Source organism: Pleurodeles waltl, chromosome 8, assembly GCF_031143425.1.
Source record: "Pleurodeles waltl isolate 20211129_DDA chromosome 8, aPleWal1.hap1.20221129, whole genome shotgun sequence".
Classification (NCBI taxonomy): Eukaryota; Metazoa; Chordata; class Amphibia; order Caudata; family Salamandridae; genus Pleurodeles; species Pleurodeles waltl.
In genome coordinates, this window is record NC_090447.1 from 36,573,657 (window position 1) to 36,645,745 (window position 72,089).

Sequence of the window (72,089 nt, forward strand, 5' to 3'; positions counted from 1 at the left end):
GGTGGTAAGTATTATACACACTATGGGCCAGATGTAGCAAGGGTTTTGCCACTCGCAAACTGCCAAAAACGCCGTTTGCGAGTCGCAAAAGCCTCACCGGAATGCAGAAATGCATTTTGCGAGTCGGCTCCGACTCGCAAACTGCATTTCCGACTCGCAAATAGGAAGGGGTGTTCCCTTCCTATTTGCGACTCGCAATGCAATGCATTCGCAGTTACCATCCACTTGAAGTGGATGGTAACCCAGGCGCAAACAGGAAGGGGTCCCCATGGGACCCCTTCCCCTTTGTGTCTGGAAAAAAAAAAAAATTTCAGGGCAGGCAGTGGTCCAATGGACCACTACCTGCCCTGAAAAATACCGAAACTAAAGGTTTCGGTTTTTTTTTCAAAGTGCAGCTCGTTTTCCTTTAAGGAAAATGGGTTGCACTTTGAAAAAAAAAAAACTGCTTTATTTAAAAGCAGTCACGGACATGGTGGTCTGCTGTCTGCAGCAGGCCAACATCCCTGTGAGTGCCCTGAATCTCTATGGGGTCGCAAATTGCGACCCACCTTATTAATATTAATGAGGTGGGTCTTTGCGACCCCATAGCGAGTCGCAGAAGGTGTCTGAGACACCTTTCTGCATTCCAAATTGAGAGTTGCAATTAGCGAGTCGCTGGGACTCGCAAATTGCAACTCGCTATTTGGAATCTTCCTACATCTGGCCCTATATACACTACACACCAAAATTAGTCAAGTAAATAGTCAAAGAACAATACAAACAATAGGAAATGCTATAGAATGCAATGGGAGAAAATAGGTCTAGGAGCAGCACAAACCATATACTACGAAAGTGGAATGCGAAACACAAATTCCCCCTAGACAAGTGTAGTGTGTGCAGTATTGCTGAGAGAGTAAGAATACAGTAAAGGTAAGTAAATTACCCCACCACAGAGCCCAGAAAAGCAGGAGTAAAGTACTGCAAATTTCCTTAGGACACACAGCACCTTGTGATATGGATTATTGCAGTAACCAACCAAGTCTGCAAACAACAACTGCTGTATTCCATGACCTGGAGACCTACAAAGGAAGGGGACCAAGTCCAGAAGTCGAAAGAAGTTACAGGAAGGACAGGAGCCCCTGCCAACCCAGAAGAGGGTGCAAAAGATGAGTCCCCGTTGGATGAAGACTGCAGGAATGCACCCAAGGAAGATGCCACTGGGTTCCTGCATGATGCAGAAGATGTCACACAACATGAAGATGGATGCAGATGTGATTTCTTGTTTGAAGTCACCAAAAAGCCTTGATTATGACCAAAGAGTGTTTTGCATCAAAATGGCACTGGCTGGACCCTGGAGGGACCTGGGGGTTTCACCTCTATGTGAGGAGGGAGGGGGGATCTCAGCACTTTAGAGAGCCCTCAGGATGCCAGACAGCACCCACAGGAGTCCCAGGACATGGGGACAAAGCAGGTGCAAAATGCAGTTGTTGCAGCACAACAAAGGAAGGTCCTATGCCACCGGAGAACAAGTCAGTGAGTTGAGCATTGCAGGATGGCGTGCTGGAGACCGGGGCCAAGCTGTGCACAAAGGAATATTGCAAATAGTATACAGAGGCCGCAGGAGGCGAAGAAGACACAGTACACAGGGGTACTGTCGCTCTCAGGGAAGGCAAGGTCCTACCTCCTCCAAATTGCTTCATCAGGACCTCATGACAGTCTATGTCGATGAGGTCCACCCTCTGTGTCCTTAGGAGCACACTTGTTGCAGTGAAAGGAGTCCAAGGGTACTGGTCATCATCTTAGAAGGTGTCTGCATGAGCAGGGGAGTGACTCTGTCACCCCACGTGAGATTTCTTCGGTCCTTCTCATGCAGGATGAAGACAGAGAGTCCCAAGAGCATGCACACTGTGGAAACTGTTGCAGTTGCTGGCTGGATCTAAAGTTGCAGAGGAAAAGTACCCCTTGTGGATACTTTATTGCTGTTACAGCAGTTCCTGGTGCAGGCTGCGGTTGATCCGAGGTCGGAGGATGAAGTAGTAGTTGCAGAGTATTCCTCAAGGAAACTTGCAAGCAGAATCTGAAGAGAACCCAAAGGAGAGACCATAAGTAGCCCTGAGAGGGGGATTTGCTACCTTATCAGGTAAGGACCTATCAGGGGGTCTATGACGTCACCTGCTGGCACTGGCCACTCCAGAGTGCCCCCACAACCTCCAAAACAAGATGGCTGAAGTCTGGGACACACTGGAGGAGCTCTGGGCACCACTCCTAGGGTGGTTATGGACAGGGGAGTAGTCACTCCCCTTTCCTTTGTCCAGTTTCGTGCCAGAGCAGGGGACAAGGGGTTCCTGAACCGGTGTAGACTGGCTTATGCAAGGAGGGCACCATCTGTGCCCTTCAAAGCATTTCCAGAGGCTGAGGGAGGCTACCCCTCCGAGCCTGTAACACCTATTTCCAAAGGGAGAGGGTGTAACACTTTGCTCTCAGAGGAAATGCTTTGTTCTGCCTTCCTCGGACTGAGCTGCTCAGACCACAGGAGGGCAGAACCCTGTCTGTGAGGTGGTAGCAGCTGTAGCTGCAGGGCAAGCCTTAGAGAGCTGGTTTGGCAGTACTGGGGGTCCATGGTGGAGCCCCCAGGATGCATAGAATTGGCTCCCCAATACCAGATTTTGAATGGGGGTGTTGGAAAATGGGTAATTGGTAAGGGCAGGTAAATACCTACACTTAGTAATAGGCCACTAACCTCCACTCAGGTCCAGTTAGGTCTCAGTAAATTAAACTCAGCTCAACTCTTGCTAGCTTGGCAACAAGCGACAAGGATTAATTTAGGAGACAGAGTGTAAAGCATTCAAATATCACAAAACAGTAATTAAATACAACACAGGAGACAGTTTAAAAATCTTTTCAATTTATAAAAATAGATTATATTTTTATCTTTAAAATGACACAAAAATAAATAAAATCGGCTAAGGGGAACCAGAGATGTGAATTTTTAAAGAATTATTGCTTTCTAGCGCATAGAAACAAAATGCGCCAATCTGGTCATCTGGTCGCACCTCGACCGGGGCAAAGTCAAAGTTTAAGGCCGACCGCGGTGGAGCACAGCTCGGCTACAGCCCGCGGGAGACCTCGGTCAAAAGTTTATTTTAGGACTTAGTCGTTTTTCTGAAGATTTTCTTCAGCAGGATGAACCTGCCAGTCCAATCTGACCTCCTGGAACTCTTCCTCAAATACGTGTCACGGGAGCCCTCGTGGAGATTTTTTCCTTCGGACTTAGTTGTTTTTTTGAGGTAAAAATCCTTTGACCGGGGAAACCTGGATCTTGATCCGACGTCCTTGGAGCCCTCCTCGGATATGCTGGCTGGGAGGTCCCAGTCAACTTCCTACGTTCGGACTTAGGGGGTTATTCTAACTTTGGAGGAGGTGTTAATCCGTCCCAAAAGTGACGGAAAAGTGACGGATTTACCACCAGCCGTATTACGAGTCCATTATATCCTATGGAACTCGTAATACGGCTGGTGGTATATCCGTCACTTTACCGTCACTTTTGGGACGGATTAACACTCCTCCAAAGTTAGAATAACCCCCTTAGTCTCTTTTTAGGAGATTTTCTTCACAGGGACAAACCTGCCAGTGTTGCCGTGGCAGGTCGGTCCCTCTATGGAGATTTTTTCCAAAAGTTCTCCAAAGTTCTCAAAACTTCTGGATCTTCTTCCAGATGTTCGTTTATGGTTCTGTTGGGGTCCACAGCTCACCCCAAGGTTCCAGAAGCTCTGAGATGCTCCTTGTGGGTGTGGACTACAACTCAAAAAATGCACCTGGTGCAAACTCCTTTTTGCCCACTGGACAGTGGTCAGCTGGTTGGTTTCCTCAGGAGTTGGTGCAGGGGACTCTGGTTAACAAGTTTTCACCTGTAGCAAACAGGGAGTCCCTCCTTGAACCAGTTGAAGCCAGACAAAGTCCTTCTTGTGGTGAAGCTCAAGTGTGCAGCTGGTGCAGTCCTTCAGAGTGCAGGGTCCAGGTGCAGGCCAAGGGTCCAGCAGGGCAGTCCTTCTTCTCCTGTAGTTCTTCCTTGTTGGAATCTGATGGGGATCTGAGGTGTGGGTGCAGGTCTGCCAGTTTTATCCTTGCTCCTGGGTGAAAAACAGGGGGGGTCCTGATTCTCCAATCAGGAGCAGGGTCCTTCACCCAGTGATGACCACTTCCTGGGAAGTGTGGCAAAAATCAATCCCAGGGAGCAACATTCCTCAAAAATCCATCATGGCTGAAAGTGATTTTTGGAGGTTACATCTGGCTGAGCCCACCCACTGGTATGGCTAAAAATCCTAAACACAACCCTCTCCTTCCCTCTCTTAATCTAATCAAGGGGGCACCTAATTGTCTGGGTTTGCAGGATGTGAGGGTGCTGCTGGGTTGCTCCAAATGTCCTTCTCTGCCTTTGAAGACCAGTTTGGCAACCCTCCCCCTTCCTTCTTCACCATCTGCTGAGGGGAGATCTCCTCCCACAGGCACATCTCTTTGTGTGGAGCCAGGCCACTTCACACCTCATCAAGGCAGCCTGGACAGGCTGCCAGAGGCTGGCCAATCAGAGCATAGCAGCAAAAACACTGCAGGGCTGAAGCTGGCAACTTTTCAGGTAAAGATTAAAACTCTTTACCTGAACAAGTTATATTAAATCCAATAACTGGAAATTGTGGGATTTATTATAACAATTAATTTGATACCAAACTTCTGGTATCTGTTACTTAAGGGGACTTTTAAAATTAAAATAAAGTCTCCCCATTCTAGCCTATGGAGGCCATTCTCTACAATGAGGGGAAACAAATTTGGCTGTTTTACCTCACAAAGCTTATAAAACTATTTTTCTAAGGTCGCTGCTTATAGTTACATGGTACCCAGCCCCAAGGGCACATAGGACACACCTTAAGGGTGACATATATGTAAAAATAAGGTAGTTTAAGACATTGGAAATACTTTTAATTCCAAAGTCGAATTTGCATGTAACTTTACACTGGGCACCTCAGCAGTGCACCTATGGGGGCAATACCTATGCTGGGGTCCCTAAACCTCCATGCCCTACCATATACTAGGGATGTATAGGTAGGTTAACTTTGCCAATTATAATTAGCCTAATTTGCATATCCACTTTACACAGAGCACTGGCTCTGGGACTGGTAAGCAGTACCCAGGGCACGGCCAAGAGTCAGGAACCACCAGTACCTGTCCAAAAAGTTTGGGGGTGACCAGGGCAAAAAGGAGGACTTCCCTACAGGGGGAGGGGGACAATTCCATGATCTTAGACATGTTACATGGCCATATTCGGAGTGACCATTGTGAAGCTACATATAAGTATTGACCTATATTTAGTGCACGCGTGTAATGGTGTCACCGCACTCCAAGTCCGGGGAAATGGCCCTGAACTATGTGGGGGCACCTTTGCTGGTGCAAGGGTGCCCTCATGTAGGAAAGTGCCATCTTGCCTGTCATGTTACCCCCATTTTTACTGTATGTATGTTTGTTTTTGCCTGTGTCACTGGGATCCTGCTAGCTAGGACCGCAGTTCTCATAAAGTGTGCCCTGTATGTGTTCCCTGGGTGGTGCCTAACTGTATCACTGAGGCTCTGCTAATCAGAACCTCAGTGTTTATGCTCTCCCTGCTTTTAAAATTGTCACTGCAGGCTAGTGACTAATTTTACCAATTCTGATTGACACACTGGAACGCCCTTATAATTCCCTAGTATATGGTACTTAGGTACCCAGGGTATTGGGGTTCCAGGAGATCCCTATGGGCTGTAGCATTTCTTTTGCCACCCATAGGGAGCTCGGACAATTCTTACACAGGACTGCCACTGCAGCCTGAGTGAAATAACATCCATGTTATTTCACAGCCATTTTACACTGCACTTAAGTAACTCATAAGTCACCTATATGTCTGACCCTCACTTAGTGAAGGTTAGGTGCAACGTTACTTAGTGTGAGGGCACCCTGGCACTAGCCAAGGTGTCCCACATTGTTCAGAGCAAATTCCCTGGACTTTGTGAGTGCGGGACACCATTACACTTGTGCACCACATATAGTTAAATACCTATATGTAGAGTCACCATGGTAACTCCGAACATGGCCATGTAAAATGTCTAGGATCATGGAATTGTCACCTCAATACCATTCTGGTATTGGGGGCACAATTCCATGCATCCCCGGGGCTCCGGCATAGAGCCCGGGTACTGCCAAACTAACTTTGATGCATCTTGGATGCAGAGGTGTGAGGGCACAATGGACACCTCTGAGTGGCCAGTGCCAGCAGGTGACATCACAGACCCCTCCTGATAGGTGCTTACCTTTCTCTGTAGCCAATCCTCCTCTGAGGGCTATTTAGGGTCTGTCCTGTGGTTATCTGAGGAGATAACGAATGCAAGAGCTCACCAGATTTCCTCTACACTTCCCTCTTCGACTTCTGCCAAGGATCGACGACTGACTGCTTCAGGACACCTGCAAAACTGCAACAAAGTAGCAAGAAGACTACCAGCAACATTGTAGCATCCTGCCGGCTTTCTCGACTGTTTCCTGGTGGTGCATGCTCTGAGGGCTGTCTGCCTTCACCCTGCACTGGAAGCCAAGAAGAAATCTCCTGTGGGTCAACTGAATCTTCCCCCTGCTAACGCAGGCACCAAACCTCTGCGTCACTGGTCCTCTGGGTCCCCTCTCATCTTGATGAGCGTGGTCCCTGGAACACAGGAGCTGGATCCAAGTATTTCCGACAGTCTAGTGGCTCTTCTGTCCAAATTTGGTGGAGGTAAGTCCTTGCCTCCCCACGCCAGACAGTAATCCTGTGTATTGCATGAACTGCAGCTGCTAGGGCTTCTGTGAACTTTTTCAAGAATTCCTTTGTGCACAGCCTCGCCAAGATCCCCAGCACTCCGTCCCGCATTGCCCAACTCGCTGAGTTGGACTCTGACTTCGAGGGACTCCCTTTTGTTGTGCTGAGTCGACTGTCGTGCTCAGATCTTCTGAATGCCTGTTCAGGTGCTTATGAGGGTGCTGCCTGCTTCTGCGTAGGCTCTCCGTGTTGCTGAACGCCCCCTCTGTCCCCTCCTCTAAGGGGCGACCTCCTGGTCCTTCCTGGGCCCTGGCAGCACCCAAAACCTTCAACTGCGACTCCTGAAGCTAGCAAGGCTTGTTGGTGGTCTTTCTGCGTGGAAATAACTCTGCATCCTCCAGCACACCGTGGGACATCTACTGACCAAAGGAGAAGTTACTGGCACCTTCGATTGTTGCAGAATCTTCAGCTTCTTCCACCCAGAGGCAGCCATTTTACACCTTCATCCAGGGTTTAGTGGGCTCCTGCCCCCCGGACACTTGTGTGTGACTCTTGGACTTGGTCCCCTTCCTTGGCAGGTCCTCAGGTCCAGGTATCCGTCTTCAGTGCTTTGCAGTCAGTTGTTGTCTTTGCAGAATCCCCTATCTCAACTTTACTGTCTTTCTGGGGTAGTAGGGTAACTTTACTCCTACTTTTCAGGGTCTTGAGGTGGGGTACCTTGGACACCCTTAGTGTTTTCTTACACTCCCAGCGACCCTCTACACACTACACTAGGCCTGGGGTCCATTCGTGGTTTGCATTCCACTTTTGGAGTATATGGTTTGTGTTGCCCCCAGGCCTATTGTCTCCTATTGCATTCTATTGTGTTCTACAGTGTTTGCACTACTTTTCTATGTGTTTAATTACCTGATTTTGGTCTGTGTGTATATTTTGTGTATTTTACTTACCTCCTAAGGGAGTATATCCTCTGAGATACTTTTGGCATATTGGACCTGATTACAACTTTGGAGGAGGTGTTAATCCGTCCCAAATGTGACGGATATACCACCAGCCGTATTACGAGTTCCATAGGATATAATGGACTCGTAATACGGCTGGTGGTATATCCGTCACTTTACCGTCACTTTTGGGACGGATTAACACCTCCTCCAAAGTTGTAATCAGGCCCATTGTCACTAAAAAAAAGTACCTTTATTTTTAGTAACTCTGAGTATTGTGTTTCTTATTATATAGTGCTAAGTGATATAAGTGGTATTGTAGGAGCTTTGCATGTCTCCTAGTTCAGCCTAAGCTGCTCTGCTATAGCTACCTCTATCAGCCTAAGCTGCTAGAACACTTCTAATCTATTAATAAGGGATAACTGGACCTGGCACAAGGTGTAAGTACCACAAGGTACCCACTATAAGCCAGGCCAGCCTCCTACACCAAGCAACACCCATGGATTTAAATTTATCTCCAGATTTACAAGGCCTTGTAAACCTGGGGATGGGCAAAAACCTTATTTTTCCCCAGGGGGAGGTGCACTGGGGAGAAAGATTTTTTATTTATTCTTGTTCTTTTCCTCTTTCTATGTCTACTGCATTCTACAGCACAAGGAAAGAGGAAAACGCCTCCCAGAATTGTATTTGGACAGGAAGGTGTTCCTTCCTGCACAAAATCAATCCTGCATGCAATGCAGGCACCTCTGTACCATGGTGCAAGGGTGCTTGCTTTAATGCTAAGCTGCTGAAATAGCATCAACACAGTAGGAAAGCAGAGGAACGCATCTTATGCCATAGAGATAGCACATTCCTGCCCTTTCCCTTTCACGCACAGCACCACAGAAAGGTGGGTCACTTGCTGCACTGCTCTGCACTAAAAGCCCATAAATATGGGCATTTGATTTTTAATAGGAGAACGCATGTCCCTACCATTCCGAGATGTTATACATAAAGGCAAAAGCTTGTTCCTCATGGGACCAGTCCAGCCAAAACAGCAAGGCCAGGTCCTCCCTGAACCAGAATCCAAGCAACCTAGGACTGTTTTATCCCTAGTTAGGGCTCTTCAGCTATGCTCCCATCATCTTGAATCTGTACCTGGACTCAGCCTGATGGTGTCCTGGACCATTGGTGGTGATGCTAACGGTGTCCAGATAGCCATAATTCAAACATTGGGTGTTAAATAATTGCTCTGAAACCAAGGGAAGGCAAGGACCAACATTCTCGTCTATCGACCTGAGGTGAATCTATGGTCAGTCTGACTTTGCAGCTGCTTACACTATGTTCTTTTACACTTCAGCAAATCCTGTTCAGCAGTCCCGAGACAAAGGGGTTTCCCAGTTCCTGAAACTCTTGTCAACTACATCCTCCTGCCTCATTCTGCTGGAGATTTTAAATTTCCAATAAAGTGACTTAGTCCACACATAAAAATCTTCACCACAGTTTCAACCAGTGGCTCCTCAACGATGATGCTCTCCCTTTGGACATTGCCTTCAGCCTTGCCACTCTGAGCTGTGCCTTCTCAGAACTATTTCCCAGGAACTTCTTCTAATGTCCAAAGGTCAGCACTGGTTGGGACTAATCCACTCTTTGTATCCAACCAGACCTCTATTGTGGTCTGCCATATTTTTTGAATTTGACCCGGTCTCACATGACTAGGTGTCCGCTGAATCTTGACATTTGGGCACTAGTTTTTACTAAAAACTTTAAAAGTTCATACCCATATGACATAATAGTCATTTTGGGGTCAAATAATGTATTAAAATGTACTCTATATTTCAAAATTACTGTGGATATTTTTGTGTTGTGTTTACTCTTTGTGTGATGAAGAAATACTTTACACATCACTTCTAAGTAGAGCCTGGCTGCATTTTGTGCTAAGCTACCCAGGGTTTAGCACCGGTTAATTTACAGACTTTTTCTGGTTCACCCTGCCAGGGATTGTGGTTGCTGCTTGACCAGGGCTCACACTCCCATCAAATAACACCCCCATTTCTCACACGCCAAATGTACCTTATGTCAGGAATCTATTAAGACTTGATCTGATGATACCTTGACTTTCCTCCCTCAGCCTTTCAAGAATAGCAGAATGGTCTGATGTACCATTTATAATTATTCATCACTGTACTACTTGCAGGTGTGATTTTTTTTATATCATTTGGATATCGAGATACATTTGTTCGTAAGTGTTCTTCTGTTGTTTCTTTTACTTTTATTTCTTTGTAAATATATTTGTAATGTGTGTTATATGTATAATGTGTAGCCCTGAAGAAGTTCAAAAAGGATAAAACAGATTAGACACAACAAAAAGGTAAGTTGTTCAGGCTACAATCAATTTTGTGAAAATAAGTGCCTCTATTTCTACATCGAATCTGGATATAATCGGTTCAAATTGAAAAGATTGGGCCCCATGCACGTTCTTCATGTGCATTTTCCCAATGGTTTACAAATGATTTGATCATCACATTTTGAATGCTGAGTTTGATATCCAAATCAAGTTACAATCATTCAATCGGGATTTATTTTTGTAAAAAAAATCACCCGTGAGGTTCTGAAGGCTCTGGCATTGCTAGCAGCTTCCCAGAGTGATGTGGCATTCCTGAGGTGCAGAGGAAGATTGTTCCATTCTTTGCTTGCCAACTCAGAGAGTGAGTAGTCTCTGGTATAGGATTGGCAGATCCAGGTGCTGCCTGTGAGGAGAAGGGAGGCAGGTCCCAGGTCGGTGGATCTGGTCTGGATGATTACAATCTCTATGTAAAGGTTGGTTGTGGCTGATCGCTAGTTAACTCCTGCACTATCAGTGAAAGTTGTAATTGGTGCCTACTGCTAGTGATAATAGTGATAATTGCAACATTTTGTTCTAGTGCCTCAGCTGCGAATTGCTAATTATTTGTTGTGTTTTGTACATAGGCTGCTTGCTTATTGCTGGAATTGTGCTCTTTGACAGTTCTGCAATCATTTGAGGTGATTAAGTAGCTCTATTGTACATCCTTAGGTCAGCTGGCTCCTGGACATCCCAACAAGTAGAAAGAGTGTTTGCTCAGGATAATTTATAAGTGAAGGATGCTTGAAAATGCATAATTGTTTTCTCATGAATTTTTATAAAATGACATAATCATTTTGTGAATTACCAGATGTTTTTAAACCTGAGTATGTCCCTTGCATCAATAAAATCTGTCTAGCCTGCTTTTTCCTGCTGAAAGTGATAGGGACTGAGAGAAACAACCAGGGGCGGCTCCTCATTTTGTTTTAATTTTATTTTATTTTTTCGGGGTCACCTGCCCCGCCACACGTCGCGCCACTCTGCTCCTGTTCCCTTCCGCAAGTTTCACCCGGAAACAACTCCCATTTAGGAACAATGCAGTTCAGTCTAAAATTAATGTGTCCTCGCTGTGCTTATGAATATCTGCATAAAACATGTATCTCTTTTAACATGTATCTCTTTCATACTAAATGACATGATCTTTGTTGAAAGTAGTTAAAAACTGTTTCCATATATCTGTGCATTCTATTATATTACTACCCAAAGCTAGTGCTAAATAAGACCTATGCATCAATAATGAATATTTTCTGAGGAAAAAATCTGTAACTGTGAACTGCAAAGCACTATACTTTAGATTTCTTAGATGCAGTGAAACCTTCAGCATATCTCTAATTAAATGTGCATCAGTTAAGAAAATTAGGCATTGCAATCCAAACTGTTATTTCAGTAACTTCCGGTGCAAATGGAATAGACAACATCTTTTGTTCTAAAGGTAGAAAATCATGTGCATTTAACCTACTTCTGTGGCCCCTGCACAATCCCATGTGCATATTTACTGGAGGCAGGGACTGAAGCTTTAAGGTAGCTTGTACTGCGTTGAATCCTATTAACAACACACAAGGGACCATACCAATATACAAACCGGGACGGGTAAGAAAAACATATTGCAGTGGAACCAGTCATGTTTAAAAACTCATGGAAGTTTGCACTGCAATCCATTATTCACAGCCTTATGAAATGTCCAGTGATAACCAAAAATGACTGCAGCTTGTTTGTCTCGATACCAGCTAGCTTGGAAAACTGTTTATTTAGTGTCACACCATTGAGATGTGTCAGTAATATCATAGAACATGTAATGAGAGACGTCATATGTGAGGTCATATGCAGTACATTGTGGGGGTGCAAGATATAGTTATCTCTGCTAACTATAACTGGTGACTTTTGATGTTTTTGTAGTTCAAAACATTAATGTTGCCACTGGCATTTTCACTTAACCATATCGTTACTTTAACCTTTTGAGTTTTTTCATTGAATTTCTAAGGTTTTTGAACAGATAGTAATAGTGTATTATTATTCACAAATCCAACTCCCTCCACGCATGGCCTTCAGCTGAGTGTGGTGGGGAGGTTGTTCGAGGGGCCTGGCCTGTGTCCAGGCCCGATGGCAAACTCCCCACCAGCAGCCAACCCCACACTGTGCACAGCATTTGTCCAACCTACCCAGATGCAGCCAACTACTCCACAGGCAGCCGATTGCATGATACGGAAGGCATTTTGTTGCATACAGTGTGGGCTGCAGGGCCTGACTTGCTGCCAGGCCGTGCATCCACCACACTGCACACAGCCACGCAGAGGCAGCCAAACCCACTCTGGGCACAGCTTGTGCTTGTGCATGGTGTGGAGTCCGCCACATGCCCTGTGCTGAACACAGGCCCTACTTCCAACTCCCCTTAGGCAGCCAATCCAGCACTGCATACTGCCTTTGGCCATGCACAGCGTGGGGTTGGTTACACGAGCTGGCTTGCTGCCAGACCCCATGGCTAAACCCTGTAGTCTTCCAGCACCACACTGCGCACAACCATTGGCATGCACAGTGTGGGGTTGTCCTTTGTCCCAAGGAACCCTATCCCCTGGAGTCAAAACATTTATATCAAGGAGGAGAGGAAGTGCAGCTACCTCTGTGTCCCTTAACTGGAACCTTGGACCACATCCCCTGGTGTCAAATACAATACAAAATGGGAGGAGGTCTGCGTGGCACCTCTTCCCAAGCATTCTTTGGCCCGAGGTCTCCTGGGGACCAAATCTAAGAAAAAAAAGGGGCATGCAGCCACCCTCTCTGACCCTTATTAGATCACCGGGACTTCATACTGTAGGGCCACACATGATAAAAAGTGGAAGGGGCCAGGCGGCTCCTTCCCTGAAACTTAATTGGCTCTGGGGATCCCATCCCTCAGAGCGGTCCCCTATTTAAAAGGGAAGGGGGCCAGCTTGGCCCCCTCCCTGAGCTCTACCAGGCCTCAGAGACCTGATTCTAGAGGTCATATGTTGTTTTTAAAGGGGAGGAGTGTCACTTTGTCCCTTTCCCTGAGACTTCTCAGGCCCCAGGGGACCTGCTCCTCAGGGTAGCCTACTTAATCTTAAAGGGGGAGGGGCCCCCACAACTTTCCACGCATAACCTATTAAAAAAGTAGCCCCTGTTGGAAATTTTCATTGAGATCTGTCAAACAGTCCCAAAGTTATTAGCAACACAATATACATATAACTGCTAAAAGCAGTTGATGAAAATCAGAATCATTATGACACATAATGAAGATGTAGCGGATATTAAGAAGGTTATTACTAAGAATTGGAATATTCTCAGAAGTGATACAATCATTGGTTCTACAATACAAAGGAGACCCCAAATTACTTATAAAGGGGGCAGAAGTTTATGAGACATCTTCAAATTAAAGACCATAATCTACAGGATTTATTTCCAGGTGGGCATTCTAAGGCCTGCCGCAACAGCATCATGCATAAAAAATGTCCCACTTTCAAACCAGGTGAATTGAAACAGATTAAAAAATCCTTACATGAAGTACTCCTTTTACTACTTATGTGCTAGAATATCCTTGTCACCAGTGGTATGTGGGAAGTACCAAACATATTGTGAAGAAGCAAATTCTTGAACACATGCAAGCTATTACATGTAACAATTCTCACTATCCGGTGGATTGACATTTTCAGGAAAAACTGAATTCGGACAATCGTTTACTCTCTTATTTTTGATTAGGACATGTGCCTTCTAACCAAAAGGGTGGTGATAGATTGTTAGTATATATTGGATTTAGAAACTAAAATACCGAAAGGATTATAATTCTGATGAGGAATTGAATATTCACCTATTTGATGGATGGGCTGTTTACAATTACTTACAGTTTCTAGCAAATGAAATGTCTGCCAGATTATTAGTGTGATCCTCCAGTTAATATCATGTTTCCATACATAATGAGTTTGCAATTAACATTTATTTTCTTGCATTTTTATCTTTCTTTAGTTTACTTTATTCGGTGCAAAAAGACCATAAAAGACATAAAATAAATAAATAACATTACAGATTTCACAGTCATAAATTTTTTTTTAAAACGTTGTTAATACATTTTCCGAACACCATAAGCAGCATGTATAAAATTTAGCACAGCCTGGATTATGTCGATATTTCCTAAATCATGTAAGTGGGAGAAAGCAAGTTGGCTAGTTCTAATACTGTTAGACTGAAATAGCGGACGTAAAAACTTTTTTCTTGGAGCAGTGTATAAAGTGCAAAAAAGCATAAAATTTAATGTACTTTGAGATGTCTTTCCATCGCAGCGACAAGGAGGAAGGTTCTTAAACCAAGTTCCAGTAACTGGAAATGCTACCAGATAGTGTAATGTATTTAGACGTGGTCTTGTGAGTAAAAACCTTTGTTGCTCATGATTAATGATGGTCAGATACAGCTTTGGTTGAAGTTTTTGTGTCTCATAACTTGTCCATAGTCTCATTGAACTAGAGGCTGAGTCCATGTCCTGATTTTTCTGCCAGAATATGTCTTTAACCTTCTTAATGTCCTGTCTTGTTAAAGTATCTGGTTTGAGGAAAAAAATCTCCTAATCCTAATGATAGGAGAGAGAGATAAACATATCTAAGCCAGGGTATATCTAGAAATCGTGACAGGAGAAGACAGTCCTGTATCACCTTTCTACATAGAAGCGCTTCAGGCTTAGTCCAGATTTTCAACCACAGTATAAGAGGTTGAAGTTTTATATAGCTAGATATGTATCTTAAACCTACTTCTTTATGACAGAACTTTACTGGTGTAGATTGGGGGACTGATAGTAGCCTTCTTAGAAATTTATTTTCTATAATCTGGAGCCCTGTACATTCTGCAAGCCCCCAGACCCCAGCTCCAAATGTCGCGATAGAGAGGCATTTAGAAGTGAAAACAGTCATCATTTCCTTAACAGGTTTATGCCGGAGACTTCTTGCAAACCTAAAAACAGCTTCAATGTTTTTTTGGAATTGTATTGAGCGTATATTAACTAAAAACGTCCAGTTAAAATCTACATCAATAGGGACCCCCAGATACGTAAAATGTGGGACCTTAAGTATCTAAAGCCCGTTTAAAGTAAATTATTTCGTTTTTGCTCCCATGATATCCTACGTGATTTATTTTTCGGTAGAAGGAATATCCGCCACCGTTGTTAGAGAGTAATTTGTCTGCGAAGATTGAACTCAGGCCCAAAGTCTGTTCCAATTGGGCAAGACCTTTAAAAGTGCAATGCCCCTGTAGGTGCAGCAAGCAAGTGCTATGTGCAACAATGTCCCTATATCATACTCTTTAAGGGTAGCATAGTTCACATGAACAATATACAACAGGTATATGGGAAACCATCATGGCATAAGGTGTTCAACCTGTATGAACTATTCAGAGAAACCAAATTCCTAAAAGTACTGAGTGTCTGTCCCAAAACTAATGCACTACTATGGACAGCTTTTATCTGCATCAAACCACTGAGAGTCAAAGATCCTACAGTGAGAAATGAAGTTGATATGAGTAAAGAAGTGGGTACTGTAAAACAGTATTCAGTCTATGGTGAGAGTTTACTCTCCACCAAGCTGTTACAGACAGTAAATCTCTCATGAGAAATATACTACAGAGTATTAAAATCTTCCTACTCAGAACACTGTACACTTTTTGTAACACATGGCAGGAAAAACACTATTCACTTAAAATAAACAATGTCTGAAGGTGCTAAAGATTATACTACCTGCAGCCTTCACACTGTGGTAAATGTTTTATAAATAAATCATCTTCACTATGCAAAACAAGCACATGTACATAGCTTGCTGCACACAGTTTTCTATGCTACTTCAAAATTGTCATGCTAAGACGATTGTGTCTAATAACTCAAGGCTGCTTACAGCATTTAGGGGTATAGTTACAAGCCCCTGGTGCCCCTTTTGCTTGACTTTTTATGATGCAATGGCAAAAAACTATAAATCATATCTATGAGGCCACGCAAAGAAAAGGTGACTTGCTGTGCTGCCCTGTGCCAAAATCCCATAAATATGGGCCCAAGTATGCTGTATGTAGAATTGTTTCTGTAACTTTGAATAAAAGAGAGGGGCATTCTTGGCCCCAAGGAGCCCATCCCCCAGGCCCAGGGCTAGCTCATTTGGTCTGTCCTTAGAAGTGTACGCCCAAACTCAGGGTTCCCCTGCCCGCACAAGCATTTTTGACTTTAGCACCAGACAGGAGCAAATACAAAGTCTGCTCGCAGCGGGAGGAAGCTTTAAATGTGCTCCCACCAGCTGAGGACATCCTTTTGTTCTTTTTCCCTGCCCACACAAATGTGGTCAGGGAAACATACCAAGATATTACTCCTCCCCAGAGGGAGCAGCATAAATAACTGCTCCCTCAGGGCGGGAACAATGGCAGCTCCTGCACCATATGAGGAGCTGGTTGTGGTCGCCAGGGCCCTGTGAATCACCAACTGCACCAAGCATGTGCATGATGGGTGCCCTGGGTGGGCACCCAGCTTTAATAAAGGCAGGCTCCAGGAGATGGTACCCAAGGCCACAATAGGCTTGCATGGGGCCTCAGGGCCTAGTAAGTCTCAAGGAGGAGGGTCACATGCCCCCACCTTTAAAAAAAATAGAGGTCTGCAGGGCATGGGTCCCCGGGCCTAATAAGGATCAGGGAGGAGGGCCACTGTGTGGCTCCCCTTCCCTTATAAATAAGAAATCACCCTGGGTGATGGGATTCCTGAGACCTATAAAGGCTCAGGGAAGAGAGGCTGCATGCACCCTTCCTTAGATTTTGGCCGCTGTGAACAGCTACCTGAGGTCATTTTTTTGTAATTGGCCCCAGGGGATGAGGTTGAGGGGCAAATTAAGAGACATGCACCCTTCCCCTTAATATAAATGTTTTGGCCCAAGGAGATTGGGTTCTTGGGGCCCGAAGGCCAACTCTTTGCTGTGTGTGCCAAAGGCTGTGCGTTGGGTACCTGCTGGGGGTTTGGCCACAGATTATGGTAGCAGGCTAAGCCCTGTAAGTAATCCCATACTACGCACAGCCAAAGGCTGTGCACAGTTTTAAATTGGCTGCCTGTGGGATTAAAGGCCTGATTACGACCTTGGCGGAGGGGATTACTCTGTCACAAAGATGGTGGATATCCCTCCCACCATTTTACAAGTTCCGTAGGATATAATGGAACTTGTAATAAGGCTGATGGGATATCTGTCACGTTTGTGATGGAGTAATCCCATCCACCAAGGTTGTAATCAGGCCCTTATTGTTTATTTGACATTGTATTTGTTTTAGTGATTTTGTGTATAGGTTTGTTATGCTGTTTTGGAGATGTGTTTGGGTGTATGCTGTTGTGTTTTTTGGTGTATGTCTGAATATATGCTTTCTTGATCCTATTGTGGTATCTGTTGTCTGTGTCAGGGGTGGGTAGAGGGCTATGGTTAGATTTAGGACCAGGGGAGGGTTTAGGGTATGGAAGGAGGCAAGTTGGATGGTGGGTTCAGAGGAACGGGTAATGTTAAGAATTGGGCGGTAGTATGGGATTTGGAGAAAGTACAATGGGTGCTGGGTTTAGAGTGAGGTTAGGTTTAGTAACAGGCAAGGTTAAGGGGTTTTGGAGGAAGCAGGATGGGTACTGGGTTTAGGGGTAAGGCTAGGTTTAGGAACATGGGGGGATTGTATGGAAAGAAAAACTGTTAACGCCTGTGTGACTGTATTGTCAAATGTTGTTGTACATTGAATGGATGTGTGCAAGTCTGATTACTGTGTGTATTTGTGTGAGTGGTGTTTGCTTTTGTTTTTTGTGTGTGAAATATATGGTGATGTGTTGTCTGTTGTTTTTCTGTGTCTATATTGGTGTTGGTCTAAGCAGTGGGGTCAGGGTGTGGAGTTTTTTTAAGAAGGTGAATGGGTAAGCATTTAGAGAGAAGTGTATTTTGTGGAATCGATGAAGGGCTGGCATTTACAGTGGTCCCAGACACAATCCTCTTTGCAGGGCAGAGTATGTGAAGCCAGGATGTTGAGAATTTCACTGAGTTGCCCAGGAATACAGTGGAAGACATACACCACTGAAGTCTGCCCCACAAAGAGGCTCCTTAAAATAGCAAGTGCCTCTTCTGAGACTAGTGATTCAGGCATGGTTGCAGGGTGGAGGTGTTGGGTGCAATGGATACCCCAGGGCATTTGTGGACTGGATATGGCACAGGTATTGGGGTAACAGGAATGAAAGTGTAAATGGTGGTGGTGGTGGCAGTGGTGGCAGTTGTAGGTAGTTCTAATTCCTGACTAATGTCCTGCTCTGCCGCCATGAAAGGTTGGTCCAAGTTGGATGCCTCAGAGTCACTAGTTAAGCTGACCTCCCTGCCACTGGTATGTTCAGTACCAGTGATGTTATGGTCTGATTCCGAGTGGCTCTCCTGTTCTTCCCCAGATGTTTCTCACTGTCTCTTCACATGCTCCAGAATTTTCGGAAAAATAATTTTTTTTACTTTTGATCAACATCTCGTAATATGTGATGAAATCAGCATTCCTACATTCACAATTTTCATGTTTAATTAAATGGTCTGATTTTGGTCTGTGTTGGAAATGGCCTTTTCTGCAGTGATATCCCCAAATATTTTGCCTTCCTCCTCCTATTTTTCTGACCTCCTTTTTGTTGGGTCTGGGACACTGGGACATTATCACTAGTAACTAGTGCTAAAGTGCATATGCTCTCTCTCCTCTAAACCTGGTATGACTGGTTTTTACCTGTTTGACGTATTTGATTGACCTGTAAGTGCCTTGTAAAGTAGTTTACTATATACTCAGAGCCTGTAAATTAAATGCTACTAGTGGGTCTGTAGCGCTTATTGTGCCACCTACAGAAGTAGATTTACAACCCTGCATCAGACCTGTCTATGCAGAGCCTGCGTGTGCAGTTTACTGCCACTTTTGCTTGGCATTTAAAACTACTTGCCAAGGCTTAAACTCCCAATTTATTATACATAGGTAGGCCCTAAGTATACCTGTGGGCAGGATGCTGGGTAAGTAAAAGGTAGGACATGTACCCTTATATTTGGCATGTCCTAGTAGTGGCAAACAGCCTATTTCATTTTTCACTACAGTGAGGTCTGCTCCTCTCCTAGGTTAGCATTAGCAATTCTCATATATATTTTTAAGTCGTAATTACTGATCAAAAGGGAATAGCTTTGCCATGTTTGGTATGTTTGGAATAGGTGTATGTTTGGAATGGCAGTGAGAAAACCTACTTAAAAGTGTACCTGGATTTTACATTACCATTTTAGAAATGCCACTTTTAGAACATGGGCATTTCTCTGTGTTTATGACTCTTTGTGCTTTGCAGCCTGACTCCAATCCATGTCTAGGGCTGGGTGACAGCTATATCTTGTACATACTATCCAGACAGACAAAACACAGAAAGGGCTGAGTGTGACAGTAGATACATCTGCATTCATCTGCATACTAATGATCTTCATGGGCTGGGAGAGGGAGAGGGTATTCACCCTTTATATTTGTATAGGTTGTGTCCTGCCACCACACAAAGGGCTGATTTATCCATTCCTGATGTTTTGAGCAAGGGCTGGGCTGGAACAGGTTTGTTGTGCACTTGAAAGGTGGGTTCCTATACTATTTTGAATATAAGTTCAGGGGCCCTGACCCCATTATTTTAGACACTGCATGGGACTGCTGGCTTTATAGTGTGCACATTGCTAGAGGACTGCTTTGCTGCCAGGAAAGACTGTCATTAACACTACCTACGTAGTTGTGCTGACCTGTCTGCCTTTTAGGCTATTGGAGAAACTGCCACTTTGCAAATTATCTTTATGTTCCGGCCTGTGGCCTGTCCTTTGCTCTCATGCCATCCCGTGTTCTCTGGGGACGATAGGATTACCCCCCTCCCCTGCTCTTGTGGGGGGTTTTAGGGTCTCAGAAGGATTCCCCTGAAGCACCTCAACATCGGCTGCGAGACTTGTGAGTCCGGTCATTAAAGCCCTTTTCAGCAGCTAGTAGAGGGAGAAGTGCATGTGGAACATTTCCCCAGGAGAACTCAGCATGTGTTCAGTGCTTTTCAAGGAAGCACATGTGCAGGACCCTTTTTAGCATTGTGCCTCTGTATTCCGGGCTCCCCTCAACGGTGCGCTCTCCAAAGCTAGACAGCCACCGCAGCACCAGAGGAAGCCCATGCCTCGGGCATACTGTGAGAGTGGAGCAGAGGAACTCCTCTGACATCATTTGGTGGGTGGAGCTGGACTGCTCTACGAGGACACATCAGCCTTCCCTTCAAATGAGCACAGGAGAGGAGGCACCGCTGGGGCCGATGCCAACGTGTAGTCACAATAACTTGGAGTGATCACGGAGACTGCCTGTACCACCCAGGTATAGTGGGGGCTCGCAAGAGCTTATAGCTTTGCCAGTCAGCCCAGCCCATTTTCAGAAAAGCTGGCTGTAGCAGCTGCACCCTGCACTCGTGGGCAGCTGCATTGGTCTTGAACAGAAGGTAGACTGAACAAGATATTCCTGCGTGGCCCTACAGTTGCACTTTTCCCTTTCTTCTGTGAGAGAGGACAAAGAGGGCATTACTGTTTGTTTACAATTGTGGAATAAATCTCTGGAGAGGAACCCAGGAGTGGTGCATGGCCATCCGTAACAGCCAAATTGATTGAAGACTTGCGCAGAGTTACCCTGTGAAGATTAATATGAACACAGGTTCACCGTGCCCTTTTGTTGTAGGATGAGTCATTTATCTTTCACACTAATTTAGTCATTGTGACTGTTGCACAATATATGAAATTACCCAACATCTGCTAGCACCACACTACTCAAATAAGTCATATGATAATTTGCAAAGTGACTGCATTGTACATGAGTGACTCTAACGTACTGCATTATTTACCCAGCACATGTGGCGATTTATGTACTTATGGGGATACCAGGGGATATGTGTTTCCAAACGAATGTTAGAATGTATATCACTTGGATACTTGCACTGACAGGATAGCAGGTACTATTCAGTAGTGGCATAATATGCACAATATTTATGAATGAAGTTGCTGAGGTCTTGTTATAAATATACAATATAGAAACATATTTTTAGATAATCCTGTGTGGAGTCTGTTTTGTAGTGCATTAATTGAGTTGCTTGATAGAGTGTGTTGCACAAATGCTTTACACATTGCTTCTGATTATAAGCCTGCCTGCTCTCAGTCAAGCTACCAGAGGGTGAGACAAGGTTATCTTTGGTGTGTATCTTACTTGCCCCGATTAGAGTGGTGAGTTATGCCTAACTTAGGTGTATACGCTAGCCAACCGGAAACCCCATTTCTAACATTCTGGGATAGATTAAGGGCCTGATTACAAAAGTGACGGATAGACCACCACTCGTTTTACGAGTCCATTATATCCTATGGAACTCGTAATACGCTGGTGGTATATCCATCACATTTGGGACGGATTAACACCTCCTCCAAAGTTATAATCAGGCCCTAAGTATTTTAATTTACAGGTTACCACTTGGTCACATGGCACTTTATTTATTGAGCATAAACAAATCTTACTTATAGCCCTTACATAATGTACCTACTTTTCTACTAAGACGTACGTGTTTTACCATCACTGAAGTTCTATATATGTTTCCCTGGATCATCATTATGAACTGAGGGGTGTGTATAAATTGTTTCAATAAACAGTTGGGTGAATGCAACCGCAGGCAAGCATACTTACCTTACCATCAGAACCATTATTAATAATATTTGAACATTTATAAATATGCATTAGTGCTGTTACCTTCATCCAATCACACTGGGCCTGATGTACAACTGGTTAGTCAGCCACAACGTGCCGGATAAGACATACACTTCACTTCAAGTCCTGCAGCATTTAATGTAATGCTTTTGTTCAAAGGGGAATGGGATCTGCCTCAGTTTTGTGCTGCAATCACTCTTCATGTTGTGTCTAATGTCAAAGCAAAATGTAATGTTAACATTGGTCCTTTTGATTATTCACTGTTTTACTGCCTTGCACATCAAAATCAAACAAATCAAACACAATCATACTTATATTAATTCTTAAACATCCATAAATGTTCTAAAACATGCATGTCTGCAGTCATACCATATCATGCAATCTGCCTAGCTATACAAATATATAAAATAGAACAGTTTTTTTTACAGAATTGAACTTGCCCTCATATACATCTTTAAATACTTACCTAATGCTATGTGTTAGAGTTATGAGTACTACAAAGTGATGTATTTTCACTGCTAAAACTATTTGATAAAAATAGACTTCTTGTTACGAATATGGTGGGGGGGTGAACTCACTTCCACCGGGAGAGTTCACAGAATTTTGCCCACTCCGTGCTCTTCTTGGAGGCAGAGGTCAGCAAAAAACTGTGCCAACTGCCACGTGGTGGAGTTTATCGCCCACCCTACCTCTCTGATGTGCTGATGGCTAACACACATGGTAGATATTGACGAGCTGGCCAACAGAAACTGAGGATTACAGCTCACTTTACATATTTTGGGGAGTCACGCCTCCCCAACATCAGAATCTATGGCCAAACTCCTGGTACAACTTGCAAGTCAAATCTCTTTGAGGACAATTTTGGCATCTGTTCTCTCTTGGTTAGATGCTTTATTGGGCTTGCAACTACAGAGCATGCTGTGACTTATGCAAAATACATGAAGACCCAAATGTAGGAGGCTGGCCTGGTTTGTAGTGGGTACCTTGGGTACTTAAACCTTATACCAGGTTCAGTTATCCGTTATTAGTGAAGCAGTAGTATTCTAGCAGCTTAGGCTGATAGAGGTAGCCATAGAAGAGCAGCTTAGGCTAAACTAGGAGACATTCAAAGCTCATGCAATACCACTTATAGTTACACAGTACTTATACACAAGCAAAGACAATACTCAGTGTTACCAAAAATAAAGGTAGTTTATTTGGGTGACACAGTACCAAAAATATCTTAGAGGCAATACTCATTCTGGATTTTTGTAGTATATACAATATATACACTAGACACCAAAATTAGACAAATAATGAGTCATAGGACAGTGCAAACAATAGGAAATGCTATAGAATGCAATGGGAGAAAATAGGTCTAGGGGCAACACAAACCATATACTAAGAAAGTGGAATGCAAATCACGAATTCCACCCTAGACAAGTGTAGTGTGTGAAGAATCGCTGGGAGAGTAAGAATACAGTAAAGGTATGCAAATTACCCCACCCCAGAGCCCAGAAAAGCAGGAGTAAACTACTGCAAGATTCCTTAGGACACACTACACCTTGGGATTGGGATTTTGCAGTAACCAACCAAGTCTGCAAACAACAACTGCTGGATTCCTGGACCTGAATACCTGCAAGAGAAGGAGACCAAGTCCAGAAGTCGAAAGAAGTTCCAGGAAGGGCAGGAGCCCCTGCCAACCCAGAAGAGGGTGCAAAGGAGGAGTCTCTGATTAGTCAAAGACTGCAGGAATGCACCCTAGGAAGATGCCAGTGTGTCCCTGCATGATGCAAAGGATGTCCCACAACGAGAAGATGGATGCAGATGTGATTTTGTGTTGGAAGTCAGCAATACGCCTTGGTTACGACAAAAGAGCATTTTGTGTCAAAATGGTGCTGGATGGACCCAGGAGGGACCTGAGAGCCTCAACTCTGTGTGAGGATGGAGAGGGGACTTTCAGCACTTTAGAGAGCCCTCAGGATATCAGGCAGCACCCACAGGAGTCCCAGGACATGGGGACAAAGGAGGTGCAAAATGCGGTTGGTGCAGCACAACAAAGGAATTCCCACGCCGCCGGAGAACAACTCAGTGAGTTGAGCGTCACAGGATGGAGTGCTGGGGACCTGGGCCAGGCTGTGCACAAAGGAATTTTGCAAATAGTGCACAGAGGCCTCAGGAGGTGAAGAAGACACAGTACAAAGAGGTACCATCGCTCTCAGGGAAGGCAAGGTCTTACCTCCTCCAAATTGTGTCAGCAGGACCTCAGGACAGTCTATGTCAATGATGTCCACCCTCTATGTCCTTAGGAGCAATCTCATCGCTGTGAGAGCAGTCCAAAGGTACCGGTTGTCATCTTGGAATGTGCCTGCTGGAGCATGGGAGTGACTCCGTCACCCCATAGTAGATTTCTTTGGTTCTTCTGGTGCAGGATGAAGATAGGGAGTCCTCGGAGCGTGAACACTGTGAAAACTGTTGCAGTTGCTGGCTGGCGCTGAAGTTGCAGAGGAAAAGTATCCCTTTTGGATACCTTGTTGCTGTTACAGCCATTCCTGGAGCAGGCTGCAGTTGATCCGAGGTCAGAGGATGATGAAGTAGTTACAGAGGATTCCTGAAGAAAACTTGCAAGCAGAATCTGAAGAGAACCCACAGGAGAGACCCTAAAAAGCCCTGAGAGGGGGATTGGCTACCTTATCAGGTCAGGAGGGGTCTCTGACATCACCTGCTGGCACTGACCACTCAGAGCCCTCCAGGGTGCCCCCACACCTTGCAAAGCAAGATGGCTGAAGTCTGGGACACATTGGAGGAGATCTAGGCACCACCCCTGGGGTGGTGTTGGGCTGTGGAGTGGTCACTCCCCTTTCCTTTGTCCAGTTTCACACCAGAGCAGGGGACAAGGGGTCCCTGAACTGGTGTAGACTGGTTTATGTAAGGAGGGCACCATCTGTGCCCTTCAAAGCATTTCCAGAGTCTGGGGGAGGATACCCCTCCCCAGCCTGCTACACCTATTTCCAAAGGGAGAGGGTGTACCACCCTGCTCTCAGGGGAAATGCTTTGTTCTGCCTTCCTGGGACTGGGCTGCCCAGACCCCAGGAGGGCAGAACCCTGTCTGTGAGGTGGCAGCAGCTGTAGCTGCAGTGCAAACCAAAGAGAGTTGGTTTGGCAGAGCTGGGGGTCCATGGTGGAGCCCCCAGGATGCATGAAATTGATTTCCCAATACCAATTTTGGAATGAGGGGACAATTCCATGATCTTAGTCATGTTACATGGCCATATTCGGAGTTACCATTGTTAAGCTGCATATTGGTATTGACCTATATGTAGTGCATGTGTGTGATGGCGTCCTTGCACTCACAAAGTCCTGAGAAATGGCCCTGGACTATGTGGGGGCACCTTTGCTAGTGCAAGGGTGCCCTCACACATAGTAACTTTGCACATAACCATCAGCGAGTGTAAGATAGACATATAGGTGACTTATAAGTTACTTAAGTGCAGTGAAAATGGCTGTGAAATAGTGTGTGCACTATTTCACGCAGGCCGCAATGGCAGTCCTGTGTGAGGGTTTGTCTGAGCTCCTTATGGGTGGCAAAAGAAATGCTGCAGCCCACATGGATCTCCTGGAACCCCAATGCCCTGGGTACCTAGGTACCATATACTCGGGACTTATTAGGGTGGTCTAGTGTGCCAATTGAAATTGGTAATAAAGTCAATGGCCTACAGTGACAAATTTAAAAGCAGAGAGAGCATAAGCACTGAGGTTCTGGTTAGCAGAGCCTCAGTGACACATTCAAGCACTATAGAGACACACACATTAAGCCATAAACTATGAGCACTGGGGTCCTGATCACCAGGTTCCCAATGAGACAGGCACAAACATACTGATATACAGGTAAAAATGGGGGTTACATGCCAAGGAAAATGGAACTTTCCTACACCACACATGAGGCATACTTCCATTTACCAGGGAATTCACTCCCAGAGCACTCACTTCTGCACTTTGTGACCTTAGACAGGAGACATGAGAGACATGATTTCTGAGCTACTCGGTACTAAGGGCCTGATTTAGAAATTGGTGGAAGGGTTACTCTCTCACAAATGTGACGGATATCCCAACTGTCACATTATAATTTCCATAGGATATAATGGAATTATAATACAGCAGATGGGATATCCATCACGTTTGTGATGGAGTAACACCATCCGCCAACCTCTAAATCAGTCTAAATCAGTCTAAACCAGTCACTAAGTGAGTAATAGCCAGATGCCGGCTTCTTGCTGCGTGTTGTGTACATTTATTTCATTTGGGCTGCAAGACTGCTCTGTCAGTGCTCCGTAATAAATAACAACTACACTAATAATTAAAAATAAATTATTAAATGCAGTCATAGGTCCCATGGCATTCTAATTATGTTGCAGCCCTCAACTATTATTATTTCAAAATGATTATTTCGGATGTTAGTCTGACTTCGGGCGTGATTTAGATCTTGGCTGAATTGGTCCTGCAGTCAGTTTTCCATCGGATAATCCTTCCGTCAACTTGGGGGTCCACCCACTCTATTTAGATGCTGGTGGGATCATAGATGATAGACCTCCGGAGTCCAGCCGTCTCGTCCAGATCGTTGCACCTTTGGCGACTGTGCCATAGGAAATAGTGGTTGGCAGCAGGACTCCAGTCAGTATTACCATCAAGGCAATCATGATGTGCTTTCCCACCAAGGCAACTGTGGCGGGGAAACCACCACACCTGAGTTGGAGGATTAGAAATAATATGAGGTAAAAACCTACCATTTTTCCCTTTTCCATTTCGGTTTTTGACTCGAACCCAACCGGACAGATCCTGCTGTTGCTGCTGTCACTGAACCCCTAAGGAAAATAACCCCGTCGTCACCGGAATCGAAGGTGAGCAGTCACTTAATATTAGTTTGGGACACATGCGTTACATACTTGTCCTATAACAAATTTATAAATACTTGTGTAATACATCGGTGTCTCAACTAGCTGTGTCAGAAATTAAAAGAAATACACCTGTATCAACACCTATTGATATATTTATAAAAATTGTTTTTGGCGTACGTATTCATTACCAAAAGGAATGCTTGCACCAGATTCTCATAGTTCATCACAACATTAAGCAATGTCAATGTCTGAACTTTGTTGTATTTCCAGTTGTTAATGTGAGTCAGAACATGTATCTCACTGTTACAGGAACTCGATTCCATTAACACAATGATGTGTGCAGCAATAATAAATGTGGGACAAACTTTGTGAAAGTTGATCTCAAGTAAGCATTCATGTAATACTTCTCTTGTGTACATTATTTTTGCAAAGTAACACGAATGTGACAATGAACAATGTTTGGAAGATACAAGTTCTCCTGGCTTTGTTCCCCTTAACTTGTCTCCTGCACATAGAATAGGGGTAACGCCTTCAGGAAGGGGCATCTATTGGACACATACCAGGCACCTAAAGGGGTTGCCTTGTTTGCATTTTCTTAGGGAGGGTTTACCTGTCCAACTTCATATGTTACACCACTCGCAGCCCGTCCCCCGGTCACTTTGATGTGGTTGTCTATCACCCCCCCTCGTAAGGATGGCGGTACTGAGGTAGTTGCTGCTGTCTGCCAGGAGAGCTAGCCAGGGACCACTCACTACTGCTTCCTGTCGAGTTTCTCCCAGGTAACCCCCACCGTGCACAAGGCAAACTGGGTAGGTGCCATTCAAGACAGTTCCAGATCAAGAGTAGAGTATGGTATCAACTGTGCCCCCTGCCAAATGCTAATCATTGGCACCGCTCCATGCCACTGTCTGATTCTCTCTGCTTTCACCTCCATCTGCAACTCTTTGCAGGGAATGCTGTGGTTCACCAGCTAGCTTCTGGGCAGTCCCTGAAATCGTGCACTCCTGTGTCCTCTCATGCCCAGATCAGATCTGACCTTTGCGTTAAAGTCCCTCCAGGACACAGGAAGGGGCCTTGTGTCGTTAACAATCACACATATGGGACAAGTTGATGTTTTCCCAGTAGGTGAGGAGCGTTTGTTCACCAGCTTAGAATGTGTCTCCAGGGGCCATTGGGAATCTCCAGTCAGCCGCAACTGTCATATGGTAGGCCCCTCAGCTTGGCCCCACCCGAACTCCTTGCTCTCAGTATATCTCAGGGAGGCCCTGCTGGGGCACAGCCGAGCCCCAGTATCTCAATATACTACTCCTGCTGTCCTGTCAGCCGCAGGCCACTGGCTACACCTTCAATACTTCACATGGGGAGGGCCCGGGATGGGATCCCTGGTGGTCAAGAGGGCCGATGCTGTACCCCTTGCAGTCTCAGCTTTCGCTCCACTGTGCTTTTGCCTCTCGACCCGCCCTCTTAGACTCAAAATGGCAGCTGCTCTCCACTCAGCCTCAAGGCCCACAGCATTAATCACAGCATTCGGGCGGCTCTTACCTGCCAAATTTTGCAATTCTAGGCCCCCTCACCATCACCAGCCTGGCACTTCATCTGCTGAGGTCTGTTGGGTGGATTTAAGGTCATATTGGGGTGATTCCTGTGTCGGCTCAGGGAGCCGCTTTAGTAAGTGGCCATTGCCTAGCAGTTCTTTTTAACAAGCAATTCGGGCCTAATGTATAAAAAAGAATACAACTAAACGTTAAAAAATCTCAAATCAGGGCTCAGGAGGAGAGAATTTAGTTACTCCATATTCCAGAGTTTTTGTTACTGACACAGGGAGGGCCTGATTCAGAAAGGTATTAGTTTATTGACTCTTGCAGTGTGAGTTTACTTTTCCATCAGTAACTTTATGATTAGTAACCTTGCGAGTAGTAAGCAATCCCTATCACTTTGGTTACACTTTCTACTAGCTCTTAGTTACTACTAAGACGGTTACTACTCGTAATTGTAAAGTTCTGGTAGTTCAGTTAAACTGCAAGAGTGTACTTCCAACAAAAGTGTAACTTTACCTTTGTGAATCATGCCACATAGTGCACACGAGAACTACTTATTGTGGAAGAGATATTGTTCTAACTCTGCAATATGAGAAAATTATCCCTTTCATGCCTGGGTGGGTAAGTGGGGATGGTGTGGGCTATTCAAAAATAAGGCTAGTCAAAAATAAGGTCCTGATAACAAATGCAGGTAGGCCTCGACCTTACGTGGACACAACGTGGGCCAGAAAGGACATGTGCAGATATCCAGCCTGAGGGGCTCATGGTCACTGTATGTTGCTGTGTGTGCTGTGCTCTGACTGGCTAAGTATTCCTAACTTCATGCGGCATCTGACATTATGGTGTGTTGGGGAATGTGTGCACCCCTCGGGCCATGTGTGTTTTATTGGGGGCCAATTTCCTCAGACCATTGTGGAGGCACCTCGCCTATCGGAGGGACTGATCTTGAATTCCTGTTCACTTGTTTGTCTGCCTGCTACACGCCACCCCACCTGTGACTTGTCAATCTGTAACTTCTGGCCTAGGTCTCAGAGCCTGCCTGACCACATACTTCCGTACTGGTGTTGATGAAGAGTTCATGACTAGGGAGTTTAAAAGTGGTGATGCGACTTCATTCTTATATGTGAATGTATCATTGGGTACATCTGGATCAATTATTCTAATGCGAACACATTAATAAACGTGAATGTTTGTGTGTGCTTATGGCCTAAGAGACCTGTTTTCTGGTGCACAGAAAAATAGAATAATGCTTTAAAAGTTGAATGCTAATGCACGCCTATGGTAGGGGGGTGCAGGGAAAAAATTAACAATATAAAAAGAAGTAGCTGGTGTCTCACTAGGGGCTATGAACAATTATTTAGAAGGCAAGGGAATGCAGGGGAAAATGGATAATTGCATATAATATCATATACACACTGTACACACATACTACAATGGTTCTTAAGCACAATTAACTGATATTAGAGGAAAAAGTAAAAGAATGAACAAAAATCACAAAGCCATAGCCCTCTTTTATTAATGCTCTTATAAAATGGCTTTGAAAACGGAAAAAAATGATTTAACATACTGAATGGTTATATAAAATGGCTGCCAGCCACATGGAATGAATAACAAAGACAGAATGGTGAACTATGACAAAAACAGACACCCCCACCCTCACACACACACAAACATGCATGCATACACACATACACACACGCACAAACACTGGTCAGACGAAGGGGGCATGGTAACAAGTGAAGAAAACTCTACCATTATTTCAGCAGTGCCAAAAACGAAAATTAAGTCAGCTATAAATGTTTCCAACAACACACATCCTCCCAAGGCATCAAAATATTATTACCCCACCGAAACACACTTTTTGCAGAAAAAATTGAAAAAAGAACACATTTCGCATTTTTTAATCCAATGCCATCCCTGGACTAATTAATAGATGTTTTAAACCAATATACCCCACAGAAGCAGTTATTTTATGTTATCTATGCCCAGTACCTGCTGGAAGGCCCATGGGCAAACTAAGTCATGCGGAAAAATAAATGAATAGTGTAAATTTCACAAACATGGATATAATGTGCTTAAATGAAAAACGTTTTAAAAATGAATGCAAATAGGCCCCTACTGCAACTCCAGGCCACCCACCACAATGAAATTTAAAGACTGATTAAAAGGTACAAATATATATTGGGGCACGCCCTCTATCACACAACACCCTTAACCAAAACTTTTTTAATGTACTTGTTGTGATGTCACAAAAACAAAGGGCCTGATTTTGATCTTGATGGTATTACCACCAATCAGTGTGGCGGCGGACCGAAGTACTCTGTCAAGTCAACGCTGTTCTGCCTGCTGTGTTTAGATGTATTGCGGTTGAGCCGAAGACCACCACAAAGGAGTGATGTTCCTAGATGTCAGTCAGGCTGATTCCCGCCAACCATATTTAGATATTACAGTCCTACTGTACTGCTGGCAGATTGCTGACAGAGGAAGGCTGTCGCTGAGCCCAATGAACTTTGTACAATGGCAGTTGCTATGGAATATTGGTAAATCACAGACACACACTGTACCTTAGCCTTATGTGTCCACCTGCACAAAACAGGACACTACACATTCTAAACACACCATTTTCCATTGCCATTCCAACACCACACAACCTGTACCTGCCGGAAACATACATTGCCATACATCCATGCACCTCACACACACATACACCAAGGACACTGCACCCACACACAACACAACCACAAAAACCTACAGAACTACACACTCAGCTGCACACACTCATACAAAAGCACAGCTACAAATATCACAACAATGACCTCCACACAACAACACTAACCTGAAGGTTATACACAGCAACACAACAAACACCCACACATACACAACATTGAATCAATATGCAAGTGCCACACATGCTGACAAAACCACATCACCCACTCTAGTGCCTTTACCTCAACCAGCCAATCCAATCTCATACACACATACAAGTACTAACTCACATACACAACTGGAAGCACAACAGTACCTGTACAGATCACCTTGCAATGTACACAAATGGACACAAGTGTGTAGGTATCATCATTGTGGTGCCAGCATTCATTTGGCAATGAGCCCTGACACCAAAATGACATTTGTGTATGAGTACAATCTGTGTCTTGTACCAATGTGTTCCCAACCTTGTGTGAGACAATTGTGTTCCTGACATATGCATGTCACAGAAATGTTTAAATAAATACTGTGATATGTATATTACTGCAGTGGTCCTGAGCACATATGCAGTGACCACACAACATATACTGTCTCTACCTTTGAGTCTCGTGACGAGTCCAGTCATGTCCAATCAAAAACAGAAATGAGTTTGAGAAAAAAGGTACATTTTTACCTTATTTCCCCCTCCCCCAATTTGCCAGCTTAGGAGTGGAGGTCAGACTGCCAGAGTTGGCTTGGCGGCAAGGCACGTCCAAATCTACTTGGTAAAGGTGGCTGGAATTCTGTCGGCAGCCACTATTTTCTATGGTATCACTTAAGCAGCTAGTGTTTCTTGGCGGAGACAGTAGAACAAATGCGGGCTATTGCCTATTGGCCCGCTTATGGGAGTGCCATAGCCAAGGCGACAGACAGGTTTTCAGTCGGAAAGCCAAGAGTGGAACTGTTACCAAAAAGATTTAAATCAGACCTAAATCCTTTAAAATGTAATGGTATATATGCAGAAGGAATTGCAGACAAAGAGAATGATCCTTTCACCTCAGAATCCAAATGAAAAGTGACCAAGAGATGGACCAGAAAATGGGAGGACAATTCTGGAAAGGAAGAGGAAGTTTAAGTCTTTGGTGCATGTCCTTCCTGTTGAAAAAAAGTGAAGTAAAAAAAAAACTACTTGAACCATTAGGTTGAGTAGAATAGCCAATTGAAATGTAGTTTTGAGTTGATTTAGCTGCTTTTTGAGTAGAAAATCTACTTGAGTAGCAGCTACTACCACTTGCCCCCACCGGCATTACAAAATAGCATCTGAAGGCTCTATGGCAATCGGAAATCGTGCCAGGGCCTGGCAAATCTGACTCGTGCTTGCATCATCCAGCCGGTTAGAGAATATGCTAATGAAGGTGTATTGACAGTTTTGTTGGATTCCCAAACTGGTTCAGAGCATTTTGGATCGTAAGCAGCCAGACCTCATAATATTAATCTGTGGTGGCAATGACATAGGCAAAATCATAAGGGTTTTGCTTGAAATTCAAATAAAGCATACCTTTTCACAGTTGATGTCTTTCTAATCTGCTATAACTATCTCATGAGCTCATATATCAAATCTATATCTCATAATATCTCATAGATGATGGGTGTGCATAGTAGGGTATGGGAGGGGATGGCCTTCCTGCTGAGAGCTCTCTCTTGGATTACAACTATATGTAATAGGGTGTGGGAAGATGAAGGGACTGGCCTTTTCAGTGAGACTTCTCCTCAGGGTAACAGGTGTGAGTATTTCAATGTGGGGATAGGTTTGCATAGTAGGGAATTGAGAGAGAGTGGATTCTCTGCTGAGATCTCTCTCTGCAATGACAGGTGTATGTAGTAGGGTCCAGAAAATGATTCTAAGATCTTTCCCATAGACTGACAGGTGTTTTGTGGGGTGTAGTAAGATACCAGACTCCCCACTGAGAGTGTTTCCTAGCTTCTTGGATTTGTGACGTAAGGTGTGAAGAAGGACTGGCCTCTCTGCTGAGACTTTATCTTGGGTGACAGAAGTGCATAGTAGGTTGTAGCGACAGACTAACCTCTCTGATGAGACCTCTCCTCAGAGTGACAGTTGTGCATAGTAGGTTGTAGAAAGGGAATAGCCTGTCTGAGGCGAACTCTGGGCTTGATTTAGAGTTTGGTGGAGGGATTACTCCATCACAAATGTGACAGATATCCCATCTGCCATATTTCAAGCCCATAATAGCCTATACAACTTGTATTACACAGACGGGATATCGGTCAATTTTGTGATGGAGTAACCCCACCTCCAAACTCTAAATCAGGACCGCTGTCTTAGATGACTGGTGTGCAGAGTTGAGTGTGGGGAGGGACCCATCTCTCACTGACACCTCTCCCTATGGGGATGGGCATGTGTAGTAGGATGTGCAGAGGCAGTGCATGCTGCACTGATACCTCTCTCTAGGGTGACAGGCGTGCACAGTAGAATGTGAGGAGGAACTTGATTCTCCACTGACACCTCTTCCCAGACAACAGGTATGCATAGAACAGTTTGGGGAGAAACTGTCTTCTCCACTGAGACCTCTCCTGTATACAATATGTCTGCTTAGTAGAATGTGGGCTGAGACTGCCCTTTCTGCTGAGACTTCTCCCTAGGGTTATGAGTATGCAATAGTTGGGTGTGAGGAGGGATTAGCTTCTCTGATGAGACCTCTGTCTTGGCTGGCCGATTTGCATAGAAGGGTGTGACAATGGAGTAACCTCTCTGTACAGACCTCTCCCTTGGGTAACAGGTGTGCCTAGTAGGGTATGTGGAGGATCTGACCTCTCTTCTGAGACCTCTGTCTTGGATGATGGGTTTTCATAGTTGAATTTGACAGGGACTGACCTCTAACTGAGCCCTCTCCCCATGGAGACGGACTTGCATGGTAGGGTGTGGGGAGGGAGTGGCTTCTGTGCTGAGATCTCTCCTCAGGGTGATGGGCATGCATACTAACGTGTGGGCAGAGATTGGCCTCTCCACCAAGACCTCTTCCCAGGGTGACAGATGCACATAGTAGACTGAAGGTACAGACTGGCTTTTCTGCTGAGACCTCTCCCCAGGGTGACAGATGGACATAGAAGGGTGTGAAGTGTGACTGGTCTCTCTGCTCAGAACTCTCTTTTGGATGACAGTAGTGCAATGTAGGATGGGACTGACCTCTCACTGAAAACGTTCCCAATGGGGATGGGTGTGCATACTAAGGTGTGTGGAGGGAGTGCCCTCTCTGCTGATACCACCTCCCCAGGGTAAAGTGTGTGACTAGTAGGATTGGGGAGGGACTGGTCTCTCCACTGGAATCTCTCCCCCAGGTGAAAGGTGTCTATAGTAGACTTCGGGGAAGGAACTGGCTTCTCCACTAAGACCCCCCTATACAACAAGTGTGCATAGTAGAATGTGGGGGAGACTGGCTTCTCTGCTAAGACATCTCTCTAGGGTGACGTGCATTAGTCTCAATGCACCTAACAACAAGACACCTTTATTCCTGAACAATACATTTTCATTCACAAACAAATTCACATCACCTCTGTTGGATTCCACCGTCATGAACTCTTTTCATCCCTAGCACGTAGGTACGTGGTCAGGCTCTGCAGCCCATGCCTGAAGGTTAATGACTGACAGGTTGAGGAAATTCGATTTTTAATACGATCGTATCGACCCGCCATTTTGTGGCCCGCCGCCATTTTATGTTGCCTTCACTCAGGCAGCACAGCGAACGAAGTCCATTCTGCCTTTTCTGCTTATTCTGCAACATGGTGTTCAAAACAGCCTTCTGCCTCTATCTTTACAAGGCTGGTATTAAGGTCTGACCAAGTACACTAATCCCTGTCATTTTTTTCTAATCCTTGTTTCAACTATCTGTAGGCTCACACTATTCTCCGCCGATCTTATCTTATCGTCTGGCCTTCGCTGTCCTTTGCTAGTATTCTCTCATTTCACAACTGTCCTCCAAACGCACACAAACTTATCGCACCACATGCAACTTCGTTGTGGATCGGTTAATGAATTAGTTCAAGGGAGGGGTGACAAACACAGCTGGAGGGGAGGCAACCTTAAGTCACTTGATACTTTGTTTTCCAATTCCTTCTATTGGTGCTGTCTTGTTTTCCGACATTTCTATTGGCTCTGTTCTATCTTTACATTATTCTTACTGGCTCCTTTCTATGTGTTCTGGGAGTGTATGTAGTTAATAAATGGTTTTTATACGGTATATAAAATTGTGCGCCACAAAGTAAAGTGGCAGTCTCCTGAGAACATACCTTGTGTACTTCTTGGACAACTGTACTAGCTGCAGCTAATAAAATCTGATCTTTTACGCCTGACAGAGTGTCCCGTGTCTCTGTTAGTTGAGGCAGGTGAATCCAAGGAGATTTCAGGCGTACCCTGCGCCGCCAGGCCCATAAGGTTCTGGTTCTTCAACTGGCGCCCAACGTGGGGCGGCTTCAGCGGTACCGGTTCTGCCTGAAGGTCGTGAGGAACCCTGCAAGAAAATTCTGGAGGAATCGCGAGCCACGTCAAGCGACCCCTGTATGTCGAAGTGGTCCGAAGGTCTTTTTTCAGCGCGGTTACTCCTTCCTGACGGCTACTGACGACTGCTGCCCTGACTGCCGCCCTGTCTTGGCCCTTTCTTTGATGATGTATGGTAAAGCGAGACGATAGACGGGCCTCTGTTGGTGTAAGAAGACATCCTTAGTTAAGTATTTGGTGGGTCGCGCCCACAAATTTTGGTCTTTGTTTTGTCCTTAGGTCCTTAGATTTGGCCATTGCAGTGGCCAAAGCCGAGGGGTAAGTGCATTTGTGCTGTGTAAACTGAAAGTTTTACCCCCTTGATGTTTGTGAACAGCCAGTAAAAATCGTGAGATGTCTGGTCTGACTAAGTTTGGAAAACTTTGTTGCTTTGGTTGTAATAGGGACTCCCAGCTTGAGGACTCCTGTCCGATTCCTTCGGTTGGAACTCCCACATATGAGCTCTATTCTAAACATGGTGTTGGTCCTATTGCCTTTAATAAGACATGGACCCGATATACAAAGAAAGATGGTGTTTTAAAATGGCCAGAAAATGGTAGTTTCGAAACTGATGTGCTAGATAATTTAGAAGCAACGTTATTTAAAAGAAAAGCCCGGCCGGCAATGTTTGACTCTTTTCGCCTTTGGCGTAAGGAAGCCAAACAGAGAGAAATTAAACAAGCGAAACGAGATAGGAAAACACAGGGAATGACGATTATACAGGCTGCTCAGCAATTCAAAGATGATGAAATAGATAATGCAATGGAAATTTCAGACAGACAGCATCGAATGGCAATAGATAAATGCTATCCGACGTTGCCTATCTCTTCCCTTGATAAGAGAAAAGATTGTGAGGAAGATTCCTTAATGTCCCACTTATTGAAATTGCCTCCGCCCTATGTACAAGGTGCTAATGCACCCCCGATGTTACAGCCTGTTCAGCCGCCAGTTGTGCTTCCGCCTGCTCCAGCTTTTCCACATTTGCTTCCTCAAGTATTGCCTATGCCAGCTTTGCCTTTAACTCCTTTGCCTTCTGCTCCTTTGGCAATTCCTAATGCTCCTTTAGTTAATTCACCTAATACCTTGTCCCCTATCCTTATGTCAAATTCTCCATCTATGCGTAAGCGATTTGCAGATACTGTCTCTGGTCTCTTATCACCTTTCTTTGAAGCTTTAAATGTGTCTCCAGCTTTTTCTCGAAGACAGTCTCGTAGTCAATTCCCAGACTCCGAAGAGCGAGAAAAATTGGACTCACTTGCTTGTAGATGGATCAAGAAGGGTCCCCAATATAGTACGTCTGATATTATGTCCACCTTTCTGCAATGGAATGCACCTACGCAGAGATATGTTTTTAAAGTTATGTGCGATACTCTCGCTAAAGAATGGGAGGATATGAATTTGGGTTCGGTCCCACAGGATCTGTTAGATGTTCAGGCTGACTTTGACAAAGGACTTATTGTGGGTCCTAAGGTTGAAAACGCTGTCAGAACACTTATTTCTTTCAGATCCCTATTGTTCTCACAGACTTTTCCTGATTCTGATCCTTCAGTTAGGACAGCACTGAAAAACTATCCCATGAGAGAGGTTTCTCCAATATGGAAGGAAGAAGTTGCAGCAGCAGGTGCTAATCCAGCTATTCCTGCGCATTTTCAGCGCATATGGATACATGTCCCCTGGAAAAGGTCTGAAGTTTTAGCACTTAAACAGTCACTACCAGATTCACGCAAAAATCCTGCTGGTTACTATAAAGAGTTGTCGCAAACAGTTGATGCATGTACTATGAATCTAGCAGATATTGACATGTTGATGGGAAATGTAGTTCCACAGACAATATGGGCTAAAATTCGTAGAGAGGATCACGCTCAAGAATTAGGCGGCGATTGGAACGCTATTATTGCCGCAGATAGAGGTCAAGTAGGTGGTGCAAAGCCCGACGCTTTGATCTCAGAACTCCCTGGTAGGATTATTACATTAATGAAAACAATGATGCCTGCTTTGAGAGTTAATTGGGATAAGCTAGCAGCATGTAAACAAAAGAAAGATGAAAGTGTTTCCGATTTCTTTACCCGATTCGAGGAGACATTCATTGATCACAGTGGTCAAGATATGGCTACAGAAGGGGGACAGCGATTATTTGTGGATAAGTTCGTATATAACTTGCTTCCTGAACTATCACACAAGCTAAAAGACTCCGAGAGTTCATGGGCAGTTTCTTCTTCCGCCCAGATATTGGCTACTGCACAATATTATGAAAATAGAGACAAAGAAGAAAGGGAAAAACAAGAGAAAAAGACGAAAGAATTAAAAACTAAAGTTCTCTTGCAACAGGCTTATCCTCCTCGTTATGTTCAGCCTCAGTTTCAACAGCCTCCGCAGTTTCAGAGGTTGTATCAAAAGCCTGAACCATTCATTTCAAGACCTTTGCTAGGTCCCAATCAATGTGCTTATTGTAGGGAGGAAGGTCATTTTAAGAACAGTTGTCCAGCATTGTTGCAGCGTAATGGAGCAACATCTGCTTCACGAGGTCGTGGTGGTCCTCAGTCAGCAAATAGAGGTAGAGGTCGAGGTGTGTTAACCCAAGAGCAGCGTTCTTTTGTTCCTCCAAATTCCGGAAATTACTTTGACCAGCAAAATGTTAGGTCTACACAGTATTACAGTGAGGATCAGTATATTGAAGGAGGGAATGAAAGTCTTCATTTTGAATAGGACAGCCATGGACAAAGTAAGGGGGTTACGTCAATTCCAGTGGATCAGAATGGACCTTATGTTAATGTCACTACAATGGGTGTTTCAGAGCCATTTCTTTTAGATACTGGTGCCATGAGAAGCTCTATCATTCATTCTAAACTCCCTGGCGCACCTTTGTCTGGCTTAACGAATGTATCTGTAGGATTTTCTGGCGCCCCTGTTCGCAATCCAGTTTCTTGCCCTTTGCCTGTTTCAATAGGCCCTTATGATTTAGAAGCTCCGCTTCTTCTGACGAATGGTTGTGGTGAAAATCTGTTGGGTTTAGATCTATTAAAAAGAATGCATGCTACGATATATTGTTCACCTTCTGGTGTATACCTCACTCTAGGACAGAAAATGACTAGTCCAATGTACTTATCAAAAGATCAATTCCCACCTGAATTGCTTTCTCTTCCCGAAACGCTTTGGGCTACGGGTCCGAATGACGTTGGTTGTCTTGAGATCCCACCTTATGTTGTTACTCTTAAGCCCAATGCTGAAATGCCACGTATTCCGCAATACAGAATCTCTACTGAAGGTGAGAAAGCACTTCTGGAAATTGTCCATGATTTGATTCAGAAGGGTGTGGTTGAGGAAACGAGAGGAAATACATGTAACAGTCCTGTTCTTCCGGTTCTTAAACGCACTGATCCTTCTCAGCCTCCTGTTTATCGTTTTGTAATTGATCTTCGGGAGGTAAACAAGATTGTCGTACCGCAGTTTCCTGTAGTCCCAGATATCACTGCTCTGTTGACGATGATACCTTCTACAGCGACTTGGTTTTCAGTTATTGATCTAAAGAATGCTTTCTTTAGTATTCCCATCGCCGAAGAGAGTAGAGATATTTTTGGTTTTTCCCTCGGAGGCCGAAGCTTCCGGTTTAAACGCGCACCTCAAGGTTATTGTGAAAGTCCCTCTATTTACAGTCAAGCTCTAAAATGTCATCTTGATGCCTTTTCCTTACCGTCCGGTGCCGCTCTCATTCAGTACATGGATGACTTATTAGTTGCCGCTGATTCAGAGGAGATTTGCAAAAACGTGACCGTTGCACTGTTGCGTCATTTGTTTGATCTGAATCACAAGGTTTCTCCTTCTAAATTACAATATGTCTGTCGCGAGGTGACTTATTTGGGTCATCTCTTGTCAAAGGAGGGACGACGATTGACCCCCGAACGAATTCAGGCTATTGCACAAATGTCAGTGCCATCCACACAAAGAGAGGTACGTGCCTTTTTGGGCATTACTTCTTATTGTAGACAGTGGATTCCGAGTTTCTCTTTATTGGCTAAACCGCTGTTGGCGCTAACTTTAAAAGATACGCCTCAGCCTCTTCCGTGGACTAACGAGTGTCAGAAGAGTTTTACTGATTTGCGTATTGCTTTGTGTTCTGCTCCTGTATTGGGTACTCCTGATTACAGTAAGCCCTTTACGCTCTATGTCCACGAAAGAGAGGGTTGTGCATTGTCAGTCTTAACACAGCGTTTTGGAGATCAACAGCGACCATGCGCATATTTCTCAGCTACGTTAGATCCAGTAGCTAAAGCATTGCCTAGTTGTCTTAAGGCGACAGCGGCAGCAGCAATTTCTATTCGACAGTCTGCTGGAGTAGTGCTAGATAATACTCTCATTGTTATGGTGCCACATGCAGTGGATACTTTACTAAATAGGACAAAAACGCAGCATCTTACGAGTGCTCGGTTGTCCGGATATGAGCTGACGCTTTTGGCTAGTCACATACACATCAAACGATGTAATACCCTGAATCCAGCTACTTTGTTGCCTCTTCCAGAAGAGAGAGATGTCTCTGAACAGCATGATTGTTTTCTCCGTACTGAAGAAGAGACTAAGGGTAGAATTGACCTAAAAGACACGCCATTAGTGAATCCAGATGGAACACTATGGGTAGATGGTTCTTGTTTCAAGCTCCCGAATGGAGATACAGTTTCAGCCTACGCTATTACTACTTTGCATACGATTGTGGAGACAGCACGCATTAGACATAATTCAGCTCAGGCAGCTGAATTGATAGCCTTAACTAGAGCGTGTGTGTTATCCAAAGGAAAAAGAGTAAACGTGTACACTGATAGCCAATACGCTTTTGGTGTAGCGTTTAACTTTGGGCGTTTATGGAAGGAAAGAGGATTCTTTACTTCCCATGGTACTAAGATACAACATGGTCAATTAGTGACTGAACTTATTGAGTCACTTTCAATGCCTACTCAGATAGCAATCGTGAAGTGTAGTGCACACTAAAAGATTGTGGACGATGTTGGTCGAGGAAATGCATTTGCAGATGAGGTAGCGAAAAAGACAGCCAGAGACAACACAAGTCGAATGTATGTTGCAGGTCCCGCAAACTGCGTAAGAGAAAAGGGAATGTGTGAAGATACAGTAGAAAGTGTGAAATCAATTCAAAGAGAGGCTACGGAGAATGAGTTGAGAAAGTGGAAGGAAAGTACAGGAATGTTAGATGAGATGGGATGTTGGGTTGAATTATCAGAACATCAACGTTGGCTGTTACCAGATGCTTATGTACTACCTGTAGTTACTATGGCACATGGTCCAGCTCACCTAAGTGCAAAAGGAATATGTAGACTTCTGGCTCCAGTGTGGCAAAATGAGGGGATCCCAAAGTGTGCAAATAATGTAGTAAAACATTGTATTGTTTGCTTGATGTACAATCCGGGAAAGGGAACCCCAACTCCAGCAGGTCATTTTGCTCCTCCAACATATCCATTTGAGGTGTTGCAGATCGATTATATTCACATGGAACGATGTAACAACCTCAAATATGTTCTGGTGGTAGTATGTGCTTTTTCTAGATGGGTAGAAGCCTACCCTCTGAAGGACAATACTGCTTTATCAACTGCCAAAATACTTTTGAAAGAATTCTTCCCTAGGTTTGGTTTGCCGCGCATTGTCTGGAGTGACAATGGGAGCGAATTTGTGGGTCAAGTCATGCAAAAAGTTTGTGCAGGTCTTGGCATAAAACAGAAGTTCCACGCGGCGAATCACCCACAGTCGGCTGGTTTAGTAGAATGCTACAATGGAACCTTGAAGCTTAAAATTGCTAAGGTGCAAGCTAGCACAGGACTTAATTGGCCTGATGCTTTACCATTGGCTCTTCTGTCCACCAGAACAGCAGTACACTCTCGTTTGGGGCTTAGCCCTTACGAAGTGATATTTGGTCGCCCAGCTAATGTATGGGGAGTTCCTCGCCCTAAGAAATACTCAGACTTGCCATACCCGATGTTGATTGACTACTTGCATGACCTTACAACTAAATTGCGTGTTCTTCATCAACAGGTTCAGAGTGCTCTACCAGAGGCTTCCACAGACCCAGGTCATTCCATCCGACCAGGTGACTGGGTCTGCACGAAAAATTTCCAACGACAGAGAAATTTGGAGCCCAGATGGAGAGAGCCACGCCTGGTTCTTTTGACCACAAGAACAGCAGTTAAAGTCGAAGGAAAGAAAAACTGGGTGCATGCCGTGCACTGCAAGAAAGTGCCTTTGCCCTTGCCTTTCGATCAGTGGGTCCGTAGAGGCATCAGTGACTCTGAAAGTGAGAAAGTTCCGCAATTTGTACCATTCAGTGATGCGCGTCTAATTGGAACACTTTCTGAGAAAGAGGAGGACGACATCCTTCAAGAAGCAATACCATCGCATCGTCGCTTGAACACGACAAATCCAGGAACATTGTTTCAAAACCAGACTGCCTCTGGACAGGAACGCTATAATTTGAGACCAAGACCAAAGAACTTGTAAATTTCTCTCCTATGTAGTACTCTATCCCGGTTGCAGGGTCACGGTAGGAGTCTTAGTTACGACCTGAGTAAGTGGCAATAGGCCTGCAGGACCTCACAGTGTCATAGGACGGTAGATAATCGTGACTACAGTGATTGAGGAAGATTGCAGTGAGCATCCACTTAGAAAGATGGAGGCTACATTAGATAAAAGAGAAAGTAAAAATGTAAAGAATAATTGTAAAGAAATATGTAGTCGTTGTAGTATTGCTCTATGCGTCATTATATTGTCGTGTATTCTTTTGGCATCTGTAAACTGGATCATTATTACTCTGCAGCAAAAAGTTGTCTCTTCTCCTACCTCTACATCTTCTTCTACTATCTCTCCGCACCTATTTCACACTCTTCCCCAGCATGAACTCATCAGAAGAACTGAATACTTTAACAATTCCTTCGTCCAGTTGTTACATCAACATCAGTTAGTGATCAATACAACTGACTGCTGGGTGTGTGGACTCATGCCACATACGGTAGAAAAAGGAATGCCATATTTAGTTCTTCCATTCTCCTATGAAGGTTCCGCTTGGGCTTATTTTGTCATTTTCAATAATGCATATCAAAGTAAAATTAAACAACCTGTCAGTTCACATAGTGTTGGTTCAGATTTCAGTCATAGTTTATTGATAAAGGGAATGGTAGCTATGGCTAAAATCATGGAAAAAAGTGAAGCTTCCATAGATGAAAGAAAAGCATATACCAATTGGAACATAACTAATTACATTTCCAGCCTCAATGATAAGGTTAAGCAAGGAAAATCTCCTCCGATACGGGTCATACCCCAACAAGGAAATTTCTGTCTGCAAATAAATGGTACAACTCCAAACACCGGACAAAGAGAAAGTTTATGTTCCCATACATATGTTTATTCAGCCCTGAATTCACTTCCGTTAGTACCATCTCAAGGTACATACTTCGTTTGCCACGATAGGGCTTATACATGGTTGCCAGCTGATTTCTCTGGTACTTGTTATATAGCCTTTCTTCTTCCCCCTACATACACCGCTCCTGCGAACCATCATAAAAATAGATATGGCAGAGGGATTGTGGATTCGAAAGACACAGCAGGACAAGAGGGAGGAGATTTCCTCAAAGGATTTCTTCCCTTCTGGGGTCCAATGGCCAACAGCAGAAATATAAGGCAATTGGTTTGTGTCGTAGAAACCACCATAGACATCACTGTAGGAGCTTTAAGTAACATTACAGCTGAACTACAGGCTGATCGTCTTATGACCTTGCAGAACCGTGTTGCCTTAGACTTTGTCCTTGCGGACCGTGGTGGAGTATGCAAATTGATCGGATCAAGTTGCTGTATTTTCATACCTAATGACGCTCCGACAGTATACCAAGCTATCTCTAAGTTACACATAATCTCCGAGTCGATTCATCAGGACGAAGGAGATTGGTCCTTTTCAGAGTGGTTTTGGGGATTACTGTCCAAATGGGGTTGGAAGGTATTGACATTCTTTGGAGTAATTTTAGCTTTTATATTCTCTTGTTGTCTTTGTATGCACTGCGGTCCTGCCATCTGCAACCTATGTGCTACTGCATGTATTCCCAAACCCAAGTCACAAAGAGCAGAGAATATCAAAATGATGGTACAGCAACAGCTTGATGACCTCATGGCCATAGACATCGACTCAGATTAACATGAGTTTGTGTATCTTGCCTGAGTTCTGGCAAAAGGAGGGTCTGAGGAAATTCGATTTTTAATACGATCGTATCGACCCGCCATTTTGTGGCCCGCCGCCATTTTATGTTGCCTTCACTCAGGCAGCACAGCGAACGAAGTCCATTCTGCCTTTTCTGCTTATTCTGCAACATGGTGTTCAAAACAGCCTTCTGCCTCTATCTTTACAAGGCTGGTATTAAGGTCTGACCAAGTACACTAATCCCTGTCTGGTTTTCTAATCCTTGTTTCAACTATCTGTAGGCTCACACTATTCTCCGCCGATCTTATCTTATCGTCTGGCCTTCGCTGTCCTTTGCTAGTATTCTCTCATTTCACAACTGTCCTCCAAACGCACACAAACTTATCGCACCACATGCAACTTCGTTGTGGATCGGTTAATGAATTAGTTCAAGGGAGGGGTGACAAACACAGCTGGAGGGGAGGCAACCTTAAGTCACTTGATACTTTGTTTTCCAATTCCTTCTATTGGTGCTGTCTTGTTTTCCGACATTTCTATTGGCTCTGTTCTATCTTTACATTATTCTTACTGGCTCCTTTCTATGTGTTCTGGGAGTGTATGTAGTTAATAAATGGTTTTTATACGGTATATAAAATTGTGCGCCACAAAGTAAAGTGGCAGTCTCCTGAGAACATACCTTGTGTACTTCTTGGACAACTGTACTAGCTGCAGCTAATAAAATCTGATCTTTTACGCCTGACAGAGTGTCCCGTGTCTCTGTTAGTTGAGGCAGGTGAATCCAAGGAGATTTCAGGCGTACCCTGCGCCGCCAGGCCCATAAGGTTCTGGTTCTTCAAGGTCACAGGTGTGGTAACACTTAGCAGACAGCCAAACACATAAGCTTCGATCAGATCCTACAGATAGACAGCAACACTACAATGGTCCCCTGAGATTGGCCCCAATAAAACATAAATGGCCAGTGACCAAAACGTTAGATGCTACATATAGTTAGATACACTTGGCCAATCAGGGCACAACACACACTGTGCACGTAGTGACCATGCACCCCTCAAGCTGGACATCTGGACACATACTCGCTGTCCCACATAGTGTCCATGCCAGGTCAAAGCCCACCTGCATTCCCTATCTGGAAATTGTATCTACGACTCCCTGTCAATAGTTTGCATATTTTACCAGGAAAATAATGTTTTCTGTGTTTATTGCTCCCAGAATATTGTATCAAATGTGCGCCATTTCAGTGTTCTATGACAGACTCCTCAGGCCCTGGTGCTGTAACTGCTCTCTTGGCCATAATGTTTAATTAAATGATCTAGTTCCTGTTTTGCCAGACCCTCTTGTCTCTTGTTTTTTAAGGTAAATTCTCATTCAAACAACACAGGTATATTCTCATTTGAGCAATGCAGGTATGCATAGTAGGGTGTGAGGAGGAAATGGCCTCTCTACTGAGACTTCTGTCTTGGATGATCAGTGTCTATAATAGGGCATGGGCAGAGACTGACCTCGCCACTGAGACCTCTTTCTTGGATGACTGTGTGCATAGTAGGGTGTGAAGCAGGGCTGACCTCTCTGCTCAGACCTCTCCCTTGGGTGACGGTGTGCATAGTAAGGTATGGGGAGAAGCTGGCCTCTCTGCTGATAACTCTATCTTGGATGGTTGGTGTGCCTAGGGAGTAACCTTTAACAGACACATTGGAGAAGGCTGAGACCTGAATGTTTTTTTTACTTTTTTTCATCACATTACTAATGCCATACAAACCTCCTCTCAATAACTAGGTGAAAAAATATGTATTTCTCCTAGTAGAGGGTTTGAGAGTTTGCCTACCCCTTTCTATTTTTCACAATGCCACAAGAGTGCCACAAGAGCACAACATTTTTTCAAAAGGATTTGAACTTTTTTCATCACAGTACTTATGCTTTACAGACCTCCTCTCAGTAACTAGAGCAACACAATGCTGTTCTCCAGCTTTTTTTGTTTATTCTCAAAACACCTGGTATCACAGTAAAGAGTAAGGACACCATTTCATTTCTAACGCTCCAACAGCCATCCAAACAGAGTCCTCGCTCAAGTGGGACTCATGGGAGTCTCTTGCTGAAGGGTAAAACAGGCCTCGCAGCCAATCAAAGTGCTTCATTTCTGAATTTACAATCTCGTGGGACTCTTGCGAGGATCTCGCAAACCCAACTGTCCAGATACCAATATTTTTAGAGCTCAATTTCTCAAAAACGACTGAACGTATTTACTCCAAATCACAAATAGCGCAGTCTGCAGAACCTAGCTTCCTGCCAAATTTGGTGTAATTCTTTTCAGCAATTTTTATGGTGGTGCTTCTTCAAGAAGTCTATGGAAAATGCATAGTGAAATTTGCTTTTGTGACCCCCTTTGTTGTTTGTCCCCATTTGACGGATCACCCCAACACTTTCCAGGAAGAAACTGAAGTGAATTTGCTTTTTTGGACATTTTTATGATAATTTGTCAAATGGTGCCAAAGTTATTTATGAGCCCCTAGCACCACCAGAGTCCATTTTCTTTAGGCTCCTGTGGCACAATACCCTGTGTCGTATTTACAAGGTGGCATTAAACCACTTTTTGAGGCTTAACGCCACCTTGTGAATAAGGCCCCTTCACATGCAGCACTTTGCGTGGAAAGGGTGCGCAATGGGTGTTGCTGTGGGCGTGCCACAGCAACACTCATTGCATTTTTACGCTGCCTCAGATTTACAAGTTTTCGTGAACCTGAGGCAGCACCAAAATCTAACGCCACCCCAGGGGTGGCATTAACAAGGCACAACGAGGAAGCAAAATTCCAGACTTGGTTGTTTATCTTTGTTTATTTTACCCTTCCTGTACATAAACAATCATTTCAAAATGACGCTTTGGCACTTCTGTGTGTGTGCATTATGCAGCACACAGAAGTGCCAAATCGCCATTAGTGATTGTTTATGTGCAGGAAGGGACACCTTCCCACACATACACAATCAAACCCCTCAATGCAGACATTCTTGCATGATGGTGCAAGGATGCCTGTATTGGCATAGACAGCTTTATTTAGCGCCAGCTCAGGGGACACCACTGTATTCAAAAAAATATGGTTCATCCCTGCGTTGTAAAAATGATGGAACAACGTCGCACTCCATCATTTTCTGTTAAATATGGGCCTAAGAATGCTTCTACTGCCACAGATTTTCCAACTTTTCTTTCACATCCAACACTTTGTTTGGTTCATTGTTTGGTTTTTCCTTCCTACTGTAAGCAGGTGGGTAAAGGGTGCTATGGCATCAAAATCTTTTGAGGTTGGAGCCATGTCAGAGGACATTTCTAAGTCTGCTCATTGATCTAGAGCAACTACATTTAATATGTTTTACTATAAACTAATGTCCCATGCAGCGATGACAGTGGTAGATATGGTTTAAACTTGTATAATAGAGCCTTGTATAATTTTAAAATAAAATGGTATGTTCTCCTAGCTAGTTGGTGAAGGGGAATTCTGATTTTATTACAGAAAGAAAGTCAAATGGTATCCTACATCGTTTTATGCAACTTTACTAACATACAGAATTGCAATACGCTCTTTGATTAATGTTGTTGCCTGTGGAAGACAATAATGTCCCTCACAAGGATGGCATTTATGTTATGTTTGAAGACCAGAGAAAGGAAAATATTTTGTGGGCTCTAGAGACCTTTTTTGTGGTTTCTTATGTTTCGTTTTTTATGCACACGAGAAAAGAGGAGGTAACTTAATAATTACACCTATTTGTAGCAAATGTTGTGCTTCTTTTATTACTACTTCCTGGACAGTAGTGCAGGATTGTAGTATTTGTAGTTTTACTATGGATGTATGTGCTACCATGATTAGGCAGCACAAAGAGAGACTTCACAATTGTAATAAAACCATTGTCTTGTAAAAAGCACTGAGTCATGGCAATGGAAAATGGACTGCATTATATAACAATCATAGTCGGCGATATCTTATGGTTATTTATGGTGGTAAAATGTTCAACACTAGGCAGTAATGCATTTAAAAAAATGTTTTTTTATAAATCATTTTAAAGCCATGTCATGGCAACAGGTCCGTGTGTGTGTGTGTGGCCACTAGTCAGGGCACTACAGATATATTGAGTAAACCATTAGGAGTACAACTGTAAAAACTACATCCCTCACTTGCCCATTTGCCCAAGCCTCTAGTACTCCATCATAGGAGCAAGTGTCCTCGGCTGGGGATCTGGATGGTGATTCCACAGGGGCTTCTATAATCCACCTACAATTGTCACTTGGAAATCGCTATTTAAGAAATGCAAAATGGGATGTATGAAATTTGTGATTCAGTAATAGCGATTTCTTAGAATTCGCAAACGCTATTACCGAATCGCAATTAGAGAATATGACTCCATTCATCCCTGTGGGCCTATAGGCCCAGAGGTGGGAATGGTTTTGCATTTCCCAATGTACGAATTCCAGTTAGGAATTCACAAATTAGGAAATGCAAACCCTGGGTGCTGGGGGCCTAACGCCCCCTTTGATGCACCCTCAAAAAAATATTTGTGGATATGTGAACCACACACATGCCCTAGGGGCATGTGTGCGCTACATGTCATTTAAAAAAATGCATTTATAATGCATTTTAAAAATTGCACATGCTTACCACCAAATTGGATTGGTGGTAAGTGCATTTCCTAAATGCCCAATTTGCATTCAGAAAATGCTTGATACATGTGCTTTGGAAATAGCAAATAGGAATTCCCCATTTTCAATTTCCTATTATTGCGATTCTCTCACTGGGGTCTCAAGTTTAAGGAATCGCTATTTTAGCTATTCCTTAAAATTGTATAGTGAATGTTATGTTATGTTATGTCATGCTATTTATAGAGCGCATGGCTACCCTCGGGTTTCCCAGCGCTATCGGACCATGACCTAGGAACGGCAGAACCCATAGCAAAGCTAAAACAGCCAGGTTTTCAGTGCCCAACAGAAGATTTATTTTTGATTCATCTGTCGTAAGCTAAGAGGTAGGGAATTCCACAACTTAGCACCCAGAAAAGCTAATGTGGAGCCTCCCGACCTGACCTTCTTTATATTGGGGAGGATGGCCAGAGAGGTAGTGGCCGATCTAAGTACTCTATTTGGTTTATAAAAGGTGGCGAGATTTTTAAGAAGTGGGGACCCTTTATCGTAAAGGGACCTATGTATATAACATAGGGCCTTGAATTGTATCCGCTGTTCAATGGGTAACCAATATAAAGTAACTAGAGCAGACCTTACTGAAGACCATCTCGGGATTTCTTGCAGCAAACGTGCCACCGCATTTTGCACCCTTTGCAGTTTCTTCTTTACATAAGAATGAGAGCCAAGGAAAAGTCCATTACCATAGTCTAATTTGGATATAATGATAGCCTGCACAATGAGCCTTCTTGCTAATGCAGGTAGAATAGAAAAGACCTTCCTTAGAAGTTTAAATAAGCCGAAGCATGTCGAGGAGATGTGCTTCACATGAGTGTCCAGCGTCAAGAGGGTGTCAAGCCAGATTCCTAAACTCTTTGGTGGTCATTACAACCCTGGCGGACGGTGTTGAAGCTGCGGAAATACCGCAAACAGGGCGGACAAAAAAAGGGAATTATGACCCTGGCGGTAACCGCCAACAAAGACAGCCACTTTAACACACCGCCCGCCACGGCGGTACAGACAAGCAGCGCGGCGGTCACTGCCAACAGACAGGCGGGAGACAATGTACCGCCCACACTATTACAACCTGCCAATCCGCCACCTTTTCCGGGCCGGATTCAACGTGGATAAAAACACAGCAGAAACAGCTTTTGCTACGACGTGGAATGCACCTTCCCCCGTAGATCGTTCCACCTCTTCCTGATGTCCTCCCTATTTCTTGGGTGCTGTCCCACGGCGTTCACCCTGTCCACTATTCTGCGCCATAACTCCATCTTCCTGGCTATTGATGTGTGCTGTACCTGTGAGCCAAATAGCCGTGGCTCTACCCGTACGATTTTCTCCACCATGACCCTGAGCTCCACCTCGGAGAAGCGGGGGTGTCTTTTGCGTGACATGGGGTGGTGTGTGTGAGGTGTGGGGTGGTGTATGTGGTGATGAGTATGGTGAGTGTAGTGGTATGTGGTGTTTTGTGCGTGGATGTTGTGCGGGTGATGGTGTTGTGTGCCTCTGTGTGACGGGGTTGTCAATAGCTGTGCTCTCTCTCTGGCCTTCTCTCAGAATTTCTGGTTGTAAGGGTTTGTGGGTGATGTGGGTGTGTGTTTTATATTGTGTTGGGTGTGTGGGAGTGTTGTTTGTATGTGTATCAGGTGTGTGTATTTGGAATTGTCCAATGTGGCAGTGTTTTGGAGATGTGTGTGTATTTTGAGTGCGGCGGTGTGTACCGCCAATGGAATACTGCGGTTGAAAGACCGCCGCATGGATTCGTGGGTCGTAATAACATGGGCGTGTTTCTGTTGGCGTGGAGGTGGAGGATTTGTTTCCGCATGTTTATCGCTGACCTTTGGTGTGGCAGGGTTGTGTGGGTGTCTGAATTTCAGCGGACTCCGTGATGTGTGTCATAATAGCTGTGGCGGTCTACCGCGGAGGAGGCAGTGTATTGGCGGTCTTCTGCACGGCGGTAAGCGCCTTATACCGCCAATGTTGTAATGACCCCCTTATTTCCTTTCTAGGAGGGGGAAATTCCTCCAGCACCCGTGGGATCCAACGCAGGGTTTCTGATCTGGGTTCCGGACTCGGATCATTATTTCTGTGTTCTCCTCGTTTAGCTGTAATTTGATGTCATCCATCCAACCTGAAACCGTTTGTAGGCAGGAGGATAATGTTACCCCTTCTAGGGCTACATTAGAGGAGAAGGAGACGACCAATTGAGTGTCATCTCCATAAGACACCAGCGTTAATCCAAAAGATTCCACCAAAGATGCTAAGGGAGCCATGTATATATTAAATAGTGTCAGACTCAAAGATGAGCCTTGTGGGACGCCACACTGACACTGTAGGGCGTCTGAAAAATAGGAGCGATCCAGGACCTGAAAGGACCTGTCTTCCAGGAAGGATGAGAGCCACGCAAGAGCTAGATCCCTTATACCAATTTCTCTCATCCTCTGGATCAAAACTCTATGATCTACAGTGTCAAAAGCTGCATTTAGGTCCAGCATGATGATCACTGTGGTACGTCCCTGATCAACGCACTACCTGGCTTCTTCCATAACAACAATGAGTGCTGTTTCGGTACTATGCCCTGGTCTAAAGCCTGTTTTAGTAGGATGTATGAGACTATTATCTTCAAGAAATGAAGAAAGTTGAAGATTAATATGTTTATCTAGTATCTTGGCGGGGGTAGGTAGTAGGGAAATAGGCCTGTAGTTCTTAAGAACTCGAGGATACAGAGTGGGGTTTTTAAGCAGAGGCTTAATTATCATGTGTTTCCACAGGCTGTGAACTGATCCTCCAATTATAGATGAGTTCAACAGTTCTGTGAGCACTGGAACTATAGCTTCCGCCCGTTGCACTAGAATGTGGGGGGGTGCGGGATCTAACAGAGATCCTGACTTAAGAGAAGTAAGCGAATCAAGAACCTGTGCCTGGGAGAGTGGGGAAAAACAAGATATAGAAAGTAGTCTGTTTTCAATATATCTCTCCCCCTCTTCTACTCTGGGACTATTATTATCAAAGTTAGAGTAAATGTCCAATATTTTCTGTTGGAAGAAATTAGCTAACACATTACTGTGATCTATCGAGGCTTCCGTAGAATTCTGTTCCACCGGTACTTGGAGAATTTCCTTGAGGACCTTGAACACTTCTTTTGAGGAACCAGCAGCGGCTTCTATTCTCTGCTGATAAAAGGAGCTTTGTATGTAATCTCCATATGTAATCTCCATATGATACTTACTGGTTTTCTATACGTGTCCCTGACTGACCCATCAATTTTTTTCCTCCAGCTCCTCTCTAGCTTTTTTACACTCTTTTTTTGAGGAGAAGCAGCTGGGGAGTGAACCACGGAGCACTGGTTTTCCTACGCGGACCATTTAGTTTCCTATGGGGAAGCACAGTGTCTAGGCTATCAATGATCCAATGCCTTTCATACATCTTGAAAGGCATTTTTGCATTCGCAAACGGCTGAATTTTGCGATTCGCACCATTTGCCAATTACAAAATTGCTTGATACATCTGGCTCTATATCTCTCTGGGCTACCACAACAGCCAGGTCCCATTTTTTCTCTGGCCTGTGCAGATATAAGCACAGCCGGCACATTTCTACCTGAAGTACATTTTCTCTCTCTAGTGTGCGTTCAACCTCCTCCTCTACTCTGGCCCAAAATATTGTTATTGCTCGGCAGATCCTTAGCATATGTACAAAATCAGCATCTAATTCCACACACCCGGGGAACTGCATAGCTTCTGTGTGTTCCATGACATTTAGGCCCAGATTTAAGAGGGCCTTGCGTCATTCTAACGCCATATTAGCGTAATTTGTTTTACGCTAAGGTGGCGTTTGAAGGCCATATTTATAAAGTGGTGCAATGTATGTATTGCACCACTTTGTAACCGTTTGCGCTACATTATGGTTGCGCCAGGCATAATGTATGCAAAGGGGGTGTTCGCCCGTTAGGGGGGCCAAGAAAATGGTGCAAGGAAATCTAAGAGATTTTCTTGCACCATTTTGTTTTAGCACTTTTAACGCTTGCTCAGAGCAGGAGTTAAAAGGAGGATTCCATTGGTTTCAATGGGTCTCTCGGTGCTTTGCAGGATTAGTGTCAACATTTTTTATGATAATCCTGCAAAGCGCAGACTAGTGTAAAAAATTATGACGCTAGTACCCCTGACTACTGCCATGGAGTGATGTATTTTAAATATGGTGCACACATGGTGGCATTAGGGGGGTGCTAAGGGGTGCAAGAAAAGTATTAATAAATCTGTCCCTGAATCTGTGGGGTGTGAGGTATGTCATATGTATATCATTGAATTGCATGTACTTGCATCTAGTATTCCTCTAAAGAGCCCTTTGGCACATGTTCTAAAGCTTTGTTCCCATTCTTTTCCTCAAAATTCATTGTTGGGCTGTGAAAAAACTTAGTTAATTCAGGAAAAGCTATAGACAGTGCAGCTTTGTAGAGCCAGGATAATAACCTACTTCATCCACCAAAGGTAATCGATTGTGTGTCTGTGGTTCAGGGGAGGGTTGTTCAATAGCTGACTAATTGTTCTCTGCAGTGCAGCATCAGTTAGGAATTACATTTGGGGTAGGCTGGAGGTTTATCTACAGGGTCAGTAGCTAAGCCTTGAGTGTCTTCCTAACTCCTACCGATCAATCCATACAGTTTCCTCGTATTTGTACTTTAAACCCCTCCCACTCTTTGGAAAGGTGTTCAGCCACTCTGCTATTAAGCTGTAAATGTTTGGTTATAACTGCACTCATTGGGATTCAGAAGGTCCTCTCCTCAAGGTGGGCGGGCTGAATCATCACTACCAAAAGGGTATCCCTCCTGGTCTCATGACACTCATACAGATGAGAAAAAGGGCTTGCCTCACCTAGGCATCACCCATACAGGAGTGGGGAAGGAAAAAAATCCCTTTTTATGAATCCCTCACACATTTTATTAGGGTCATGATCCATCCCCGGGTTCACCCTGACTCCATAAGTTCAGGGTGAGGTCAAACATATTCTGAACCACTACTTGGGGAGTGCCCACCACCCTTGTCCATTCCTGGATTTGTGTTTTTGTAAAGAACCCTCCTCTCGATGTGGGGAGGCCTATTAGTGGGAACGCAGGTGCATAGAGCTTGTCCTGCCCAATATGTTTAATAACTGCTCTCCAGCAATGGTAAGCATAGTGAACTATGAGGGCCAGTGGTTAAGCTCTGCTTTGCTTCTAGTAGTATTGCAACCATGAGATTCCAGTGCTGGGGCCTCCTATATCTTTCAACTCCCTTGCATTGAGGCCCGCAAGCTAGCATGCCAGCCATGTCAGTTGAGTGGCCAGGGCTCCCAGGCCCCCAAACATCGTGGGGCACTGAAAATCTTCCAAGAAGGCCCTGTAACACCTGTCATCCCATATCAGCTCTGGTAGCAAAAAGTTTATTCCTTAAATCACATCCTAGGGACCTAAATCAATAAAGTTGCGAAGTCATGAAGGACCCTCAGCAACATCACCATTGGATATTCAGTTTCAAGGCCCTCAGTGCAGCTCCTAGGTTCTCCTATTGAATATCTGCTGCATTATGGTAAATTTCTTCTCCCAGGTACCTAAACACCCAGGATTCCATGTAAATTCCAGTAACGTAAATTGGGCATGGTGTTACCCGTTTATCTGAAAAGATTGGTAACACATGTGCCTTAGACCAATTTGTGCATAGCCCGGGTACTCACCCCATGTCTTACAGTAGGTTTACACTTAAAGGTATTCCTGTTGTCACATCCCTCAAGCACAGAAGCATGTCATCCACATATAGTGAGATAACATGTCCTCCGTAGTCCAGGGGAATATTGTCTCCTGCCCCCTCTGCCCTGGATATGCAAGCAAATTGCTCCTCTGTCAATGTAAACATCAATGGGGATAGAGGCAGCCCTGCTGTGTGCCCCTATAGACTTCAAAGGCTTCCAAGATACCTTTCCTGGTCTGAACTCTGGCCATGACTCCCATGTATAGCAATGTGACCTAGCTGTTCCATCTTCTCACCAGATTCATATGTCACATGACCCCCCCGGGTAATCCTATTGATCATGTTTTGTATGTCTATGGAAAGCACTGTTGCTGTGTTATTGTCACGGTGCCCTTTCCTCGGGATCTGCACGCCGTAGAACAAAAGGCCCACCTTCTGGCATCACCAACTCAGAAAGTTATAGAACACTGAGTATTGATGAAGCCAAGCAGGGGTAAGGGAAATTAGGATAGGGAACTGCAGGGAGAGAGATCTGAAAAGGAAAAATGGTTAAGCATGTATGTATATACTTGTTCATAATAGTATTAACATGCAATTATACACTTAGACAAAGGCGTCTCCATGGATGCAAGTGTTGAAACCTTTATGGAATAGACAAAGGCGTCTCCGTGGGTGTCAGAGTTAGGACCCTTATAGATAGGGCGTGGCCCTTCTCTGAATCATGAAACAAGAAATATTGACTCACAATACACCTATGGACAAAGGCATCTCTGCAATAGCAAGTTGAGGCCCTGATGGATAGGGCGTGGACCTTCTGTAAATCACGGAACAAGAACAATTGGTAGAATCATGATACTTCAGAATGTCATGAACCTTAGACAAAACTGGGCGTGGCCCTTCTCTGAATCATGGAACAAGAACAATTAGTAAAATCATTATACCTTAGGATGGCATGAGCTTTAGGCAAAAAAACAGGTGTGGCCCTTCTCTGAATCATGGAACAAGAACAATTAGTAAAATCATGATACCTCAGGATGGCATGAGCTTTAGGCAAAAAACTGGGCGTGGCCCTTCTCTGAATCATGGAACAAGAACAATTAGTAAAATCATGATACCTCAGGATGGCATGAGCTTTAGGCAAAAAAACGGGCGTGGACCTTCTCTGAATCATGGAACAAGAATGAACTGAGACCTCTAAACCTTGAGAAGGCAATAGCCTTGGACTATAAACACACCCTGCATATCAATCATGCAAGTACTATACATACATAAACATAAAATGTTTGATCTCAGTCTAGAAATTCACAAAGACTTAAATATGTATCTCACATATCCTCAGAGACTTTAATATGTATCTCACATATTATGCTTCCAAAAACAATGAAACTATGATTTGCTTATCTTTGAAAACATTTTCACATTTGCCACCTAGGCCTGAAAGTTTTACTCATGTAAACTGAAGCGCTTTGCTTAATTGACCAAGGGCGCTTTACTGATGTGAACTGAAGCGCTTTGATTACTGTGCTAAGGGCACTCCACTCCTGTGAACTGAAGCACTTTAAATGTTGTGCCAAGGGTGCTTTACTTCCTGTGAACTGAAGTGCTTTGAATGCTGTGCCAAGGGCGCTTTACTCATGTGAACTGAAGCGCCTCGATTGCTGTGCCAAGGGCGCTTTACTTCCTGTGAACTGAAGCGCTTTGAATACTGTGCCAAGGGCGCTTTACTCCTGTGAACTGAAGCAATTTAAATGTCGTGCCAAGGGCGCTTTACTCATGTGGCCTGAAACTCTTTGCTCGTTATACTAAGGGGCACTTTACCTTTGGAAGTATCAACTCCTTTCTAGATTGGGCTCATCAAGACCTTACCGCTACGAGTATGACCTACTCGTATCTGAATTCACCATGGTTACTGCCAGTCTGCTCTGCAGGATCTCTGCTCTTCTTCAGAGGAAACCCCCACTGACTGCATCAAAGTCTTCAAAATAGTGAGCAACGTGCTTGGGTGTGGCTGGGCTTTATATGCCTGCCACACCCCAAGATGGCTGCTGTCTCTAAAAACATGGGAATTGTAGTCCCTTCATAGGAGAGCACTGATAAGTACATCTTGTCCACCAATGTCCTGAACCTGCAGCTACCTGACGCTGATGGCCACTTTTGGAATAAGCGAGGATGGTAAGTGGTGTGCATAAAGCGCCGCAAATCTGCGCTGCAGAGTTTCGGGGGGGACCTGGACCGTGCACAGCCTTATTCCTGACAGTTATGATACTACAGTGTAGTTTCCCCCATCACTCTGAATGGTCATTTAATGTTGTGGAAAGTGTTGTGGTGAGGTATGAAGCCATATTGGCCCTGATCTATCCATGTCATCAGATGAGATTGGAAGCAATCGGCCAGTATTTTACTCAAACATTTATAATCTAGGTTAGGCATGGACAGAGGTCTGTAGGCAGTCACATCCAGTGCATTGACCCCTTGGCTTAGGAAAGGATACTATAAGTGCTTCCCTTGTAGTATTTGCCAGCATACCGCAGTCTAGCACGCTTGCAAATATGTTGGCTAGTCTAGAGGCAGGTGGTTGAATGTACCTGGTAGAATTCCACTGGCAAGCCTTCCAGTCCCAGCTTCCTTCTGTGTGCTAGTTCCTTAATGGCCTCTCTAATCTCCTCCTTTGTGATCTGTCTGCACAGTTCATCAGCTGCTTGGGGATTCAGCCCAGGAAGCCATGTCGGTTCAGATACATCTCAATATTAGTGTAAGGAACGTCTGGAATTTTCAGGTAAGGTAAAAACCTTGTGGATGTCAGTTTGTTGTTTCAGCATCTCGCCCATTTCACTATGAATGTGGGTAATAGGGTGACCCCGTTCTTCCTGTTGTGTCAGCTGTGCTAGTAGTCTGCCCACTCTACCCCCTTCAGATTTGTTGTCGGCCACATAATATGATACCTCAGAGCCTTTTCCTGTACTACTGTGTAGAGTTCTTTTTCTGACACCCATCAGTGGCATAGGAAGGGATAAGTTGGGAGGTTGATTTCTAATGTACGGAGGTTGACCTCCAGGGTCAGTATCTCAGCCTCAAGTGTCTTCCTAACTCCTACTGATTGACCCATGCAGTGTTCTCATATTGTTACTTTAAAGGTCTCTCACTCTGTGCAAAGGTGTTTGCCCATTCTGTTACTAAGCTAGATATTTTCAGTTATAACCTACCTGATGAGATTCAGAAGATCCTCTCCTCGAGGTGGGAGGGCTGAACCTCCACCTGGAGATTTCTGGCCACAACACGCTCCAGCTCACCTTCATGAGGAGTGGGTTCTGGACCAACAGTGTGTGGTCTAGGTATTCAGCATGTGTAACCTTGGCGAGGAGACCATCAGTGACTATGAACCTGTTTAGTCTGCAGGTTGTTCACTAAAGATCCCTAGAGTACTCTTTCATATTACCCCGTTGTTGTGGTCATATGTCCTCTAGGTGCCATCACATCACCCAGTCTCAGAATTCTCAAGCTAGTTTCATCTAGGACATGTCAGTCAGTTGTGGGTGTGATCTATCAAAGTCTACATTTTCCATACAGTTACAGTCCCCCCCAAGCATCATGGGGAATCCCGGTACTATGGTGAGTACTGGCAGCTGTGAGTGCAGAAATTGGATCTTGCCTGCATTTGGCATGGATATGCTGAGCACTAACTACATCTTGATTAGTCTCGCTTGTAAAAGCACGTAACTTCACCTTGGTATCTGAATTGAGTTGGGCTCCATAGGGACCCCACACAGATGAGAGCTCCTCTCATGTAGGTGGAATAGCTAGTAGCATGGACGGGCCCCCTTCCACCTTCTTTGCAACCCATTAAGGTCTCCAGTCCCTAGGTGGGTTTCCTGCAGTAATGCTATGTCTACTCCCCTGCATTTCAGTTAAGTGAGGACCTTGGATCTTTTGCCCATCACATTCATGTGCCTCACATTAAATGTGAGGAACATGAATGTTATGGAGTCCCTCCTCTGTGAATGTTGAGCAGCTGTATGACCACTCCTACATTATATGGTTTATCCGTGTCCAGGGTGTCTGTCTCATGTGTATCAATATATGTAAGCGATGTGCACAGCAAGCAGTTATTAATGACCAATTCTAACTCTCCATGGTTGGAATCCCAATTGCTATCCATCCGATACTGGTGTATACAGTAACAAAAAGTCCAAAACGGCCACAGAAAGTAGTTAAATTGACTTCCATAGCAGATTGCTTAGAGAGCTATATGGGAGAGGGGTGCAACAATCAGCTGTCTCACCCATCCTTCTGGCTTCCATGTGAATAACTAATTATCAGTACCTGTTGAGCTGTCACAAAGCTTTGTTAATTCAGGTAAAGCTGGTCTTAAGTGTCTGTTACCTCAGCGGACTGCTGTCCTAGAGTGAGGTCTGTGCCCTGTGCCTTCACCAATCAGATATTGGTCCACATTGGAGCAGCATGCAGTGTACACTGATGTAGTTAATCACAAGTCATCTGCCATGCACAGTGTCATTGAAGGGGGTGATGGTGTGCCGCACATTGTTCTTTCTGAGTCAGAGCTCTCAGAGTTTGGTGCTGAGTTTAGTTCACTAGGGCTGCAGAGTGAGAGGGTGGTGTTGTTTACAAACATTTTGAAGGAAGAAGAGTGGATATTGGACAATGGCCTACCTTAATGCTCTCTTACCTGCCATAGAGAAGGCTCATCAGCACTGCACCTTCAATGGCAGTCTGGGAAGATCATTACCCTAGCACCCTCCACTCATAGTGGGCTGATTGTGCAGGATTGCTGCACATCTCTGTCCCTTTAGTGAAGCAGCAGCACAATCACAGGTTGTGGGGGTGCTACCAGTGTTTGCGCCATAGCAGGTTCTCTCTGTGTCTGTTCTAGGCCATAGAAGGGTGACAATCCATCAGATGCCACCTCACTGACCAACCACTGCTCCAGAAATGCCACCATGTCACTACCTTTGACCTTCCCAAAAAGACTCACAGTCCTGATATTGTTTCTGTGGCTATGCCCTTCTGACTCCATAGCTTGCTTGTCGAGGAGGTCCACTCTGCACATGAGGTCTTTAATCTGAACGTGCAGGGCCATCACCGCCAGCTGCACCTCCCTAGTTGACCCTCAGTTCTTATTACTTGGGAGGCCAGCTTGAGGTGATTGCCCCATTGGATTCCTAAATCGATAATTGATATTATATTCTAGCACCTCTTTTTTGTTTTGTTTACTGTTGCTAGTATTTGATCTAGGGAGACTGCTGTATGTGCTGTGTATGGCCTGCCTGCTCTGTGGCCTGATCAGCATGTGTGGGGTAAGTTTTGTCCTGGACCTGGGATGGCACTACTAAGGGGCACATGGAGTTTCGTGGTTTGGTGTCACACTGTTCTGTTATAAAGTACTCAATGACACAGTGGGGTTGGATTCTCAATGGGCTCCTCCTTCTGCAGAGGAATAGGTGCTATTGTGTCACTTCCACTAGGTTGACTCTCAGAGAAGTCCTGCAAGGCTCAGGGCTAATGTCATTTGAGTAGTCTATTGTACTCCATGTTGCAGCTTCCAATGAGGTGCAGTCAAGAGGTTAACCATGCTGCAACTCATCGCCACAGTGTGCACAGCCCATAAGAGTGGAGGTGGGGATCTCACGCCCACTGGTGGCTTGTCTGGACAGTTATATTGTGCACCATCAGCAGCATGGTCCTGTGGCAGCCAGAGCTCCCACCGCAGTGCTACCAAATGTGGGGCACTGCAGCTTGTCTCTACTGTGATTACATGGCCCACCTGGGCTATCGTGCAGGCGTGGGATCTCAGTTGACTTCATTTGGCCATGGGCACCCAGCCGCCACTCGCCTGCACCATGGCCAATTGGGAAAGGCCCCAGCAGTTACAAAGGACTCTGATGAGGGTTGTGAGTGTACTATCCACAGGGAGATTTGCAATCAGTGTGGTCAGCCTTTTGGGCCTCCTGTCTCCAATTCACTGACGCTCCTGTGCCGTCACTCACACTGCCAGCACGGCACCACTGAGCTCCAGTTGCTGCATGTTCTACAGTCCTCAGCCTCACTTGGCCCAGTTTTCTAGTCACACCAGGCCACTCACAAATAAGGGGCGCTAGCACAGCCGGGGGGAGGGGGTGGGTCAGGTTTCAGGATCCCCTATCAGGGCGTTTTCAGGAACTAGATGTGCACATGCTCACAAACTGGTCACCATAGCTCATTGGAGCGGTTAAGTTTCGGTCCCAGCAGTCTCCAAGGGCCTCATCTGGAAGGTCATGAGCATGCTGTCTCTGGGGCGGCTCACAGTCTGTGTAACCAGGAGACCCAGCCTTTATTCTCCTCTCTACAGTTGTTTCCACTTAGCCATCCACAGGACAAGTCTGATGCCACTCAGCTTCATTTGCGGTGCCACTTACTGTTCTCAGCCACATTCGACCCTTGGCCCAGCTCGCCAAGCATCCCAGTCCACTCACAAATAAGGGTCCCATACAATCAGGCTGGGGGCGGGGTTTAAGTTTTGGCAACCCCTTTAACAAGGCATTGTCAGGAGCTGAATGCGCAATTCTGGTGGGCTGGTCAGGTGCCAATTACACAGGGTTGCTGTTGGGGAGGACAGAGCTCTGGCATTTGGTAGGCCACGCCCCATGGGCAGTGATGCATTTTAATTATTACTTACTCTGTTAAGCTACAGCAACAAAAATGTATATGTAGTGTATGGTTATGGATGTTATAGGAATAGAGAATTACTTAAAGAGCTTTATTACATTATATTTCATCTAGAGTCAGTTGAAACACATTTGACATGACCATTGTTGGTTCATAAACAAATACACTAAAAAAGGTCTATTTCATGTTGTATTAAATTAACAGCATATTTACAAAGAAGTGGCTCAGCGCGGCACTGCGCCAAAATTGGCAGCTCTGTGCTACCTCATTTCTGAAGTGCAGGGATGCACCATATTTACACAAATACAGTGCACCCCTGTGCTTCCCCTAGTGCTGGCCCTACATTTAACTGCCAGTGCCAAGCCAGGAATCCTTGCACCATAGTGCAAGGGTGCCTGCGTTAATGGGAATGATTGTTTATGAGCAGGAAGGTGTCCCTTTCTGTACACAAACCATCTACAATAGTGATTTGTTACTTCTATGTGTGCTGCAGAATGCAGCTCACAGAAGTAGCAAATCATTATTATTGAATGATGGTTAATGTGCATCAAGGGGCACCTTCCTGCACATAAAAAATCATTCATGGTGTTTTGCTCTGTCTATGTGTGCTGCAGAATGCAGCACACAAAGAAAATGCAAAAACAAGGAGATATAAAAGTATTTCTCCTCATTGCGCTATGGTAAAGCCACCTCTTGGGTTTACGATTTCTCATAAATCTGGGGCAGTGTCAAAAGCAATGGGTTTTTTCTGGAAACGCCAACAGAAAGAGCCATTGTATGCCCGTCTCCCGCAGAAAACTACATCAGAGGGGCCCATATTTACAAGGTGGTGTTAAGCCACAAAAAGTGGCTTAGCGCTGCCTTGTAAATATGGCACAGTGCACAGCCCCACTATGCCCCTGATTTTTTATTTTTTGCAACCCAAAGTTTAAAAAGTAAAACATAAAAAAAAAAAATCAAGTACATGAGCAGGCCGAGTTTGTATCATGCCTGGAAGTGTAAAGAACTTGTTTTTGTGAACAGCCTCCATCTAATTTTATAATCGATGAAATAAAGAAATACGAGTGCATTACAATATACCGAATTACTAGTGTGTGTGGTAGAGAATTCATGCAGAGAAATGTACCAAAGACTAGGTTTTCCAGTGGGTGCCTTCATATCATTAGTGCAGCAGGTGCAGTAGCACTGGGGCCCAAGTGCTTGTAGAGAGCACTGCTCTCCTACGAATACTGCCATTTTTCAATTCATCAGAGCACGGCAGGCATCTTCTTTGTTTGCAACGGGGCCCATGGCACCTATGTGCCATTGTGTGTTACTTTATGTTCCATTAATGGGCAGGAGCCTGCCAGATGTAAATGTGATATCTTGAGGGAAAAGCAATTAACACCGGCGCACTGACACACTGAGAGGCTTTAAAAGCAATGAATAGATCCGACGGCTGAGATGTGCTGCTAAAGGAGCTGAAGGCCCCCTCCAGAGGACCTCTACGGGTATGCCCGGTACATGCCAGATCTGGCGTGTTCACACAGCGGCATTAACTAGTGCATTCAGAGATTAACAAAGCATACATTTATCTGAATTGTTACATAAACATTAGGAAAAACATATTCTGAGGCTAGTCTATGAAACAAAAGCACAAACTGAATATAAAAAGGCACATCGCATGCTCATTCTTTTATACTCTATATTGCCTGATAACAAATTCTTTACATGTAGGATGGACTTTTGCCCTGGGAACAGACGCAGGACAGGGATATATTTAATGCTCAGTCAGAGAGAAGAGCTCTTTAAATGGCTCATTTAAAAGCCCCTTGTCCCGCCAAAGCATCTTTTTTTGATGATGCTGCATCGCAGAACAGTCCTCCACCCGCGCAATATTTACAACCTGGTGCAATGGTACAATTGCATTTTGTAAATCCTTGTGCCACATTATGCCTGTGACAGGTGTAACATATACAAGGGAGGCGTTCCCTCACTGATAGGCTGGCAGGAATGGCACAGTGAAATCTACAAGATTTATCTGCGTCATTCTAACCTCATTTTTAATGCCTGCTCCGGGCAGGCATTAAAGTGACACTAGGCTGTTTTCAATGGGCCTCTCGGAGCTTTGCTAGATCACTGTCAAAATTATAGACACTACTCCAACAATGCAATATTCTGTTGCAGATGTGCTAACGAGTGAAATGGTGTGCTGTATTGTAAATATAGTGCTACCCTGGTGTGGTTAGAGGGGCGCACGGTGGCTCAACAAACTGACCCATCAATGCGGCAGTGTGTTGTAAATGAGCCCCTAAGAGTGGAAACTCTGATGACCATGTACAATATTCTTACAGACAAGACATTGTGATGAGAGCAGATGCAGGGATTGCAGTAGACTGGCTATATGCTTTGAAGTGTTAGTATTTCATGTTTCCTATATGGTTCTGCAGAACGCGTAATATATACGTACACCGAGAGATGAGACAGTTTTTTACCAGCCAAAAACAAGGAGCATTTCTACTGAGGGAGTTTGTAAGCTAAGACGTATGATGCGTAGAGATAGTAATCAAGGTTTTACTCTGTCCATGAGGCTGCCTGTGCCATGCACCCGTGAAAGGTGGCAGCTGATGGTGTCTCTTCCTATTGGTGTTTGTAGCTAGAAAGTGGATACTGGTAGCAGCCTACGCTCAGTGCACCTATGAGGTAGTCACAGCCTGTAAATGACACCTTCACCAAGTAAGTGGTTACAGGATGCTGTTACTGCTGCCTGCTGCTGTGAGGAGCTTACAGCCTGTATATGATGCCTTCTTGCAGTAAGTTGTCACAGGATGCTGTTACTGGTGTTTGCTGCTGTGAGGAGCTTACAGCCTGTATATGATGCCTTCTTGCAGTAAGTGGTTACAGGATGTTGTTACTGCTGTCTTCCCTGAGGTAGTTATATCCTGTTAATGATGCCTTCACCCGGTAAGTGGTCACAGGATGCTGTTACTGCTGTCTTCTGGGAGGTGCTTACAGCCTGTGAACGACACCTTTATCTAGTAAGAGGTTACAAGATGCTGTTACTGCTGTCTGCTGCTGTGAGGTGGTTACAGGATGATGTAACTGTTGTCTGCTGCTGTGAGGTGATTGCAGGATGATGTATCTGTTGTCTGCTGCTGTGCGGTAGTTACAGCCTGTAAATGATGCCTTCTCCCAGTAAGTGGTTACAGGAGTTGTTTAAAGGCTACAGTTTTTTGTGAGTCTCGTGTTTTTTTCCCGTCAAAACTATGAAAGCTCTCTACATTTTCTGAATTTCTATGGGACTAGGCTTTTTTTTAATTTTTTTTTTTAAAGCTGATCTTTTTTAAAAAGCTATTAATATTACATGCTGCCGTTTCACAAAAGTGGCATCGTTAACCTTCCCTTGTGAACCTTCTGCCACACGTGGGGAAAGGCCAATCTTATAACATTTTTAAAACTATCATAGTCGTATTTTCAGATAGGACGTCAGAGTGAGAGAGTGAACGGAACGTTTCTTTGTTATATGAGTTTGTATATATGTAGGATAACAACCTAGAATACACAAATCGGTGCTTAAATGGTGACAGGTACGATGCTTGCTGGCGCGAGATGATCACAGACTGCTCGTCCTGCTTTGTGCAACTATGCAGTGGATGCACAATGCATCTGAAACATGTTTTTTTTTTTGCATTTATGTAGTAATTATACCTTGTGATTGATGCTTTCTGTAGCTCGGAAGTGATTGGTTACAGTCTGTCGATGTTTTCTTTGCAGCTGAGAAGTGCTCTTGGGCTGTAAATGGTGCAGATTGCAGCTGGGAACTGATTCAGTATTTAGATGATGTTTTCTGTGGCCACGCAGCGTCGAGTAGAAACGTCTTGGTGAAACTGACATATTTCCCTACTTGAATACCAAATACTGAAAATGCGGATACGCTTGTCAAAAGGTGTTATTGAGGAAAATTAATATTAATCGTACCCCTGCCACACATGAACAGGGCTAACATGTCGAACCTGTAAATATGAAAGTATTAATCAAGAAACTGCAATAAATAAATGAATCCACGTTGTGGAATATGATCTTCACTTCAACAAAAAGCAACGTTCCTTGCTGGAATTTATTTTTCAGAGGTTATTGTTGATGCTAAGTGCATTGATAGCTAATAGGAAATAAGTCAAGGGTGAAGAGCCTGAGCTGGGCACTGTAGGCACAGGAGGCAAAGTCTTGGCACTGATGGTGAGTGTCTTGGGAATTAAATGCAAACAAAGAAAAGAGGACAAGAGACTAAGGATCCAGACCACACAAATTGCACTAGTAACAAGCAAATATTCACTATTCTTAAACTGACATTTCCCACCACCCCTAGTATAAAACAAAATGAGTGTACTCGGAATTTTTCCACTTATCATCTGTGAAAACGTGAGTGCAAATATGCCCAGCACCTGTTAGATTTGCATAATGTGTTTTAATGCGTCCCAAATACATGTGTAGAAATAAAAACAATACTGCAGCTTTCACTATATTTAGATGAATTGTCGCTCTTGCTGTTTAACTTTCAACCAAAACAATCCCAGCCTTGGTAGACCACGCGTGGCACGCTCTGTTCTCAGGCTCCCCCATCTTGCACTGGAGACCCTATTCTATTGTGAAGAGATAATAACTGAATGAGGCAAACATGCTATCATAAATGACCTCTTGCCATTTTTAGTGGCACAATATTTAAATGTGGAACAGAGAAATCTGAGTATTAAAATGTGTAAGGTTGATTGACTTCCCCTTTCACTACCACCCCAATATAACAGGATAAAAATACAGAAGATTTGCAAAGTTGAACTCTTCAACCACAAGTGTGTCAACATGTTTCAGCACCCAAACCAAGGACATGATTCACAAAGGTAAACTTAGACCAAAAGTCTAAGTTTAGACCAAAATTGTAAATATAGACCAAAAGTCCAACTTTACTACAAATAGAGATAGACTTTAGGTCTAAACTTAGACTTTTGGTCTAAGTTTAACCTTTGTGAATCGGACCTAAAGTCTTTGAATTTACTGAGCCTTCTTCAGGGTGAAGAAATGTGTGTGTCACCCTATCAGTTTGCTTTAATCCTATCAGATCCAAAAATGGCATGCAAATTGTATAACAAAGAGGAATCAACCCTATAGCTGCTTTTTTCGTAAATTACTATCATCATATTGATAATGTGTTAATAGAAATGAGAAGGTGTTCTATGTCTAGTGTACATTGCTACTTTCTACAATAGCAGTACAAAGACTTTCTGAGTGAGTTATTCTATGAAACATTAGGTCACATGGAGGTGCTGCACACCCCTTAGGCCTATTGAAAGCACTTTTGAAATCATCCTAATTTTAATAATATAGATCCTGTATGTAAGTGTTGCTGGGTAAATTTAGTTATTCCTTTTCAACTTTTATTTATTTATTGTTTGTAGTGTTATGCATTTTACGTGTTGCTTTTCTTTCCTGCATTAGGCTGATGTTCTCATTTCAAAACACCCAGTTGACTCATCAAGCTGCCTCCTCTGCCCCTTACTCTTTTGCACCTCTTTGACTTGCCAATGCCCACTTGAGTCTACCACCTCAACTGTTCCTGCCTGCCCTGCCCTCCTCAGAGCCTTTTCCTCTCCCCCTTCTAAAACTTTAGTTTGTTTTATTTCCTTTTTTGAGGGGTTAGCATAAGCTGCTTCATATTCTCTCTCCATCACTCACTCACAGAGAAAATCAATGGGTGCTAGGATATTAAATACTAGAAAAGCAATCACACTCTGTTCCGCTCCTTTAGTATGTTATATCTAAACAGCTGTGCTCTTTCATTTGCCAACTATATTTTTCATGTAGTTTATGTTCACATCACTTCTGTTCCAAGGTCTCTTGTTTTCCTTTTTATCTCCACTGCTATATTATTTTAGAATTAAATGACAGGTATGTTTTTCAGTGATGTTTAAATACTCAGGGGCACATTTATCAATATTTCACACAGCTCAGCAAGTCATCTAGGTGCACTGCACTGCATGAAAGGGAAAGGACTGGATTGCACCGTATTTATTATAATACAGTACACTGTTCTTTCCTTCCTCTGGTGCCCTTTTGGCTGGCTAGCACCAATGCAGGCACCCTTGCAAGGGTGCTTGTGTTGCAGACAGGATTGTTTTGTGCAGGAAGGCTTACCTTCCTGCACAAAAGGAATCCTCTGATACATTTCCCCCTTCCTATGTGTGCTGCACAAATGCACATAGAGAGAGGAAAAGCAAGGAGAAATTAAGATATTTCTCCTTGTTCACCTCACCTGGGAAGGTGTAGCATTTTGATGCATTCTCACTTCGATCAGAAATGGTAAATCTGGGAATGTGCCAACATCTTTAGGTGCGTGCGTGGGAACATCCACAGTCCACCCATGGAATGCCTCTCTGCTGGAGAGTAATGCAAGGCAGTGATTTGCACTGTGTTGCGTTACTCTAGATTTATCAAGCCACGCAGGGCAATGCAAGGTGGCCTTCCATAGCTTGATAAACCTAACTTAATAGTTGTATTGCTCTTTTAGCCCTTTGTGTGGTGCAATGGGGACCCAACTACTTGACAAATCTGTCTCGTAATTTCCTCTTGACTACATTGGATTTATTAGTCCTAATTGTGTCTTGACTGGGAAAATCCTACCCCATCAAGAATCTGTTTGCACAGAGTCAAAACATTGAGCTGTGCAGTAGATACCAGGTGAGAAAGACTTTATCCCAGATACATATTGACAAGTAATCCTGCTGTGATATAACAAGGATATGTGAAGGTCCGAAAGTTGGTCTGCTTCACCCCCTTCATGATGGCCTGAGAAAAGGGCATCTCTTTTAAGTGATCATAGAGTTACCCTGCAAAGAGTAGTGAATCTGAAATGTGTCAAGCGACTTCAGAAGGGCGTCCAAGTGAGAAGGAAAACTCCTAAAAGACAAAGAAACATGATTGAATATGAAAATTAGAAGGGAAGATGGCACCAAACTCATCCTGATATTAGGAATGCTTTAATGGCCAGGCTAGAAAATCAGGTGAAGAAATCCAAAGATAAAGTTGCTGAAAGCAAAAGTATTGTACAAAAACAGAAGCTAAGATTTGAAAACTTTAATGAAAATAAAGAAATGCATTGCAAAACGTTTGTTCCTCTTGTGACCGTCTTCCTTACATATGGTTAGAGAAAGAGCTGATAGCACAGGGAAGACTCAGCTTCATCTTAGGTTGGGAAGCTCTAGTAATATTCTATGGTCAATTCCCCATCTTGCGATTATGAGTTTTGCCCACGCCTCTTTTCATAAAGTCATGGCACTCATTTTATGATTGAAGAAGAACAGCTCCAAACTGGTTCCCAACACCCCACTGCCGCCTTTCACCCCTGGTACTCTAGGCAACTTGTGGAATACTTCTCCAGGTAACTACGAGTGCAGAGATACAAGAGTTTTTTGGTGGCGTGGGATTTTCTAGGAATAAGTGCACCTGTACCACTTGTAGCACGAGGAGTTAGACATTTTTTCTATTTGAATATTTCTATTTGGTTTTACAATGTGAGGTAGTTTAAATCACTCAAAATTAGAAGCTGTGGAAGACCTCATGCACAACTTATACTCAACAAGAGTCGAACAGTGATGTGTGCCTACGTCACTCCAAAGAAACCATAACATTTTACAAGTTGCAGCAACAAACTCACAGGTACTTTTTCAAAAACATTTATCAAGATTCACAGCTGTTTCGATATGAAGACCAACCCTCCTCATCTATAATCCTCGCCCAACAGTAAGAACCCAACAAATATAGATTTAACACAATATAGATCTACCACAGGTTATCTCGTAGGCAGTAACATGGCCCTCCGTGCCCTCTCAGGAGCCTCGATCATTGACAGCGAGTCAAGAAATGAATTTGAGATAGCTTTGAAGGTTCTCAGTTGTCCATTAAGTGTGGGGATCATTTGTTCATCTGAGGCTAGCATACTCATAGCATCCACCCTGTCTCTTAACGTCGCCACAACAGTTGTTTTACTCTTCCACTGGATGCAAAGATTTGCCATTGCTAGGGCAGAGATGTTTTTAGCCAAAGTGGGATTTGTCCCTGGGCTCCAGCCTTTCAGGAGGACCCTGATAGAACCAGCTCTGTTCTGCAGAGAGTCTTGCCCTGATGACCTTCAGGAATTCTTAAACAGATTGTTTTAAATACCTTTTTCCTTTATTTTTGATGTGTGTAATGAATGAGAGTCCATTACAGACATTTTGCAGGGAAATGTGTTTATGTTTCATGCATCATCCATAAAAAGGTCTTTAAGTTGAGAACTAGACCTCACATGTGAGAAATTGGAGGGTGTCATAGAGATTATTTGATTAGTATTATTGAGCTCTGACTGTGTTACAATAGTGAAAATCAGTCTATGTTCATGAATATTAAATGTAAACACATTTAGAATTTGGACCAGTGTGTCTGTGCAGTCAGTGACATGGCCAAAGAGGGTGTGAAAGAGCTAAAATTTGATCCTAAATTCAAAGCTGTTCCGAAAAAGGGCCCCCAAAATCCCTTTGGTTGAGGGCCCCCAAAATCTTTAAGATGTCCTGGTCCTAGAGAAGACGTTCACCATATAGTGCCATGTGTAGATAAGTCTTCTATATTGTCAAAATTGTGCAAGATCGTCAAGTCTGTAGATGCTTTAATGTGTGTCTCTCTGATCTGGATTAGAGAGTGCCATATAGTGGTATAAAAGGCCTATAGTCCAAGACCAAACATGACCAAATTATATACTTGGTATTTCACACACATTAATGACATTACGTGGACAGGTCTAGGTGTGCCCAGTACAATTTAAATGGAGACCATTGCCAATCGCGTAATAGTTTGAAATAGCAGAATTACAAACATGCTTTACGTAAGTACCTGCCCTGGGTGAGTTATGCTCCAACCATGTATCATCCTCAAATTCCATTTGACGGATGGCAGATCAAATCCTGTGAAAAAGTATTTTGGTGGTTTTATAGAAAAGTTTTAAAATCATTAACAAGTATAGGGCAGAGAGTAGCTTTTTGTAGGCTCCTCATTTTGTCACGTAATCATTCACTGCAGAGGGTACAAGTGGACCTGAAAGTTCGTCATCAAAGTTGCTTCAAAGACAGCTTTGCAGCTGGTTGTACTTCCAGACTGGACATGTGGGAGGTTATATGCACCTTGCAAGTCAGGGCATGATTTTATATTGCACTGTGAAAGATATTTCGGATCTGCAGGCTGACATTGTATCCCCAGAGTTTCCAGTAGATAAGTGAAACATCCATCTAAAGGTCAGCATTGTGCCAGGTTGGGACGAGGCATGTAAAAATCTATCTTGGGTCATTGCTTTGTGTATCGACTTCCAAATTAGTATGGGGTTACTGGGATCTCTAGATCTACAGAGTTGTTTATGCAGCACTTGCGAACCCATGGCCTCTTTCTGGATCTTACACTCCATTACAACCCAACCTGAGGTTTCTATAGTAGCATTTAATATTAGGGAGGTAGAAGCCACCTGAAGCATTGTCAGCATACATTTTAGGCATGGCTAGCTGTTCTGCTCTTTGACAGGCCTTTACATATGTATCTATTCTTTCCAGGGTTTTACGCAGTATCACTAGAGGAATCATGCCAAACACATAATTGAAGAGTGGTGCCAAAGTCATTTTGCTGGTTTGGATGGGGCTCTAGGAAGAGATTCGTAGCCCTTCTATTTTTTGAATCCCTGCTGAATGCGATCAATAAGAGCAACAATGTTGTCATTGCATGTTATGGAGATCTCGGCTAACCAATATTCACAAATATTTTAGTTTGTGTATCATCAATTTGAAGGGGAAACCATATACAGAGCCAGCAGTCAGTAATTTGTGAAAGCGGGTGGATCACTAGTTGAGGTTTGAACCTCCTGTACCTCAGATTCTGCATCTTGTGAAAACAACTGAGTGAATCCGGCCAAACATAAGAGTCAAAATACGATTCTTTAATTCCTCCAAGTTCATTTTATTGATCATCAAACAGTTTATTCAATTCTTCCTTATGGCAAGTGTTTCCATAAACGTACATCCGACACATGCTTCGCCCATTATACGGCTGGGAATTTCTCAAAGCTTTAGTTTCAGTATAAAGCAATATTGCAATATTTCACTCATAATGCCCTTTGGAAAAAAATTCAGTGTGAGGGTCAATATGAACTCATACAGGCCTCACCTTGGTGCCACATATGACCAGATTTAGCTCCAGACTTGATGTACTTATTGGATGCGAGCTTGCTCTAAATACGAATACTCTACTATTGACCCTCGCATTATGAAAACTTTGTCAATGTATTTTACCAAGAGGTGAAACATGTGAGTAAATTTTATTTGATACAGTCACTTAAATGTGTATATTATCATGCTATGCATATTGCATTCTAACATTCCTGTCATATATTTCTGCTGATGTTAACATATCATAAATGAACATATGTTGCATTTCATTCTAGTTTGTTTGTATTTAAAATTATATTCACAACATGTTGTATGTGGTGTGTAGAACTAAAATCACAAATAACAGATCTTTTAAATACCATATATACAAATTATGAAACAATCCATATGGTAAATATTATAATTTCAATTATTAATCAAGATTCTTCTCTCCTGTTAAAAAATAGACTACATTAACATAAATATAAAGAGAACATGTTTCAAAACCAATTTTCAAAGTAACATTGCCAAACAATCTTGCCTCCTGTGTATCTTTGTACAAAAGCTTCCTCCTCCTAAAGGGTAGGCTTGGGCAGAATTTGTGGAATTTTACTCAGCGGAATTCTTCGGAGTTACCAAGAAACTCTGTGAGATTCTGTGGAATTCCACCAAAGGACATAAAAATGCCCTTCCTGCCATTTGTGCTGTTCTGTTTGTGCCTGTATTGCACTCTGCCCTGAAAATCAGCACGAATGGCACCATGCTTTGCGAATGGGTGTGGCCATTTTGTTTTACCTGCTTCTGCTTCTCCTCCTGGCCTGCTTATTACTTCTTAATCCTACCTAATCATCCCTAATGTTATAGCCCCAATCTTAATCCCACAGGTTACATATTTATTGTATCGCTGTCTGTCTTTCTGTGGATGTATTTATATTTCTCCCTGTGTTATGTGTGACTTTTTTCTACTTGCTTTTTGTTTTTTCTTTTCTGACCTAGTCTTCTGTCCTCCTCCTGTTCCTTTTTCTGCATACACCCCTTGTGAGCATCGCCAGCGTGAAGGGGTGCAGTCCCGCCACATTTTCCATGAGGCAGAGGAGGCTGCATTATTCTTTTGGATACAGAGCTACCTTTCCCGCATGTTGGAAGCAGGTGGCAGGCCTGGCAAGGGTTACGCCCTATGGGAGTGTCAGCTGCTATGGGGGGT